The sequence below is a fragment of the Ranitomeya variabilis genome, chromosome 3 (assembly GCF_051348905.1).
Source record: "Ranitomeya variabilis isolate aRanVar5 chromosome 3, aRanVar5.hap1, whole genome shotgun sequence".
Taxonomy (NCBI): domain Eukaryota; kingdom Metazoa; phylum Chordata; class Amphibia; order Anura; family Dendrobatidae; genus Ranitomeya; species Ranitomeya variabilis.
In genome coordinates this window covers 200881791-200950204 of record NC_135234.1, presented here as the reverse complement: position 1 = coordinate 200950204, position 68414 = coordinate 200881791, and the positions used below count along the sequence as shown (strand labels likewise).

Sequence of the window (68414 nt, the reverse complement as noted above, 5' to 3'; positions counted from 1 at the left end):
ATTCCATCATTTGACGGATCCGGCGCCCATAGGCTTCCATTCGAGTAAACGACGGGCGGTGATGGATCCGTCGCTGTCCAATTTTTCAACGTACACAAAAAACTTTACTTTGTCGTCTCCAGACGCCGGACAAATAATTTTAGACGGATCCGGCAAACGATGGATGAAATGTGAGGCTATCCGTTGCAATTGGTCGCTAATACAAGTCGATGAGAAAAAAACGGATCCAGCGGCATCAGTCTCTGGATTCGTTTTTTCAAAAATCTACGGATTGCGACTGATAGCAAAAAACTGATGTGTGAAAGGGAACGAAGAGAAGGTCTGGCCAGATTTTATAGAGAGAGGAAATGAGCAGGTCAGGAGCAGCTGTGAGATGGAGCAGCCTGATCCTAACCAGCATATAAAGAGTCGTTAAACTCTTCAGCACCAAAGGAAACTAAATCCATTTAATATGGGGCACAAACCACACAGCCGAAATGGAAGACTTGTGATTCACAATACGCAATTATTTCCTAACCCCAGATCTCCCAGGAGGAAGTGACGCACACTTTGCAATTGAATGCAGTATGTACTGTAGTTTTAGCACTTTGTAACAAGGTGTACTTTTTGTACTGTGGCAATAGTGCAGCTCTCTGTAAAACTGACAGTCCCGTTGGGTGAGTGACTGATTAAAAGCTAGCATGGTCTTATTAATGCTAAATCTATTCATTAACAACTAAACAAAGTTATATTCATACATGGCAGATTTGTTGAGGACATTTCTGTGACCACTTCATGCTTCCAGATTTTCAGATTTCACAGATTATTTCAGATAATTACATATTTTGTAGGAATTATTTTTTATTCGGGAGAAAACTATGTTATTTGTTTTCCAAGGAGAGTGAGATCGATAGCAAACTTACAACTAACTATAGGGAGGAAGTGAACTGTGCCAAGAAACTCGTTTGTCCACTCATATAATGTACATATTGGAAAGTACCTTGATTATTAGTTGATTTCTGTTATTCTCCTTTGTTTCTCAAAGCTCAATAATAAAGTAAAGATCTGGATTATGGCAGTGTGCAGTCAGTGTATGTGAACATACAGAAAAGACAAATGTGTGTAAATATCAAAGGCAATCACTTTCCTACACACTCAATTTAGGGCAATTGTACGTGAAATGTCTGCCAAGTACAAGGGAGTGTACCAATAAAGGAACTGCTGTGCATATTAAAAACTTTATATGGTCAGGGTAAAGTTTGAAGACTCCATAAAAAAAGACTCCATAAAAGTTAGAGGCTTTCAATTGTCAAAATGTAGTTTTGAAATATTTTTGGATGAGAAGAGTACAAGTGTTTGGTTTAAAATGGGAATGTGAATAATTCTCAATGGCTCACCTTTTAATATTCAGTTTACTTCTGATTAACTTTAAAAGGTTAAAGGGGTTCTCCAGGTTACATTTTTATTTCATCATAGGTTCACAGACCACTGCCCTGGTCTTTATTTAAGGCTCAGTAGTGCAGCTGACATGGGAGAAGAGGGGGCAGTCGCCCCAGGCCCACTCATATGGTGCGGTCAATCCAGAGTGACCATCACTCTTAGGCTAGGTTCACATTTGCGGTTGAGTCTGCAGCGTATTGTCCGCAACCGCGAACGCATGCAAAAACGCATGCAAACGCATCAGCATCAGCTTATGCATGACGGGGAAAAAACGCAACGTTTGCACGCGTTTGCATGTTTTTGCGTTTTTTATGCGCATGAGTTTGATATGAAAAAATTTTCAAGGAGAATTTCCTTGAAACAAGCCACGCCAAATAGGCGTGGCTCATGGGATTTCTGTATATAAACCCTTGTATAGATGAAATCCTCAGATTTTGCTCTGGTATCCTGCATCAAAATGGATCTTCACATCGGAATCTGGATTTGGATGTCAACTTGTTTCTTTCCTTTGCATTTGCTTGTGAGCAAGAACGGAAAAGAGAAAAACAGAGAAGACCGCGTCGGCGCTTTTGGCAGCACCCGATTCTTGAACTCCGACAGAGCCGTGGAGCCTACCACTCCTTATTCAGTGAGCTCCGTGAAAACCCTGAGAAATATTTAGAGTACACGAGGATATCTCAAGACAGCTTCATGGAATTGCTGGTCTGTGTACAAGGAGCCATTAGCAGGCAGGATACCCAACTCTGTAGAGCGATTCCTGCTGAGGAATGTCTGCTGGTGACACTAAGGTACGTAATATTTAAACATTAATGCTGTCATAATTCTTATTGTTCTGCAATGTACTTAATATTTTTCCCTTTTTTTTGTTTTGCAAAAAACTGTCCTAAATATTATATAAAATCCACTTCCTTTTCTTTTCTTTTTTTTTCTTTCTCTATTTGGCAGATTCCTAGCTACCGGAGAGAGCCTATCATCGCTCCATTTCCAGTTCCAGATAGGAATTTCCACACTATCTGGGATTGTCGCAGACACCTGCCGGGCTTTGTGGGATGTTCTCTGTGAGGAATTTATCCCCCTACCCACCATTGAAATCTGGCAGGAAAATGCCGATAAATACTGGCAAATTTGTAATTTCACCAACTGTTTGGGAGCAGTGAATGGAAAACATATTTGTAAAGCTGTAGTAGCATCGTATGCAGTGAAGAAGCAGTGACCCACAAATTCAAACACAAAAGTCTCTTTTAATGTGTTTCTTCACAGCATTAAAGTCCAGTACACATAAATGCATATAACTTCAGTGATCAGTTTACACCAGTTCAATGCAATACATTTCACATGGCTTTAGATTTGCGGTCCCTAAACAGGCCAGACTTCCCTTGTCCAGTTTCCCTGGGCGACCGCACGCCATCTCAGACTCTATACGTCTCCATACACACAGCCTCATATGTTGCAGACACTACACACGCCAGCCCTCCTCTGACTAGTTCTCTTGGGTGTCCTGCATCGCTGTATCACAGTCTCTTACAGACTCTTTACTCACACAGTCATACACAGTTCAGGATATCCTCCGGATAGCAGCCGGGCACCATATCCACCTGTTTGCAATCGTTGCACATGCTAGTCCTCTTTCGGGCACAGGACATCCACCTCCGGGCACAGAACATCCACCTCCGGGCACAGGACTGTCCACATCTGACTCCTACGGGCACAGGACATCCACCTCCGGGCACAGGACTGTCCACCTCCGGGCACAGGACTGTCCACCTCCGGGCACAGGACTGTCCACATCTGAGACCAGTACCATGGACGACTTGCATCTCTGTGTACGCTGCGGGTGCCAGGCTATTCAGCTGCCCTGGGTGCTGGCTCTGCTGGCCTCCATGCACTCTGCAAACCAGCACACACCAGACTGACACTGACGTACACCTGGCCTCACCTGGCCAGACACCTGACACGGCCTGCATGGCCTGACACGGCCTGATACACCCATACCCCTTACTGCAGGGCTTTTAAACACACACAAACCTGTGGCCTTCAGCCACCTGGAAAACCCGGACCGGAAATCCGTGACTCTCATGCACACCTATGGACTTCACTCGTCTGCATGCACATTCTGGGGAGAACAAACAGCGCCCCCTAGCTGTATCAGAGGCCACAGCCTCACATATCCTCCCCCCCTGTTCATACCTGTGGGGTTGAACACTTGTTACCCCGTATGGGCGCGAGATAATAAGGCATCCGTATGACCCTGTGACATCCCCGCCCAAAACAACGTTTTCAGTTTCTCCTACCTAAACCTCTAGGGGGAGTATATCGGGATTACACTCTGACCCTAATTTAGTGACCCCTATGGCAGGTATCTCAATATTTTCAGGTTCTACGCCCAAAACAGTACATAAACAGATTCTCTGCTGCAACTGCAGCGCCTCTAGCTGTTGCTGCCAGAATTGCAGCTCCTGCTGCGCCGACTTCGTGGACCCGCCGATCCACAGCAAATCTTCGTAACCCCACCGAGTTACCACCAGAAGCTTTCAATCTTCATGGCCCCGCCGAGCCACAGCAAGACAGTCTTGAGAAAAAAAAAATTTCCAGCTGACTTTGCACAATGCTATGCAGCACGCTTTGGGGTATGCCTCAGTTCACACTGCCCGCATTCTCTCCACCATATGTAAAGCTGTAGTAGCATCGTATGCAGTGAAGAAGCAGTGACCCACAAATTCAAACACAAAAGTCTCTTTTAATGTGTTTCTTCACAGCATTAAAGTCCAGTACACATAAATGCATATAACTTCAGTGATCAGTTTACACCAGTTCAATGCAATACATTTCACATGGCTTTAGATTTGCGGTCCCTAAACAGGCCAGACTTCCCTTGTCCAGTTTCCCTGGGCGACCGCACGCCATCTCAGACTCTATACGTCTCCATACACACAGCCTCATATGTTGCAGACACTACACACGCCAGCCCTCCTCTGACTAGTTCTCGTGGGTGTCCTGCATCCCTGTATCACAGTCTCTTACAGACTCTTTACTCACACAGTCGTACACAGTTCAGGATATCCTCCGGATAGCAGCCGGGCACCATATCCACCTGTTTGCAATCGTTGCACATGCTAGTCCTCTTTCGGGCACAGGACTTCCACCTCTGGGCACAGAACATCCACCTCCGGGCACAGGACTGTCCACATCCGACTCCTACGGGCACAGGACATCCACCTCCGGGCACAGGACTATCCACCTCCAGGCACAGGACTGTCCACATCCAAGACCAGTACCATGGACGACTTGCATCTCTGTGTACGCTGCGGGTGCCAGGCTATTCAGCTGCCCTGGGTTCTGGCTCTGCTGGCCTCCATGCACTCTGCAGACCAGCACACACCAGACTGACACTGACATACACCTGGCCTCACCTGGCCAGACACCTGACACGGCCTGCATGGCCTGACACGGCCTGACACACCCATACCCCTCACTGCAGGGCTTTTAAACACACACAAACCTGTGGCCTTCAGCCACCTGGAAAACCCGGACCGGAAATCCGTGACTCTCATGCACACCTATGGACTTCATCCGTCTGCATGCACATTCTGGGGAGAACAAACAGCGCCCCCTAGCTGTATCAGAGGCCACAGCCTCACATATTAGAATTACCAAACCGACTGGAACTGGATCCGAGCACTCTAATTATAAAAAATATTTTTCCATAGTGCTCATGGCGATAGCAGCTGCGGACTGTAGGTTTGTCGCCGTGGACATTGGATCTCTTGGCCGTGGTAAGGACTCCCAGACATTTAAAAACTCGGACATGGGCCAACGGTTGTATGGAAATTATTTCAATTTTCCCCTGCCACAACCTCTTCCCAACACTCAAGGCCCGCCAATGCCATTTGTTGTGGTTGGGGATGAGGCCTTTCAGATGTGTGGAAACCTCCTGAAACCATACTCCAGTCGGGACTTGACACACACAAAAGGATTTTTAATTACAGACTGACCAGGGCATGAAGAACAGTTGAGTGTGCCTTTGGTATCCTTGTCTCAAAATGGCGCATTTTAGGGACAGCCATTAATCTCAAAATTCAGACAGTCGATGAGGTTGTCAAGGCGTGTGTAGTTCAGCACAACTACATAATGGCTAAAGAACGACCCAACGTTGAACTTGATGAACCTGTTTCTAACCCATTGCCAGATTACCATCATCACCCTCTCAGGACAACAGTTGAAGTTGCTCAAATGAGGATAAATTTGCATCCTACTTTGTTTCTGAGAATGGACGTCTGTCCTGGCAAGATGAAATGGTTTAGTGTTCTTGTAATGTTGTGTAATGTTATGTACCTGTAATTATTAAAATGGACTTTAATGTTTGCTGACAATAAAACACCTCTAGTTAAACACCTGTTCCAAGTGCCCTTTATATTAGAATAATTTTTTTTAAAGTTTAATAAGGTGATCACTGGTTCACAACTACAGTTTTTATAAAATCCACTAACTGTATCATGCAGATTGCATGAGACAGGGATTGGATTATAACCAAATTGGGTTATGTTACCCATGCTTTACACGACACCGCTTCTCCCTGAGGTCAGTTCTATGGTAGGTGACGTTGGATTAGCTCCATTGTCTCTTCTGCATTTCTTTAGTTCTATATATTAATGCAGACTGAAGAGATGATGGAGCTAATCCACCTCATATCTTTGCTCACCTGCCCGTGTGTCAGAACTAGTGCACTCAGGATGCAGAAAACACAGCATAATGAGTGCACTAGTGCTGACAACTGGGCAGGTGAGCATTGTTGACCCCTGACCTTTTTTGCTGTGCTAATATATATTTTTGGAGAATTTTCAGTCCTCTTTGTGTTTTTGCCACCTCATAGCTCCATGACAGACACAAGGAGCAAAGCTGCAGTGTAAAGCAAATAAAGAAGAGGGGCAGTAGATTGTGTATCATGGAGCTATGAGGTGGCAAAAACACAGTGTGTGTACACGGCGACATGTATGTTGCCGGCGACGAAAGAAACAAAGAACAAGCAGTGATTGGGGAAAAGCAACACAAATTTATTTAAAAAAAAAAAATAACTTTTACGAACCAATGAGGGGGACATGTTATGGACCTGGGGGGTGTGGAGCTGGGAGGATTGGCTACAGGTGGACGATGAAGGGGTTCCAGGGGAAGAGATAACTAAACTTGTGGGGTCTGGGAGGTCAAGGATAGAAGTATACACATTAGGAGTGGAAGCATGGGACAGAAGAGACACATTGGAAGGGAGATAAAAACTGGACAACACAGACACATTGGGAGGTGAGGGTGGAGGTAGTATGACACTTTTGCTGGCACGAGTCTTTTTGGCTTTCTGTCCCGTTTTATGCGGCAGCTTCCATTTTTGGGTCTCCTAGGGAGGGTGGGAGTGGTGGGGTCAGCAGGTCGTTCAGAATGTGGATCCGGCCTGGTGGTGGCAGTGGACAGCCGTTCAGGATCTTGAGGTGGCCTAGTGGTGGTGGCGGTGGACAATCATGCAGGATCTTGAGGCACTTTAAACCAAAAAACAATAGGAGTAGAAATAGCCTACTGTTCAAGTAGAGAATCAAATCCTAAACCAAAAAAGCTGCTTGAAACACTAAAACCCATGATAACCACATAACACACAAAATAAACTTCATAATAAATACAATTTCATTAGCGACACCAATCCAAATTACACAAAACAGGATAATGTAATCCATAGTCTATTAATATAATGAATCCAGATGGTGCTGGCAAGAAAAGGGTAAAGTGCTCAATGCATATATAGCAAAATATATATATATATATACCTATAAGTATCGTAAAGTGACAAAGTGCGAATAATGATCCATAATTTCTTCCAAAGAGTGAACTTAAGGTATATATACTAACCGGAATTCATCCCGTACATGGTGCCACTGCTGCCCCCCCCACTCCAACTCGCGTTTCACACGTTGCTTCGTCAGGGAGTGATAGGAGATGAGGGCTACAGCACGGTTGATATAGGACCGTATAGACATATCCGGCCAATAGAAGCAGTCTTACCCATGTGCGTATGATCCGGCACTTGAATCACCGCCACAGCGATCGCATCCACGTCACCGGCCTCGCGGCAACATCACTAGAGGGTGCGGTCGCACCATCCGTGACATCACAAGCGGAGCACGTGACCAGGCATGCGTGCAGGGAAGGCAGACCAAGCGCACAACACAGGGGCAGCCATTAAATATAAGGGCAAAAGTAAGGGCAAAAACAGACAACAATAGATTTCAATGACATGAGGGTAAATATCATAATATATCATTACATGGTAGCAGTACATAGATACCATTCACAAAAGGTACAATAATGTCCACAATAAAGACCATATAATGATAAGGACCAATCATAACATATCATTAACCACAGAATGTAAGTCGACATCTAACATGATAAATCAAATATAAAATAAGAACTCATTTGTCCCGATATACCACACAATATGTGAAATGTATAAAAAATATATATATATATTAAAAATATATGTAATTTACGTGCACATGTGATAATACATAATACTGAAAAAATATTATAAATACAAAAAAGAAAAAAATGTGAACCAGTATAGAAGCAAATATATGTGTAGATTATTAATCAGGTTACAAAATACAGATGTATTTAAAAATATACATGTGAATATATGTAAAAAGAGATATATCAGGACAATCTTCTCAGTCCGTAATGTTCAAGACAAATTCCTCAGTGTGCTTCCATGTAATCTTCATATAGAATCCAGTACAATTCTAAATAGAACAACAAACATAATTTTAGATAAACCACTACCCAAAATGTAAATCCCTCTAGAAATAAAAAATAAAAAAAATATAAAAAATAAAGAAAACAGAAAAAAATCAATTAAATAAGGTAACAAAGATATACATCATTAAAGTAATACAATATATACAAAGAAACAGATAGACAGCGACAAAGGGATCATCATCTCCAAAACATCACTTAAAGGAAGCTAGAGAAGCCCCACTCATCATTCAAGCAAAATGGCTTAATTGTTCTAAGAGTCGTAATTAGTGTTGAGCGATACCGTCCGATACTTGAAAGTATCGGTATCGGAAAGTATCGGCCGATACCGGCAAAGTATCGGATCCAATCCGATACCCGATACCAATACAAGTCAATGGGACTCAAGTATCGGACGGTATTCCTGATGGTTCCCAGGGTCTGAAGGAGAGGAAACTCTCCTTCAGGCCCTGGGATCCATATTAATGTGTAAAAGAAAGAATTAAAATAAAAAAATATTGCTATACTCACCTCTCCGACGCAGCCTGGACCTCACCGAGGGAACCGGCAGCGTTGTTTGCTTAAAATTCGCGCGTTTACTTCCTTACGTGAAGTCCCGGCTTGTGATTGGTCGCGTGCCGCCCATGTGGCCGCGACGCGACCAATCACAGCAAGCCGTGACGTAATTTCGGGTCCTTCAGGATTTTAAAATTACGTTCTGGCTTGTGATTGGTCGCGTCGCGGTCACATGGGCGACGCGACCAATCACAAGCCGTGACGTCACGGGAGGCTGGACACGCGAGCATTTTAAAATGCGCGCATGTCCAGCCTCCCGTGACGTCACGGCTTGTGATTGGTCGCGGCGCCCATGTGGCCGCGACGCGACCAATCACAGCAAGCCGTGACGTAATTTTAGGTCCTTCAGGATTTTAAAATTACGTTCTGGCTTATGATTGGTCGCGTCGCGGCCACATGGGCGGCACGCGACCAATCACAAGCCGGGACTTCACGTAAGGAAGTAAACGCGCAAATTTTAAGCAAACAACGCTGCCGGTTCCCTCGGTGAGGTCCAGGCTGCGTCGGAGAGGTGAGTATAGCAATATTTTTTATTTTAATTCTCTCTTTTACACATTTTTACATTAATGTTGTTTCGATACCGATACCCGAAACCACAAAAGTATCGGATCTCGGTATCGGAATTCCGATACCCGCAAGTATCGGCCGATACCCGATACTTTCGGTATCGGAATGCTCAACACTAGTCGTAATCCAACGACATTCTTTTTGCGCTAGCCTATTCATTAGATGGCCACCACGGGCACCAAGATGAACAACATCAATACCTCTGACTTGTAGGTCAATGGTCCCTGATGGATGGAATTCTCGATAATGGGAAGGTAGCGTCTTCAACTTAGCAATCTCCTCTTTATGCAGATCCTCAGGACCAATCAGTCTAGCCGCTCGTATATCCCTGGCATGTTCCAAAATACGGACAAGTAGTTATCTGGATGTTAGTGCAGCGCCCCCACTGCCGCAGGGCCGAGGGGTACCCGGTACCGGGCCTCTGGGTCTCTGCTCTGGGGTTGTCACGGTGGCTAGACCCGGTCCGTGACCCTGCTGAGGGGCGCCCAATGAAAGGTGTGGATGGTGGTGGTAGTGCGGTGCAGTGCTGGTCACAGTAAATAACGAGGACACCAGGTTGCAGTCTCTTTACCTCTTTACTGAAGGCTTCAGGATCCTCAGTTCGGATTACGGTTAACCAGGCTGCGCAAGTCCGGCCGGTCCGATGGCACCCCCAGAGTTCCCTTTGCAGGTGGAAATCTGCCTACCTTCTAGCGCTTGTGTGTTGCGGTCCTCCCCTGCTGTGCTCACGGGATAGTCCCCACAACTGTTGTGTCTGTTTCTCGTGTTCCCTCACAACTGGATTCTGATGTTCTTCTTCGTCCCCCAGATGATATGGCTAGGACGCACCCGTATGACGAGTAGGCTCGGAGCTCTTCCTGGACCCTAGTGTCGCCCTTTTCCTAGTGTGCCCCCCATGTCTTCATAGGTGATTGGTGTGAGACAGCCCGCCTATAGCTGACTGTCCTGCCTTAGGTTTGAAGTATTGCTTGGAGCCTGATACTTCCTCGGTGTTCCGGCCACCGGCTACGCGCCTCAGTAGGATGTTGCCTCGATCTTACAGCACGACTCCCACTGGTATTTCTCCTTGTTGCGTTGATCTCGTTTCTCACTCAGCACAATATACCTCGCTTCTTGTCCTTTCTTAGGGTACCGCCGCTATATCGTGCAGGCGCGGTCCCGTAACGTTCTCTGTTCGCTAGGCCTCTGTCAGGATCCCACCCCTGACAGGGACCCCTCTGAATCTTCCCCTACAACACCCTCTGCCACAAGGTGTTGCCTGGTTCCAACCCAGTCAGCTTTCTGATCTAACTTCCTATCCAACCCCCAGTTTTACCAGACTGTAAGGAGTGGCCTAATGCATAGTGCCCTTAGCTCCCCCTGGAGGCCAGACTGTGAAATGTATTGGTGTCTGTGATACCTGGTCAGATGAACTCCTTCAGTGCCATCAGACGTACCATAGCCCTCCATAGCGGCAGAGCAACAGTACTGCAACGACCAGGACTCTGGGGCGCTGCATTAGGCCTATATAAATAAGTCCACATGGACAGGTAATGTAATAAACCACAGATGTCGTTTTGCAGTTTATAGCATGCACAATCTTAGTACGAGAATTCGAAGAATTCACAAAGGTATCAGTCTTGATCATATATCTGCAGGCACTACAGTCACCACAAGAGCGTGAGCCCCAAGTAGGACCTCTAGAATTAAAAATAAAATTAGATCTAGGGGGGACGTAGTGGATATGTGTTATCATCTCACCAATCGTCTTGCTCCTCCTTGCAACAATGAGTGGTGTATCTTCAGTAAATTTAGCAAGTTCATGATCTTGTTTCAATATAGGCCAAAATCGATTCATGATATAGTCATATCCTTCCAACTGCTGTGATAATTGGTAATAATCCGCAAATGTGACTCCTCCTTTCTTGATATTTGGTCATGAAGAAGATTATTACGATCCATACGTTTGGCCTGCCAGTAACCTTTTTCAATATCCACAGCCCCATAACCACGACGTAAGAAATGTGAAGTCAAACCTCAGGCTTGATTTTCAAATTCTTCATTTGAATCACAGATCCTCCTGGCTCTAATGAACTGTCCTTTAGGGATTGCTTTAATATATGTCTGGGATGTGCAGATCTAGCGTGTAATAAAGAATTTGTACTCGTTTCCTTACAATAGATGGTACTATGAATGTTGCCACATTGATCAACTGAAAGCTGGAGATCAAGGAAGTCGATTTCATTCTCTGTCACCTTAAAGGTGAATTTGACATTCCAATCATTAGTATTAAGATGTATCAAAAATTCATCCAACTCAGTTCTGCTCCCCTGCCAAATAAAAAGGACATCGTCTATGAAACACATCCAACTTAAAACGGACGGGCCTTGTATATTTGATAGATATGTTCATGTTCCCAATGGCCCATAAATAAATTTGCGTATGAGGACGCGAAACACGCCCCCATCGCCACTCCCCGTTTTTGTTGAAAAAAAACGATCCTTAAAGGTGAAATAATTGTGGGTTAGCGCATACTCCAATAATTCCAACAAAAGTTGTAATAAGTCCAAATCCATACTCTTATTGGTTAGGAAAAATTCAACCGTCGCAATACCCCTATGATGCTCAATACAGGTATATAATGACTCAACATCTCCAGATATGAGTAACATGTCGGGTTCAAATGTTATACCCTGCAATCTCCGTAATACATCACCAGAGTCTTTGATGTACAATGGTAATTCCACCACACATGGTTTGAGGTAATAATCCAAAAAACGAGAGACCATCTCATTCAATCCACCACACCCGAAAACAATAGGTCTTCCGGGTGGGTTCGAAAGATTTTTATGAACTTTCAGTAAAAAATATATAGTTTGAACCACTGGAAAAACAACCCGCAATCCTTCCCATACCGTTTTAGTGATACGGCCAATTGGCTGCAATGAAACAAAGAGTGAAAAATTTAAGGGGGTCTGAATACTTTCCGTACCCACTGTATGCACTACCCAAAGCCACTAAAACTTAAAGGGATTGTCCAAGCTGAATACAATGTTGCTTGGAGGCTTAGATTTCCTGAAAATAACAAATTGTCCCATACTCACTTGCTATTACCCCTGTGTTTCCAGCACAGGCTGCTCCGTTGTCCTCACCAGCAGTGGAATGACACTACCGTTCATCTTTCACAGGACCGTTGCAGCCTATGATTGACTGTACCTGTCATGTAACTTGAACAGCAAATCATGTTTCTTACCACAGGCCATAGTAGTTCTATTACTGGTGAACAATTTTTTTAATCACTTCTAGTGCAGACCTTGGGGTGGCCTGTGCTGGATCAAGGAGGTTACAGCAGGTGATTAAGGGAGAGTTTGTTATTTTTAGAGAATCTCCATTTTTTATTTAGACATCTTAGGACTTTTTTTTAAGGAAGCGCCTTTGTTGCTGTTGTTTTTTTTTTATTTATTTTTAAATTTACTTTAAACATTGTGCCCTATAAGGAGCAAACCTTTCAAGGTTTGATTCGGTTTGATTCCCAGAACGTTTCGACGAATGTACCCGAACCCCATTAGATTCAATGGGAGGCCAAACCAAATGTATACACACCTTAAGGGGTGGCAAAAAAACTTCCCAAACAGCTAAAGTTAGGGGCAGACACTATGAAAAGTGTCATCAATTGAACCACAGAATACATTTGGAAATGGCACAGCAACAGTCAGCCATGGGCAATGCATCAGGGTCTGGGCCAGCAATTTACAGCTTGGAATTGAAGTTTCAATGAGGACCTGGTGGGTAAGGGAGCGGTGTAAGCCTTTTTAGATGGGAGACCTGATACTTCATGCAACACCTCAAAATTTTTTTTTTTTTTTTTCCCAGCCACACTCAGATGGCACAAACATCAGTTTCATACAGTACTATTTGTAGAAATATGTACGGAAAGTAACACAGGTAGTTGACTGATCAATTGATCCACAGTAGAACATTTTATAATGGCGCAGGAGCAGTTAGCCATGTATAAGGTATAAAAGTCTGGGACAGCATTTTCAGCTTTGAATTGAAGTTTCAATTAAGATTTGGTGACTAATGGAGCCGTGTAAGCCTTCTTTGCTGGGAGCCCAGAAACCTCAGCTCAATTTTTTTTAGTTTCCCAGCCAAACTTAGGTGTCACAAACATCAGAGTCCTAGACTACTAGTGGTAGAAAAATGTAAGAATAGTAACACAGGTACAGTAGTTGACTGATCAACTGACCCACAGTAGAACATTTTATAATGGCACTGAAGCAGTCACCATGTGCCATGCATGAGGCATGAGAATCTGAGACAGCATTCACAGTTTTGAATTGAAATTTCAATTAAGATGTGGTGGCTAAGGGAGCAGTGTAAGCCTTCTTATCTGTGAGCCCTCATACCTCTTGCAACACTTTTTTTTATTTTTCAGCCACACTCAAATGGCACAAACATCAGTTTCATACAGTACTATTGCTAGAAAAATGTAAGGAAAGTACCAACTAGTTGACTGAAAGTGAGTGCAGGCCTGCCTGTCTGGAAGCCCTACTTACACAAGCAACCCACCAGATGGAGACCCAACTTGGAGTCTCCACATTTCAAAAAATTGTTTGTAACATCACCAGCAGTAGCAACAGCAGACACAGAAGACAGCACAAAGATGGTACAGATTGCAATAACGCGAGATCAATGCATGACACTAAAAACTACACCATTGCCTAGTCTGCCCAATCTGTGACTAGGGAACAAAATTAATTGGAGATCCATGACTTGTTCATTTTGATGAAAGTTAGGAGGTGTACACTTTCAAGGGACAGCTGGATGCGCTTATCCATTAGGATTACCATCCACAACGCTGAAGACACGTTCTGAGAGAACGCTAGGTGTCAGGCATGACAAAACCTCCAAGGCTGACAGGCGAGCTCAGACCAATGCTTCTATTTTTGAAGACAAAAATGTAAAACAGTCCAAACCCCCCCAATGGCATCCTATGTAAAAGAGTCCAAACCCCCCCAATGGCATCCTCTCCAGGCGTTTGCAACATGTCAGACTTGTACTCTGTTCTGCTGGTGCACGGGCTGGTCTAAAAAATGTATTAAATGGCTCACAGAAATTGCTTATGCCGCTTACAATGCTGCTGCTAATGTTTTTGCGATGATGCATTGACATTCCCAAGGTTGGACGTCTAGAACTGGGCTGCACACTGTGTGCCTCACTGCTGTCTTGGGGAAAAACAATCTTAAGATTGTCTACAAGCATGTTTCAATACTCCAGAATGCGAATGTCCCTTTTCAGGGGGAAAGAATCTGGCAAAATTTACTCTTGTAACAAGGATCTAACAGAATCGCAACCCAATAGTCCGCACTATTCCTAACCCTAAGAATATGTGCATCATGTTGAAGATAGTGCAGCAAGAAGGCGCTCATGTGTCGGGCACTTCCATGAGGTCCAAATTCATAGTGTGTTGGTGGCGGGTAACACTCAAGCTTGCTTCTTCTGTACCCTCCCGCCAACCACAGACTGGTGCACATCCATGACCTCATCCTCCTCTATTTGTTGCTAGGCTCCTGCACCTTCACTAACAGTTTGTCTGGCACCATGAGCCCCCCTCAATTGTTGTAAGCCACCCTCCCATGACACCCACATGTGTGATGACAGTCCGGAAATTTGAGATATTGTTATCCCTTCCGCATCCTCCTCTGCTTCCTCCTTTTCCTATGGGACCAACACCACCTCACACAGACTAGTCAAAGTGTGCTTCAGCATGTAGATGACTGGAATAGTGATGCGAATAGAAGTAATGGTGACTGGGCAACTGGTACTGAGGGACTGTGACGGCCATCAACTTTCTGAAATCGTCTGTATCCACCAGGCAGAAAGGCAGCATTTCCATGGCCAACAGATTGGAGGTGATGGAGTTTAAGCTCTTAGCTTTGGCATGCGTAGGAGAAAACATTCCTTTATGTGACCACAACTGTGGAACCGAGGGCTGGCTGCTGTGCTGAGAGAGGGTGGAGTACAGAGAACAGGACAAACTGCTGGACTGTGAGTCAGGTGCAGGAGGAGATGTTATGGTGGATTGAGAAATAAGTGTTGTGCTAGCCGGCACAGAAACAGCAGTCGTGTCCACTGCCGAAACAGCTGATGGCCTCTCACTCACTCCGACTTTAGAGGGTAAACAAGTGGATTTTCTGCTGCTGGAGAACTTCGCACAGTGACAGAGGAGGAAGAAGCAGCAGATGTGGTTGATGGGACAGCCGGTGGTTGGCGAAGGCCTACTGGTCGGCATTTTAGCGCAATGAAATTCCCAGACTAATTTATGTTGATTGTGCATGTGGCGGTTTATGCAATTTTTGCCCCTGCTGAGTTTTTTTTTTGCAAATTTCCCAGATAAACTGAGTTGGGTCATCCTTTCAGTTCTCAAAAAAGGCCCTGGCTAGGCAACCCTTGCTAGAGTTGTTGCTGAGGTTGCAGTGCTTGTTGTGGTTGCATTACTTTGTGTATGTGCAGGAATCCGCAATGTAACCACTTCATCTTCCACCTCCTCCTCTACCTCCTCTGCTGAGCTACTCAGCTGCATACCCCTGGGTTCACACCAAGTGGGATCTAAAACTTAATTGTCATTCTCTCACTCCTCACCCTGAGAATCACCCGCTTTCTCTTCCTGCCCTGACACCACAGTAAACTCTCCGTGCGCCTCTGTTATCTCAGTCTCACCAGGATCACCTCCACCCTTGGTGGTTAACATCTAGTGATGAGGGTCTGGATTCTGTCCAGATGCTACTTTATCCGGCCGTGGATCCAACAAAAATAAATTTTGGGCATCGGTGCAGATGCTTTCCTCTTCTGGATTCTGGTATTATTCGATGCAGAGCTCTGATGCCCATGGAATACAATGTGTGAACAGCTCTGCAGAATGTCCCATCTGTAGTTCCCCACAATCAGTTGGGCGGGTGGAAATTTGTGACGCAGGGGGAAACAAGGGTGATTGGGGTGCCACCTCTGAGGATTGTACTGTGTGTGATGTTAAGGTGGAGGAAGAGGAGGAGAGAACACTTTATGCAGCGCTTGCCATCCACTAGAGCACATGCTCTTTCTGAGCCTCATCTACAGGTCGGACTGCTGTGCGGCTGCCAAAGGGAGTCAAATAACCTGTCCAATAACAGATGTTGTCAGTGGTCTTTGTTTGTTCACTTGAGCTTTCATTATCATTAACACCTAACCCACATACACGTTGAACACCAAGCCTATTCACCCTTCCACCACAACCTCGCTTTTTCCCACTCATGTTTTAAGTACCCTTCCCCTGTCTTAACCAGCTGTTTCACAACCCAATTAATAATCAGTATTTATTAGTTGATACCACAGAATTAGCACAAAAATTTAGATTATGAAATGAAGTCTGGCGCCTGCATTAGACTATTATCCCAAGTGATTTGGATTATGAAATGTAGGCTGGTGCCTGCACCAGACTATTATGCCAAACAATTTGGATTATGATATGATGCCTGATGCCTGCATCAGACCTTTATCCCAAATGATCTGGATTATGAAATGAGGCCTGGCGCCTGCATCAAACTATTATGCCAAACAATTTGGATTATAAAAGGAGGCCTGGTACCTGCGATTGCCTGTGCTATACATAGCAGGGCTGCAGCTCTGCTATGTATAGCTAAAATCATGATTTCCTCTGAATGCTGGCCATGATCTGACGTTCACAAGAGTATAATGTCTGGCACAGAAGTCTTTTGCAGACTTCAGGCTGTCATGACAACCCATCTGTACCCCATGATTAAATCAACTGTCATGTGCAGGGATAGATGCGGGCTCAGCGTCAGAGCGCACATCAAAGTCAAGGACACGTCATATATCTTGAAGTGGTTAAAGGGGTTGTCCGACATTAGAGTAAAAGTCTTTGCCCTGTGAGGATTCTGTAGTACCTGCGCCAGAAGCAGCCAGTCATGTGACAGCAAATATGCGATTTGCATACTTCTGGCTACATTCCAACTAGACGTGTCTGACCTCACTCAATTTATTTGCATTGAGCGAGGCCACATATGTCTGATCTGCACGTGACCTCAAGTATGCAAAATACATACTTGCGGTCAAGCATCCACTGCTCCTGCTCCAGCACCAAAAAGTCCTGACAGCTCCTACGGAGCGTGCTGTGAGGATTCACAAGTCTGCAGTCACATAGAGTAACTACAGACTTGTATCCTAAAGCTGGACAACCCCTTGAATTCTCTTAAGTAAGATAACTTTCTCTGGACAAGATGGAGAAGAAAGGTGATGAGAACTCCAATCATAGAAGATGTCACCTGTAAGGAACCTGGATATAAAAGTTTATCTGGGATACTGTAATCAATATTGAATCAATACTGTAGCGAGGAAAATGGTACTGGGGGGTCATCATGCTGTGTGTGTGGAGGGTACTGTGAAGGGAATCACTGTAGGAGTATGGAAATATCACTGTCACGGTGGGGCAATATTGTTGGTATCAGGTGTAAGGAGTACTGGGCTGTGGGTACCTGTGTGACACCGGGTCCAGAACTGCCAAGGCCACGTCCAGTATTGAAGGGGGTAAGAAAAGGATTGACAAAAAGAACTCATAACTTGGAGAGAAGGGGCATGGGAAGCGAGGGGAGGAGAGAGGGTCTTGCGCAGGAAGAGCCAGTGGGTTCCCGCCGGAGGAAATAGAGAGCAGTGACCGGCTGCGCACTGCGGAGGGAGTTGAAGTGTGGAGCAGAGACCCGGGACTAGTTCAGGGAGAACTCCCGGGTATCAGTGGGTGCACAGAGAGACGGGTCCTGAGTGAAGCAGCACGGTGCGGGTATGCAGGTACCAGCGGAGATACCGAGGGACGAGCGCCAAGTGAAACCTCATGGTCCGTGCATCCACTTATCGGCAGGTGCGCAGGGAAGCACACACCGAGTAGAGACTTGTGCAGAGCTTCACATTTTGGCTCTGCAGTTTAATGGACAAGGGGCTCAGCAGGCAAAACCGGTGACTGCCCGCTGCCGTCAGAAGCGAGACCGGCTGTTGGGCGGGAAAGCCTGAAGGTGTAGTGTCTGCCTTTGCAGGCATTCCATCATCCATTGGACTGCAAGTGACTGAAGGACAGCGGAATCACTATAAGTTAAATTTGATAAAAAGACTGTTGCATTGAACTACTATTACACTGTTTCCCCTTCCTGTTATCTCCCTGCAAGGAGTTCATTATTGTTAATTGAACCGCACTCTTGTTAACCCTTGCTCTGCGCCTCTGCGTTACTGCATCAGTTTATCTGCTTTACATTTGGTGTAGTCGGCAGGATGCAGTCCTTGAACACAGAGGCAGCAGACCAATCCATCATGAGTGCCCCAAGGTCCAGCTTGCCGCTGGGGGGCCATGCTCAGCAATCTTCCAAAATTCATGGGGAGTAATATAATGCTGTGGGACTGGACCAAGCGAGTTAAAAGCATGTTGAGGATGCACTCCATGACCCCAGCTATGTAAGCAGAGATTGCTGTGATGGCCATGGATGGTGAGACTCTGTGTTCTGAGATGTTTCGTTCCCCCCATGAATTGGACATTCTGGACAAGGTGATGCAGATCCTGGAAGAGATGCATGGGGAACCCACCAACGTTGGGGAATTACGGATGTGACTGTTCCACCACATCCAGAGGGAGGGGGAGTCTGTGACTCCGTACATTAATGCACTGCAGGAGGTGAATGCGAATATCACTAAACGGGATGATGTGGGGACTATAGGAGCTGGACCCCCTGATGTGATACTGAGAAACCAGTTTGTGGTGGGCCTCAAGGACACGCTGCGTAAACAAGCTTTGCGAGAGCGCCTGCGTACTAAACCGCGTATGACCTTACTAGAAATAAGGGCGGAGGCGCGCGTGAGAGAGCAGGACCAGGGGACGGCGGCCTTGGCAGGGATAGTCTAGAGCAATAAGGTACCCACCCTGCCTGCAGCTGAACCAGAGTGGGCCTTGGAAATCCGGCAGAAAATACGGGAAATGCGAGAAGAGTGGTCCAGCCTTAGAAGAGTGCCTGCTTTAGCCAAAAATACGTCAAAAGATAGGAGTGAGTCAGAGTTTTGCTTGTTCGTCTAGCCTCGTCAGGGAACGAGACAGCCCCGTACAGAGTGGGATCCGACTTGTTTCAAGTGTGGGAACACCGGACACTACGCCCAAGGTTGTGCGAGACGGGGACGGTCCCTACCGTAGCTGTTAAACTAGTGTGCTCCTTGGCTGGAAGACGCCGCCTGGAGCCTGAAAGACCAAGGAGGAGAGACGGGAGTCCCAAAGGTTTAATCTCTATGAGCCCTACCATCTGGGCTGAAGTGAATGAGCGAGCTGTTCATTGCTTAATTGATACCAGATTGCAAGTGACCACCATGCCAGAAGCTTACTTTAGCCGTCATTTTCCAGAAGTGTCATGGCCAGAGTGGGCCCCAAAAAGTCACCATTTTTGTAAACAAATTGAGTAACTGGGACATGTTGTATCTGGTGAAGGAATGAGGTCTGCCCGTGAGGAGATAGCGGCCGTGCAAAAATGGCCCACCCAAACAACGGATGTTCGAGCCTTCCTGGGGTTCACCGGGTACTACTGAAGACTCGTGAAGAATTTCAATCGCCGCACTAATCCGCTGTTGGAAGTGCTAAAAGGAGTGCCGTCGGGTTTGAAGAATCGAGCTATTAAATTGGGAATCAGTCAGGAAGAAGCCATCATAACCTTGAAATTGGCCTCGACAGAGGCTCCAATACTCGCCTATGCAGATTTCTCACAGCCCTTCATCCTCCACTCTGATGGAAGTCTACATGGTCTGGGCGCTGTTCTATCATAAATGCAGGGAGTAAAGGAGCAAGTGATAGTCTATGCGAGCCAGTCTCTTCATGACTTGGAACAGAACCCGGACAATTACATCTCTTTCAAGTTAGAACTGCTAGCGTTGGTGTGGGCAATGGCCAAAAAGTTCGCAGAGTATTTGTCGGGGTCCGAAATCCTGGTGCGCACAGATAATAATCTCCTGGGGCACCTGGAACATGTGAAGTTAGGTGCCTTGGAACAACGATGGGTGCCCCGCATGGCAAAATATTGGTACAAGATCGCTTACCGGGCCAGGGCCGAGAACACACATGCTGATGGTCTGTCGAAGTTGATCCATGTTGTGGCCACAGAGGCCCCCGAGAAAGGTGTTCACTTCAGTCGGAAGATGTTCAAGTGGTTGAAGAAGTTGGTGTATTACCCCAGATTGAAGACTGCTGTAGAGGAGGCCTGTCAAAGATGTCGGAAATGTGAGCTAGTTAAGCCTCCAGAACAGAGAGCTTCAATACAGATCATCATGACATCTGCTCCCTTAGAAATATTGATGATTGACGACTTAGCTGTAGGCCCGGCATATCTTGGGTATGAACACTGTCTGGTGATGACTGACCATTTCACTAAGTTCGCTGTAGTAACTCCGACCCGGGACCAAACTGCTGAATCAGCTGCACAGGCCATTTGCCAAGACTTCATCCAGGTCTACAGTTGCCTGAAAAAGATCCATTCTGACCAGGGTGCCTGCTTCCAAGGTCGAGTGATGGAAGAGTTACATCATTTGTACTGGATTGAGAAGTCAAGAACTACGCCTTATCATCCTCAGTGGAATGGAGCTTGTGAACGCTTCAATCGGATGTTGATCCAGATGCTCCGAACATTGGAGGAAGATCAGAAGATATGGTGGCCTGAGTTCGTAGCTGAATTGGTGTGGGTGCATAACAATCAAGTGCACAGTACAATGGGCTACACCCCATATACCTTGCTGTTTGGATGAAAAGGACGAGAGATCACCGAGCTGGAGTAAGACCCAGAAGAGGACTACCCGCTGAAGGGGGTGTCTTCCTGGGTTCGGGAACACAGACATCGACTACAGACTCTTCACTGGCTGGTGCAGATGAAGTTTCGAGAACTCCAGCACCCTAAAATGACACCTACTTGAGGGACAGCTCTGAGAACAGGAGATTGGTTGTTGATCCAGAGCAAATGGCCCAGGGAAAACTGGACCACAGATGGGAGATGACCCTGCATCGAGTGACACGCCGAGTCGGTTCTGATCGGCCAGTATATGAGGTTCAGCCTGAATGAGTAGAAGGAGCACCTACCCGAGTGGTTCACTGAAGCATGTTGCCACCCTGCCTGTCCCAGGCACCTGAGGAAGGAAAAGAAGTGGCAAATATCACCAATGCGCCCACTTCAACTGTTCTCAACCTAGACGAAGAAGAGATGCCAGCCTCACACCCAGACCTTAACAATTCATTGTCTACTGTCCTCAAGGAAGTGAGCACTGAGGCGCCCAATGCTTGAAGCGACAGAAACGGCAAACCCATTGGACCAAAAAAAAACCTCACCTCCTATCCCTCAACCTGGATTACGCCGATCGGAGCAGATAACAGCTTGAGTGCCTCCCATCCGTTATGAACAAGATCAATTCATCTGGCAACGAATCATTCAAGGAGTGGAAGAATGCGAATGCCTGGTGAAGGAACTCTCGCCCATGGAATGGCGAGTTATAGGAGAACAGGGGTGTAAGGAGGCAAACCGAGCTGTGGGTACCTGTGAGACACTGGGTCCGGAACTGCCGAAGCTGCATCCAGTGTTGCAGGGGGGAAGAAAAGGAGGGACAAAAAGAACTCATCACCTAGAGAGAAGGGGAGTGGTAAGCGAGGGGAGGAGAGAGGGTCTAGCATGGGAAGAGCCAGAGGGTTCCCACCGGGGGAAAGAGAGAGCAGGGACTGGCTGCACACTACGGAGGGACTTGAAGTGTGGAGCAGAGACCCGGGACAAGTTCAGTGAGGACTCCCAGGTACCAGCAGGGATACCGAGGGATGAGCGCCAATTGAATCCTCGTGGTCTGTGCATCCAGTTATCGTCGGGAGTGCGGGGGAGCACACGTCGAGTAGAGACTTGTGCAGAGCTTCACACTTTGGATCTGCAGTTTAATGGACTACGGGCTCAGTGGGCAAAACCGGCAACTGCCCGCTGCCGCCAGAAGTGAGACCGTGTGTTGGGCGGGGAACCTGAAGGCGCAGTGTCTGTCTCTGCCGGCATTCTATCATCCATCGGACTGCAAGCGACTAAAGGACAGCGGAGTCACGATACGTTAAATTTGATAAAAAGACTGTTGCATTGAACTACTATTACACTGTTTTACCTGTTTCTCTTTCCTGTTATCTCCCTGCGAGGAGTTTATTATTGTTAATTGAACAGCTCTTGTTAACCCTTGCTCTACACCTCTGCATTACTGCATCTGTTTACCTGCTTGAGGCTATGTCCACACGTTCAGGAATGTCAGCAGAATTTTCCTGAACAAAACCGGACTTTTTCTGCAGGAAATCCGCTCATTTATTTTGCGGATTTTTCACTTTTTTTCCGGAGCTCCCCAATGCTATAACATAGCGGCAAAAACGCGAAAAATCCACGAAATTAATGAACATGCAGCATTATTTACCACGATGCGTTTTTTTTGTGGAAAAAAACGCAGCATGTGCACCAAAATTGCGGAATGCATTAAAATTATTGGATGCTTAATGTAAGCTTTTTTTAGCGTTTTTTTTTTCCCTCACGGAAAATGGCCGCAAAAACGTGAAAAAAAAATTGCTAAAAATCCTGAACGCACATAGCCTTACTCATACTTTATGGGGGCCATGAAAGGGGTATCTTCGTTCATGGGAAAGTTATGAGATATGCTTTTCTGTGACCCTGCTAATTTTTTTGGGGTGGAGTGGCCCAATTATGGGTGGGACAGAACCAATTAGGACTTATGTTATTGGGTCCCATGATTTCTATGTACGCCCCTGCCTTATCCCCTGTATTTCTAACTTTCATTTTTCTATTTTGTTAGTATGCATTGTAAAAAAAATAGTAATCTCATAAATATTCTATTGCAACAGTATAGTCATTTCAAAAAATTAAAGACTGCAGACTAAAGAAAAAGCAGCAGAGGTCCAAGTTCTTTGACACTTTTATTATTATTATTATTATTATTATTAATTTCCTTTTTCATTCTTGGCAGATAAGGTAGTATTCAATACTCTATGGCATTGGCACACAACATACCGTAAGTATTCTTAATTAATATTATTATATGTGTACCTCTGTGTCTGCTCTAATTTCAATGGGAATAAAAGAATTCACATTTAGCCTCATACAATTGCATGCACATGAGCAAATTTGAGATCAGTATTACATCTCTCAGATAAGAAATGACTACTTATAAGCTCTAAATTCAGTGTATGTTACACATAATTGACTATAAATCAATGTGTAATATTGTGAAATTTAGTGCACCTCCTTTTGAGCAACGGTGCACACAAATATGTAAGTAAGCCTCCAGTGCTCAGAACCTATGCAGAGGTAATTATAGCTTTAGGACCAGGTACAACATGGTGGGAATGTGTCATCTGAAATTAACAAATTGATCTATTGCTTAGCTTTTTGGGATGTGTATATATTAAAATAAATATATTTTGTTTTTAATCCAGATCACGATATGGAAAAAAAAAACAATGCCGCATTGATTTTTTTTTTTGTACATACAGTGATCTGGATTAAAAATAAAAAATAGAAATCTTTCAGTCTTCACACTGGCCACTGGTGCACTATTTCAGAGAATTCACATTTACTAATGCCAATCCAATTTTTTTTAATCGAAGCATCTAATGAGGGTGTGCTAAGGTGATTGTGAAGGGAGGAAGAGCAAGGTTAGTTGTGACATTTCCGATTGTGAATGGTGGCCCCTGTGTTACCAGCTGTGTATAGCGGTTTAATCTGTCATTGTAATCCTTGGTGATATGATAAGGAAAATGCTGTAAATACTTAATAAAAGAACAGGAAGTATGTGTCTAAAATATTCACAGTGGCCGGTGTGAAAATTGCAGGATATTTTTTTTTTTTTAAATTAAGATGATGATATGAAAAAAACTGTTGATTTAATAAAAAAAATATTTTAACCCAAAAAGCTGATTTCAGCAATAGTTATTTTCTGATAATAGATTCCCTTTAAGGAGCCTGCTGTCACAACATGATGGTGTCCATAGATTGTGTCAGAGATCAATACCAAGTAGTGTAATATATTAGTGTAGTCTAGGCCTGGGCAAGATTCAGTCCATGGACCACGTCCGGCCCTCTGGGTGTCCCAGTTTGGCCCACGGACAGAGACAGCCAAAGGGCTGAAAATACTGGCCCACCATGCGGTTGCCCTTGCCCACTCGGCTTCCCGATTTCACTTCTATCTGCATTCTCAGGAGGTGTACAGGAGTGAAGGAGGGAGCTGCTGGCTCCTTCTTCCACCATTCAGCATGTGCGACTGAGACAGCAGATGATATGGTGTCACTACTTCTCGTCTGCTGTGAGGAGCCTCAGTGCACACAGAAAAGACCGAAGCAGAGAGCCGGGGGAATGGGAAGAAAGGAAGTATGTATTTTTTGTTTTTCTTAATATATGTGAAAGTGTGTGTGCTCATACTGTATATAGGGAGGGGGTAATCTGTATGTGGGCTCATACTGTATATAAAGGTGGGGGGAATCTGTATGTGGGCTCATACTGTATATAAAGGTGGGGGGAATCTGTATGTGGGCTCATACTGTATATAGGGAGGGGGTAATCTGTATGTGGGCTCATACTGTATATAAAGGTGGGGGTAATCTGTATGTGGGCTCATACTGTATTTAAAGGTGGGGGGAATCTGTATGTGGGCTCATACTGTATATAGGGAGGGGGTAATCTGTGGGCTCATGCTGTATATAGGGAGGCTATGTGTTGCTCATGCTGTATATAGGGAGGCTATGTGTTGCTCATGCTGTATATAGAGAGGCTGTGTGTTGCTCATGCTGTATATAGGGAGGCTATGTGTTGCTCATGCTGTATATAGGGAGGCTGTGTGTTGCTCATGCTGTATATAGGGAGGCTGTGTGTTGCTCATGCTGTATATAGGGAGGCTGTGTGTTGCTCATGCTGTATATAGGGAGGCTGTGTGTTGCTCATGCTGTATATAGAGAGGCTGTGTGTTGCTCATGCTGTATATAGGGAGGCTGTGTGTTGCTCATGCTGTATATAGGGAGGCTATGTGTTGCTCATGCTGTATATAGGGAGGCTATGTGTTGCTCATGCTGTATATAGAGAGGCTGTGTGTTGCTCATGCAGTATATAGGGAGGCTGTGTGTTGCTCATGCTGTATATAGGGAGGCTGTGTGTTGCTCATGCTGTATATAGGGAGGCTATGTGTTGTTCATGCTGTATATAGGGAGGCTATGTGTTGCTCATGCTGTATATAGGGAGGCTGTGTGTTGCTTATGCTGTATATAGGGAGGCTGTGTGTTGCTCATGCTGTATATAGGGAGGCTATGTGTTGCTCATACTGTATATAGGGAGGGGGTAATCTGTATGTGGGCTCATACTGTATATAAAGGTGGGGGGAATCTGTATGTGGGCTCATACTGTATTTAAAGGTGGGGGGAATCTGTATGTGGGCTCATACTGTATATAGGGAGGGGGTAATCTGTGGGCTCATGCTGTATATAGGGAGGCTATGTGTTGCTCATGCTGTATATAGGGAGGCTGTGTGTTGCTCATGCTGTATATAGGGAGGCTGTGTGTTGCTCATGCTGTATATAGAGAGGCTGTGTGTTGCTCATGCTGTATATAGGGAGGCTGTGTGTTGCTCATGCTGTATATAGGGAGGCTATGTGTTGCTCATGCTGTATATAGGGAGGCTGTGTGTTGTTCATGCTGTATATAGGGAGGCTATGTGTTGCTCATGCTGTATATAGGGAGGCTGTGTGTTGTTCATGCTGTATATAGGGAGGCTATGTGTTGCTCATGCTGTATATAGGGAGGCTGCGTGTTGCTCAGCTCATGCTGTATATAGGGAGGCTATGTGTTGCTCATGCTGTATATAGGGAGGCTGTGTGTTGCTCATGCTGTATATAGGGAGGCTATGTGTTGCTCATGCTGTATATAGGGAGGCTATGTGTTGCTTATGCTGTATATAGGGAGGCTATGTGTTGCTCATGCTGTATATAGGGAGGCTATGTGTTGCTCATGCTGTATATAGGGAGGCTATGTGTTGCTCATGCTGTATATAGGGAGGCTATGTGTTGCTTATGCTGTATATAGAGAGGCTGTGTGTTGCTCATGCTGTATATAGGGAGGCTGTGTGTTGCTCATGCTGTATATAGGGAGGCTGTGTGTTGCTCATGCTGTATATAGGGAGGCTATGTGTTGCTCATGCTGTATATAGGGAGGCTGTGTGTTGCTCATGCTGTATATAGGGAGGCTATGTGTTGCTCATGCTGTATATAGGGAGGCTGTGTGTTGCTCAGCTCATGCTGTATATAGGGAGGCTATGTGTTGCTCATGCTGTATATAGGGAGGCTGTGTGTTGCTCATGCTGTATATAGGGAGGCTATGTGTTGCTCATGCTGTATATAGGGAGGCTGTGTGTTGCTCATGCTGTATATAGGGAGGCTATGTGTTGCTCATGCTGTATATAGGGAGGCTGTGTGTTGCTCATGCTGTATATAGGGAGGCTGTGTGTTGCTCATGCTGTATATAGAGAGGCTGTGTGTTGCTCATGCTGTATATAGAGAGGCTGTGTGTTGCTCATGCTGTATATAGGGAGGCTATGTGTTGCTCATGCTGTATATAGGGAGGCTGTGTGTTGCTCATGCTGTATATAGAGAGGCTGTGTGTTGCTCATGCTGTATATAGGGAGGCTGTGTGTTGCTCATGCTGTATATAGGGAGGCTGTGTGTTGCTCATGCTGTATATAGGGAGGCTATGTGTTGCTCATACTGTATATAGGGAGGGGGTAATCTGTATGTGGGCTCATACTGTATATAAAGGTGGGGGGAATCTGTATGTGGGCTCATACTGTATATAAAGGTGGGGGGAATCTGTATGTGGGCTCATACTGTATATAGGGAGGGGGTAATCTGTATGTGGGCTCATACTGTATATAAAGGTGGGGGGAATCTGTATGTGGGCTCATACTGTATATAGGGAGGGGGTAATCTGTATGTGGGCTCATACTGTATATAAAGGTGGGGGGAATCTGTATGTGGGCTCATACTGTATTTAAAGGTGGGGGTAATCTGTATGTGGGCTCATACTGTATTTAAAGGTGGGGGGAATCTGTATGTGGGCTCATACTGTATATAGGGAGGGGGTAATCTGTGGGCTCATGCTGTATATAGGGAGGCTATGTGTTGCTCATGCTGTATATAGGGAGGCTGTGTGTTGCTCATGCTGTATATAGGGAGGCTGTGTGTTGCTCATGCTGTATATAGAGAGGCTGTGTGTTGCTCATGCTGTATATAGGGAGGCTGTGTGTTGCTCATGCTGTATATAGGGAGGCTGTGTGTTGCTCATGCTGTATATAGGGAGGCTATGTGTTGCTCATGCTGTATATAGGGAGGCTGTGTGTTGTTCATGCTGTATATAGGGAGGCTATGTGTTGCTCATGCTGTATATAGGGAGGCTGTGTGTTGTTCATGCTGTATATAGGGAGGCTATGTGTTGCTCATGCTGTATATAGGGAGGCTGTGTGTTGCTCAGCTCATGCTGTATATAGGGAGGCTATGTGTTGCTCATGCTGTATATAGGGAGGCTGTGTGTTGCTCATGCTGTATATAGGGAGGCTATGTGTTGCTCATGCTGTATATAGGGAGGCTATGTGTTGCTTATGCTGTATATAGGGAGGCTATGTGTTGCTCATGCTGTATATAGGGAGGCTGTGTGTTGCTCATGCTGTATATAGGGAGGCTGTGTGTTGCTCATGCTGTATATAGAGAGGCTGTGTGTTGCTCATGCTGTATATAGGGAGGCTATGTGTTGCTCATGCTGTATATAGGGAGGCTGTGTGTTGCTCATGCTGTATATAGGGAGGCTATGTGTTGCTCATGCTGTATATAGGGAGGCTATGTGTTGCTCATGCTGTATATAGGGAGGCTGTGTGTTGTTCATGCTGTATATAGGGAGGCTATGTGTTGCTCATGCTGTATATAGGGAGGCTATGTGTTGCTCATGCTGTATATAGGGAGGCTGTGTGTTGCTCAGCTCATGCTGTATATAGGGAGGCTATGTGTTGCTCATGCTGTATATAGGGAGGCTATGTGTTGCTTATGCTGTATATAGGGAGGCTATGTGTTGCTCATGCTGTATATAGGGAGGCTATGTGTTGCTCATGCTGTATATAGGGAGGCTATGTGTTGCTCATGCTGTATATAGGGAGGCTATGTGTTGCTCATGCTGTATATAGGGAGGCTATGTGTTGCTCATGCTGTATATAGGGAGGCTGTGTGTTGCTCATGCTGTATATAGGGAGGCTGTGTGTTGCTCATGCTGTATATAGAGAGGCTGTGTGTTGCTCATGCTGTATATAGAGAGGCTGTGTGTTGCTCATGCTGTATATAGGGAGGCTGTGTGTTGCTCATGCTGTATATAGAGAGGCTGTGTGTTGCTCATGCTGTATATAGGGAGGCTGTGTGTTGCTCATGCTGTATATAGGGAGGCTGTGTGTTGCTCATGCTGTATATAGGGAGGCTATGTGTTGCTCATGCTGTATATAGGGAGGCTGTGTGTTGTTCATGCTGTATATAGGGAGGCTGTGTGTTGCTCAGCTCATGCTGTATATAGGGAGGCTATGTGTTGCTCAGCTCATGCTGTATATAGGGAGGCTATGTGTTGCTCATGCTGTATATAGGGAGGCTGTGTGTTGCTCATGCTGTATATAGGGAGGCTATGTGTTGCTCATGCTGTATATAGGGAGGCTATGTGTTGCTTATGCTGTATATAGGGAGGCTATGTGTTGCTCATGCTGTATATAGGGAGGCTGTGTGTTGCTCATGCTGTATATAGGGAGGCTATGTGTTGCTCAGCTCATGCTGTATATAGGGAGGCTATGTGTTGCTCATGCTGTATATAGGGAGGCTGTGTGTTGCTCATGCTGTATATAGGGAGGCTATGTGTTGCTCATGCTGTATATAGGGAGGCTATGTGTTGCTTATGCTGTATATAGGGAGGCTGTGTGTTGCTCATGCTGTATATAGGGAGGCTGTGTGTTGCTCATGCTGTATATAGGGAGGCTGTGTGTTGCTCATGCTGTATATAGAGAGGCTGTGTGTTGCTCATGCTGTATATAGAGAGGCTGTGTGTTGCTCATGCTGTATATAGGGAGGCTGTGTGTTGCTCATGCTGTATATAGAGAGGCTGTGTGTTGCTCATGCTGTATATAGGGAGGCTGTGTGTTGCTCATGCTGTATATAGGGAGGCTGTGTGTTGCTCATGCTGTATATAGGGAGGCTATGTGTTGCTCATGCTGTATATAGGGAGGCTGTGTGTTGTTCATGCTGTATATAGGGAGGCTATGTGTTGCTCATGCTGTATATAGGGAGGCTGTGTGTTGCTCAGCTCATGCTGTATATAGGGAGGCTATGTGTTGCTCAGCTCATGCTGTATATAGGGAGGCTATGTGTTGCTCATGCTGTATATAGGGAGGCTGTGTGTTGCTCATGCTGTATATAGGGAGACTATGTGTTGCTCATGCTGTATATAGGGAGGCTATGTGTTGCTTATGCTGTATATAGGGAGGCTATGTGTTGCTCATGCTGTATATAGGGAGGCTGTGTGTTGCTCATGCTGTATATAGGGAGGCTGTGTGTTGCTCATGCTGTATATAGAGAGGCTGTGTGTTGCTCATGCTGTATATAGGGAGGCTGTGTGTTGTTCATGCTGTATATAGGGAGGCTGTGTGTTGCTCATGCTGTATATAGGGAGGCTATGTGTTGCTCATGCTGTATATAGGGAGGCTATGTGTTGCTCATGCTGTATATAGGGAGGCTGTGTGTTGTTCATGCTGTATATAGGGAGGCTGTGTGTTGCTCATGCTGTATATAGAGAGGCTGTGTGTTGCTCATGCTGTATATAGGGAGGCTGTGTGTTGCTCATGCTGTATATAGAGAGGCTGTGTGTTGCTCATGCTGTATATAGGGAGGCTGTGTGTTGCTCATGCTGTATATAGGGAGGCTGTGTGTTGCTCATGCTGTATATAGGGAGGCTGTGTGTTGCTCATGCTGTATATAGGGAGGCTGTGTGTTGCTCATGCTGTATATAGGGAGGCTGTGTGTTGCTCAGCTCATGCTGTATATAGGGAGGCTATGTGTTGCTCATGCTGTATATAGGGAGGCTGTGTGTTGTTCATGCTGTATATAGGGAGGCTATGTGTTGCTCATGCTGTATATAGGGAGGCTGTGTGTTGCTCAGCTCATGCTGTATATAGGGAGGCTATGTGTTGCTCAGCTCATGCTGTATATAGGGAGGCTATGTGTTGCTCATGCTGTATATAGGGAGGCTATGTGTTGCTCATGCTGTATATAGGGAGGCTGTGTGTTGCTCATGCTGTATATAGGGAGGCTGTGTGTTGCTCATGCTGTATATAGGGAGGCTGTGTGTTGCTCATGCTGTATATAGAGAGGCTGTGTGTTGCTCATGCTGTATATAGGGAGGCTATGTGTTGCTCATGCTGTATATAGGGAGGCTGTGTGTTGCTCATGCTGTATATAGAGAGGCTGTGTGTTGCTCATGCTGTATATAGGGAGGCTGTGTGTTGCTCATGCTGTATATAGGGAGGCTGTGTGTTGCTCATGCTGTATATAGGGAGGCTATGTGTTGCTCATGCTGTATATAGAGAGGCTGTGTGTTGCTCATGCTGTATATAGGGAGGCTGTGTGTTGCTCATGCTGTATATAGGGAGGCTATGTGTTGCTCATGCTGTATATAGGGAGGCTGTGTGTTGCTCATGCTGTATATAGAGAGGCTGTGTGTTGCTCATGCTGTATATAGGGAGGCTATGTGTTGCTCATGCTGTATATAGGGAGGCTGTGTGTTGCTCATGCTGTATATAGAGAGGCTGTGTGTTGCTCATGCTGTATATAGGGAGGATGTGTGTTGCTCATGCTGTATATAGGGAGGCTGTGTGTTGCTCATGCTGTATATAGGGAGGCTATGTGTTGCTCATGCTGTATATAGGGAGGCTGTGTGTTGCTCATGCTGTATATAGGGAGGCTGTGTGTTGCTCATGCTGTATATAGGGAGGCTGTGTGTTGCTCATGCTGTATATAGGGAGGCTGTGTGTTGCTCATGCTGTATATAGGGAGGCTGTGTGTTGCTCATGCTGTATATAGAGAGGCTGTGTGTTGCTCATGCTGTATATAGGGAGGATGTGTGTTGCTCATGCTGTATATAGGGAGGCTGTGTGTTGCTCATGCTGTATATAGGGAGGCTATGTGTTGCTCATGCTGTATATAGGGAGGCTGTGTGTTGCTCATGCTGTATATAGAGAGGCTGTGTGTTGCTCATGCTGTATATAGGGAGGCTGTGTGTTGCTCATGCTGTATATAGGGAGGCTGTGTGTTGCTCATGCTGTATATAGGGAGGCTGTGTGTTGCTCATGCTGTATATAGGGAGGCTGTGTGTTGCTCATGCTGTATATAGGGAGGCTGTGTGTTGCTCATGCTGTATATAGAGAGGCTGTGTGTTGCTCATGCTGTATATAGGGAGGCTGTGTGTTGCTCATGCTGTATATAGGGAGGCTGTGTGTTGCTCATGCTGTATATAGGGAGGCTGTGTGTTGCTCATGCTGTATATAGGGAGGCTATGTGTTGCTCATGCTGTATATAGGGAGGCTGTGTGTTGCTCATGCTGTATATAGGGAGGCTGTGTGTTGCTCATGCTGTATATAGAGAGGCTGTGTGTTGCTCATGCTGTATATAGGGAGGCTATGTGTTGCTCATGCTGTATATAGGGAGGCTGTGTGTTGCTTATGCTGTATATAGAGAGGCTGTGTGTTGCTCATGCTGTATATAGGGAGGCTGTGTGTTGCTCATGCTGTATATAGGGAGGCTATGTGTTGCTCATGCTGTATATAGGGAGGCTGTGTGTTGCTCATGCTGTATTATAGGGAGGCTGTGTGTTGCTCATGCTGTATATAGGGAGGCTATGTGTTGCTCATGCTGTATATAGGGAGGCTGTGTGTTGCTCATGCTGTATATAGGGAGGCTGTGTGCTGTTCATGCTGTATATAGGGAGGCTATGTGTTGCTCATGCTGTATATAGGGAGGCTATGTGTTGCTCATGCTGTATATAGGGAGGCTATGTGTTGTTCATGCTGTATATAGGGAGGCTATGTGTTGCTCATGCTGTATATAGGGAGGCTATGTGTTGCTCATGCTGTATATAGGGAGGCTATGTGTTGCTCATGCTGTATATAGGGAGGCTATGTGTTGTTCATGCAGTATATAGGGAGGCTATGTGTTGTTCATGCTGTATATAGGGAGGCTATGTGTTGTTCATGCTGTATATAGGGAGGCTATGTGTTGTTCATGCTGTATATAGGGAGGCTATGTGTTGTTCATGCTGTATATAGGGAGGCTATGTGTTGCTCAGCTCATGCTGTATATAGGGAGGCTATGTGTTGCTTATGCTGTATATAGGGAGGCTATGTGTTGCTTATGCTGTATATAGGGAGGCTATGTGTTGCTCATGCTGTATATAGGGAGGCTATGTGTTGCTCATGCTGTATATAGGGAGGCTATGTGTTGCTCATGCTGCATATAGGGAGGCTATGTGTTGCTCATTCTGTATATAGGGCCTGTGTGTAAGCTCATACTGTACATAGGGGGCTCAGACTGTATATAGGATCCTATGCGTGGACTTATACTGTATATGGGTGCTCATACTGTATATAAAGCCTGTGTGTGGGCTTATGCTGTATATGTGGGGGCAGTGTGTGGACTCATACTATATATATAGGAGGCTGTGGGGGCTCATAATGTATATAGTGGGTGCTGTGTGTGGGATCATACTGTATATAGGGGGTCTATGTGTAGGGACTCATGCTATATGGAGGCTCATACTGTATATATGAGGGATGTGTGGGGGATCATACTGTATATATGGGGTGCTATGTGAGTGGGATCATAATGTATATATGTATATACAGTGTGTCAGCATACTTAATTCTATTAAATATTAATTGATTCAATTAATATTAGTATAAAATAGTGATTATAATATGGTAATATTAATACTGAGCAGAATTAATTTCAGCCTATTGGTTCGGCCCTCCTCAACAGTCTCTCATGTGGCCCCTTGGGAAAATGTATTGCCCACCTCTGGTATAGTCTGATAGATTGATAATATATTTATTTACATACAATAAACTTCAGACTTAAAGGCTCCTTTAGGACAATATATCTCAAGGTGAAATAGCAAGGACATCCTCACAAGAATCATCTGTGTCTTGCAATTCCAGTATTTGCTGTGATTCAGGTCTCCCTCTGGGTGACCTCAGAAACCTACAAAAAAAAAAGTTTTATATTTTAGAATTATTCGAGTTCTACATTTTGTTTTACATTTTTTTTTATACTTAAACATGTTCAAATTAAAAATGAGGTGAAACAGCTGACCAATCCAAAGTGTAAAGTAATTAAAGGGAACCTGCCAGCTGATACATGCCACCCACGGAGCGGGCAGTATGTATCAGACGCTGGCTGTGTGATTTCAGCCATATATATTTAACTCTGATACGCCATTTCAGAGAAAACATAGTTTAATAGCCTCCTGGGAGACTAGATGGACAGGCGAGTCCCCAGCGCCTTCTCCCCTTGAGTGATAGGTCTCTCCCAATACAAGATCTTAGGGATGGATACCTATTACTGGATCGGCTGTTAGGTTTCCTTTAAGCTACAGGTAACTGGATCGTCATCAGGGACTGCCCTATAAGGGGCTGGGCTATTCTCTACTATACTGATCATTCGCCGGTTTTCTATAGCGCTCTCCTGCTGGCTTTTCACTTCTTTTTAGAGCTGGCAAGATATCACACGGTCAGTGACGAGCCAGCAAGAGCGTGCTCACCTGTCAACTTGTCAGTCACGTATCTTTAGAGCTAACGTAGGAGCACCATGTCATTGCGCAATGAAAGTAACGCAGTGGCTGAGAAACACATGCAGTTTTTGAGCCAAACGTAGATGTGGGGCCAAAAAGGGGAAATAATCTAGAAAAAAAAATCGGATATTTTGGCTTTCTTTTCTACGCAATCCTGTGTTGCTCAAAACCTGCATGTGTAATATCAGTCTTATCAGCAGTTTTCATGCTCTTATAAATAAAATTGTAAATAGCGTTACAAGGATCATTAAACAAGCACTCCTTTTAAAGCTTTTATCCTCCTAATATATTGCAGTCATATCATATAGCACTGTGTACTTACAATTGCTCATTTTGCCTTTCTACCCAGATAATTCTTCTCTTTTCTCTTCTTTATGTAGAAACCAGAAGTCTCTCTTCCCTACACAAATCATTCCCCTCTTCTATTCCTGACCCAGCTTCTCCCTCTGCCAGGGACTTTTGCATTGACTTATGTGCAAAGAAAATTGCCCTCCTGTTTCTACATAGAGCTTAGAAGGATTCAGCTCATCTTTTTTTTTAATCACGTGATGTCATAAACCTAATGGAAAAGAGAAGAATTGTCTGGGTAGAAAGGCAAAATGAGCAATTTTAAGTACACAGTGCCATATCATATGATGACTGCAATGTATTAAGAGGAAAAAAAAAAACTTTAAAGGGAGGAATGCTTCTTTAAGGAATCTTTTCTTGTGGTTTAACTAGAAGAACATATGACTTATTAGCAAATACACTATGCAAATGTTACAATGTACTACAGACCACGTTTTATAGCGCCTTTGAAAACAATTTGTTGTTTGGTGACAGGTTCTCAAAAGATATATTTTTCAACATTATAATATACCCTATATATCATGTATTGCCCAGTATTTTTGCATATTGAGACTTAAAGGGGCTGTCCACAGGATAGGGGATAACTTGTTCATCAGTGGGGGTCAGACTACTTGGGGCCACATTAACCAGAGGATTGAGGAACTGCTTGACCTCAGCTCTATCTATTCGTTCTCCGTCAACCAGTGCAAGTCAACCTGCGGAAAGGTGATAACTTATTTTCACTGGACTGCCCCTTTAAACCAAAGAGAAACAAACTTATTTGTCTGATGAGTATTTACCTGAAGGTTAGCTTCTTTCCAGACTCTTTCTTTAAAAGGTTTATTTTGTAGTACTGTCTGAGGGCTCTTGACATTTTCTCATAGGTCATGTTTGGGCGATTCTGCACAAAACAGTGGAACCATTTATACTTTCTATGGTTATGGTCTATTTTTGCATCCTATGATAATATTCTCATGCTTACATTTGCATTTGCCATTTATTTAAATCACATTAATAAAATAGGAATAAGACTCAGATGGCCGCATAAATTGGAGCGAGATAGGAACACAACGCACGGACTGGCCACCGGCTCTCAGACCTGATTGTAAGAGCTGCATGTAATTCTATGCAGCTGTCACGCTCGGGGAAGAAGAGCTGCCGGTCACTCCCTGCACTGCGCTCCTATCTCGCTCCAATATATCCGGCCTTACCTAACAATTAAAGACTAAAATAAAAAAATATATATATTTTCTCATATATAATTAGTCAAAATGCAAAATTTAAAAAATGCCCTCTCTTATTTAGTGATACAGTTATTGGCCTTTTAATGAGTGTGTTTAGTAATGGTACACTTGAGAGTACAGATGCCCGGCTATTGTGTGCAGGATGTGACAGAGGTTTCCAGAAATGTCTGTCCAAGGCTACTTACACAAGTGAATAAAAACAAAATCGTCTGATTTTCATTAAGAAAAAAAAAAAAGATCATTTTTCATTTGTATTGTCACCCGCATGCAATCCATATGGCATCCATTTATATATTTCAGCTGTTTTTCACATTTACAAAACTAAAAACAGTTCACTATGTTAAAAATGGCAATGTGTCTATAGAAATCAGACGCTACACGGATGAACCATAGGGGATCCAAATTTTTTTGTCACCCATAGTTTTGAATAGGCGAGTGTGAGAAAATGCTCCACTTAACAATCCTATTGAGTAGCACTGGTCCAAGTGCTATCCGTTTTTTCCACGGACAGCACTAGGATCGAAAATATGATTGCGTGAACATAACCTAACAGTGTGAGCTTTAAACAGGGTTTACGGGATTTTGCCTCTGCAGTAGTTGCACTGAATCAGACACAGCCTGCCTTATGCTGCCATGGTTTTCTAAAGGGAAAACCTCTGCCACAGGCTGGCCCAATCAAGTGCCACTTGTGTGGATGTACCACAGTGAACCTCTCTGCATCTGTCAGTCATTGGGACTGCTACAATACAGCCTCGAATGTGAATCGTTCTTATGGGATTAGTGCACGCTGCTGCAACAGACATTTCTATTGGTCCCCACTAGAGATGAACGAACATCATGTGTGACAGTCACAACACATGCATGGAGAGCCTGTATATTGTGACTGTCACACAGCCGTGACACATGCAGCTGTGGCACCGAACAGCTGATTATCAGGAGCGCTCCAGGTATCCGGGTTCCCAAGGCAGATTCTTCAGTAAGTGCTATAGCTTTCCGAATAAGGAGGGAGCCGACGATGTTCTCTCATCTCTAGTCCCCACGACTGTAGTCCTCTCAGTCCAAAGTAGCAACGTCCAGAAGACTTTTCCAAAACTTTGCTGTTCTGATGTCCTCTCTGCCACATACTGTATCTTAGAGCAGTCTTCTAACTGTTGTCTCTCGCCCATGTTGTGGAGGCTGGATGTGCCTGCCTTTCTCACAGAAGTGGTCTGCAGGTACTCCTGGCCGCAGTCTAGGTCAGTGACACGCTTCCGAGAAGTGACGGGAAGTCCGGCTCTTTTTGGTGATCTGGATAACTTTGCTCCGCTCACCAAATAGTATGGCTCTTTTGGATCTCAAATGGATCCCTGTTAAATAAATAAATATTCACAGCAAGTGTACACATATTTAAGATAACTTCATCATAGCAAATATCCCGCCCACCTATAACCAGCCAATAAAAGTATTGTGTGGGTGGGGTCTTGGCTTCCAAACATCATCATTTAACCCCAGTGAGAGCCATAGAGGACACAGTAAGGGGATGACAAGATAGAAAGCTGTTGGCCAAACGATCGATCATCACACACTTATCTAATGTTTATGGGGTCCTTTGGGTAAACCCTTTTAGAGCAACTGTGTCTGTCTTCATATCTGCAATCCTACACATTGGATAAAATATCAACATTATTTGAAATGTTCTAGCACCCACCTAAATGCAGGGAAAATTTCTCTGCAGCGCCCCAGAGTTCTGGTCGTTGCAGTACTGTGGCTCTGCCACTAAGGGGAGCCATGGTGCGTCCGATGGCACTGAAGGAGTTCCTCCAATCAGGTATCACAGACACCAATATGTTTCACAGCTGGGCCTCCGGGGGGAGCTAAGGGTGCTATTCATTAGGCCACTCCCCACCATAGTGGGTAAACTGGGGGTCAGGCAGGAAGTTAGAAAGAGAACGCTGACGGGATTGAACGGAGCAACACCCTGTGGCAGGGGGTGTTGTGAAGGGAGAGACTGTAGGGTCTCTGCCAGGGGTGGGATCCTGGCAGAGGCTTGGCATTGAAAGAACGTAACGGGTCCGCGCAGGCTCCTGGAAGCGGCGGGACTCAAGAAAGGACTAGAAGCGAGATAGATTGTGCTGAGTGAGAAACGAGATCAAGCAGAAGGAGAATACCAGCAGGGGTTGTGCTGAAAGAGGCAGCACCCTGCTGAGGCGCAATACCGGTGGCCGGAACGCCGAGGGAGTGGATTAGAATACAGCTTCAAGCCATACTCCAAACAGCGGCAGGACAGTCGGTCTCAGGCGGGCTGTCTACCACATATCACCTATGAAGTCTTGGGGGGCAATTGCGGGAGAGGGGCGACTCTAGGGTCCCGGAAGAACTCCAGGCCTACCTGACAAACGGGTGCCATTCCAACCTGAATACAGGGAAGGGGTGGATTACAGAGGAACATCAAATCGAGTTGTGAGGGAACTTAAGAAACAGACACAACCGTTGTGGGGTTACTTTCCGTGAGCACAGCAGGGAAGGACTACAACACATAGCGCTAGAAGGAAGGCACAGATTTCCACCTGAGAGGAGAACTCTGGAGGTGCCATTGGACCGGCCGGACTTGCGTAGCCTGGTGAACCGTGTTCCGGACTGAGGACTCAGAGATCTCCAGTAAAGAGGTAAAGAGACTGCAACCTGGTGTCCTCGTTATTTACCGCGACTTACACCCCACAACCGCACCGCTCCATCGCTACCATTACTACCACCTATTACACCGGACGTCCCCCACTGACGGACAGGGCCACGGACCGGGTCTAGCCACCGTGACAACCCCAGGACTGAAACTCAGAGGCCCGGCTCCGGGTATCCCCTCGGCCCTGCGGTGGTGTGGGGGCGCTCCAACTTGGCGTCACGAACAGGATCTACTTAAGCCTGAAGAATCAGGTCATGTGTGCCTAGAGACTGTGATTTGTTGTGCTTGGACTGTACTTTATTGTAAGACTGTGCTGCGCCATTAGCCGCCAAAAGTTCCCGCCAAAAGGCGCCGCCATTGCTACACCCAAGGGGAAGGAGGGCGTGTTATGGGCGGAGACTCCCAGTGTGGCGCGAGAAATGGCTACCGCCCCCTGCACTTCTGGCTGCAGAGGAATGACCTGCCCCAAAGCAGAAGAGAAACACCCCTTGATATGCAACGGCGGGAAGCGGGTGACGGAGAAGCCCGACCTCGGAGAAATGGCGGAGCTAGGTGCATGCACTGCCACCGACTATCAGGCAGCGATGATGAACGGCGAGTGCCTGAGCGAGGAAGAAGCGGTTCAGGCCTGCCTTTCTTCACCGGAGATGGACCGGAAGCCTGCGGATCCGACAGCGGAGTTACGTCCACCAATCCCGACCTCGGGGTTAGAGGAGGAGGAACCACAGCCAGCGGAGCCGAATCCGAGCATCCCATTGGAGGAGCCCCGGTCCGGGCTGCAGCCGACTCCAGCGTCCTTGTTAACGGACCAGAGCGACGCCGGTGGAACCACATCAGGCGCAGGTATGGGCGGCGCCCCTACTCCCCTGGACGGTTCTGCTCTCCCGACCGATCCTCCCCACAACAGTAACCCCGCGTTTACAATCGACCGGGCGGTTCTCACCCCCGGCGCGTTGGGGAAGTTGTTACCACCATTGCCAACCCGGTGGGGAGAGCCCATAGAAATGGACCCAGGAGGGGTGATGTTCCGATGGGATGTTCCTTGGGTCGAGCAGGATGGGATTCCAATGGAAGGTCTCACTATTGCGATACTTACCTGGGACCAATACAAACAATGCGTGCTCCAGCATTGGGGGCAGCGCACTGAAGTTGAAAAATGGGAACTGCAGAGCAAAAAAATGATCTATGATGGGACGGATGCTGTCAGGCGAGGGACGGTGGCGGCATTCCACCCAAAGAAGGGGTGGGGTTCCATTTGGGAGTCGGGTCTACCTACTGGCATCTTCGTTGCCGGCTACGATGTGGAGACTCCCTGCTGTGATCGAGAAGGTGAACCACTCCGGGAGGGGGATCAGGTGACGTATACCCGTCACTGGAACACACAAGGATGGCGTGCCCGGAAAGTTCAGCGATACGAGTCTGAGAGAATGGCACCTGTGGCCCCAACTGTGGTCAATCCAGGGCTGCCAGACCTTGTTACTGTTTCTACTGTACGCTTTGTAGCAGCTCCTGAACTTGCCGACAGAGTTAGGCTTCAAATTCAGACAGCAGGCGACCAGGTGGTCCCTGCGGAGCTTGCCGCTGGTGTCCGTGCTACAGTGGTCGGGGTTCAGGAACCCAAGCCACCAGAAGAAGAATAAACCTCGATACCATGAAAATGTAAATAGTTACTGTTTGTTCTTTTGAGTTGCTGCTAAACCTGTCCAGGGTTAATGGATCCCTTTGTTGACCCGGGATCCCCTTTGTTTGTTTTTCTTTTTCTTGAAGTTTTTGCACCAAGTTACACAAACTGTGAGATCATGGACTGTGCATGATTCGAACTTCTTTTGTAAATAGTTTGCACCTTCTTAAAGGTGCTCCCTACTGGTTTTAGCCAAAGACACTTTGCGAAGATATTTGCCCTATTGGTTTGAGCCAAAGACACTTTGTGAAGATACCTTTCCTACCGGTTCTAGTTAAAGACACTTTGCGAAGATACCATACCGGAACCTTTGCATGGACTGGTAGGCTGAGAAGACGAGCTACCTCGGAAAGACTTGGTCCCCTCTTAAAGGGGATGGGAGAAACTGAACTTGAAAGATACTGTTGCAGAACAGTAATGCCATAATGATGCCTTGAAAAGAAATGTAACTGTTTTACATGCTAAGTTATATGTGTTGAATTTGTTGAAATGTGAAATCTAAATAATGTTTTGCAGAAAGAAAAGATGCAGAGAGCCCGTAGGGGTAGATGTAGAGGTCTGCATAGTTGAAAGTAAAAGAAGTAATGATGAAGGTGAGGATAGAAGGTCAACCCTGCGTCCCCATTGAAAGTTACTTTGTTACTAAGGACAGAGAGTGAACCCGTAGGGGTTAGAGAGTGAGTCCTTAAAGGAGCCGAGTAGAGCGGGCTCAGAGTTCTTTAAACGAGAGGAATGTTATGTCTATACTATGTATAGTAGCGAAAGGCAGTAGGCCCTGGCTGAACGGGGCGGTCCTGTAAAAGAAAGGAGAGGCAGTAGGTCTGGTGCCATAGGGACAGGCGGTCCTGCAGGTTCAAAGTAGGAGAATGTGAAGTTACCTTACCCTGTAATGTGATTATAGGAAGGCCTTTGGTAAACTAAGAGTGTATGTTTCTTAAAGGCAATGTTAATTTATTGTTCCAGAATTTGCACTAAGTAGAATACCCGGTTGGGTAACAGGAGTTATGTATAGCCTGTAATTTATAATGTTGACTATGTTTGTAACGTTAAAAGTGTCCTCACCTCCCATAAAGGGAAGCCTGTTCAAGTATACTTATCGTTTTGCACTCAACAAAATTGTATGTCTTTTTGCTAATCTGTATTGTTGTTTTTCTTCCCAGTCCCGGAGTACTGTGTTTAACCAGGGGGGAGTGCAGCGCCCCAGAGTTCTGGTCGTTGCAGTACTGTGGCTCTGCCACTAAGGGGAGCCATGGTGCGTCCGATGGCACTGAAGGAGTTCCTCCAATCAGGTATCACAGACACCAATATGTTTCACAGCTGGGCCTCCGGGGGGAGCTAAGGGTGCTATTCATTAGGCCACTCCCCACCATAGTGGGTAAACTGGGGGTCAGGCAGGAAGTTAGAAAGAGAACGCTGACGGGATTGAACGGAGCAACACCCTGTGGCAGGGGGTGTTGTGAAGGGAGAGACTGTAGGGTCTCTGCCAGGGGTGGGATCCTGGCAGAGGCTTGGCATTGAAAGAATGTAACGGGTCCGCGCAGGCTCCTGGAAGCGGCGGGACTCAAGAAAGGACTAGAAGCGAGATAGATTGTGCTGAGTGAGAAACGAGATCAAGCAGAAGGAGAATACCAGCAGGGGTTGTGCTGAAAGAGGCAGCACCCTGCTGAGGCGCAATACCGGTGGCCGGAACGCCGAGGGAGTGGATTAGAATACAGCTTCAAGCCATACTCCAAACAGCGGCAGGACAGTCGGTCTCAGGCGGGCTGTCTACCACATATCACCTATGAAGTCTTGGGGGGCAATTGCGGGAGAGGGGCGACTCTAGGGTCCCGGAAGAACTCCAGGCCTACCTGACAAACGGGTGCCATTCCAACCTGAATACAGGGAAGGGGTGGATTACAGAGGAATATCAAATCGAGTTGTGAGGGAACTTAAGAAACAGACACAACCGTTGTGGGGTTACTTTCCGTGAGCACAGCAGGGAAGGACTACAACACATAGCGCTAGAAGGAAGGCACAGATTTCCACCTGAGAGGAGAACTCTGGAGGTGCCATTGGACCGGCCGGACTTGCGTAGCCTGGTGAACCATGTTCCGGACTGAGGACTCAGAGATCTCCAGTAAAGAGGTAAAGAGACTGCAACCTGGTGTCCTCGTTATTTACCGCGACTTACACCCCACAACCGCACCGCTCCATCGCTACCATTACTACCACCTATTACACCGGACGTCCCCCACTGACGGACAGGGCCACGGACCGGGTCTAGCCACCGTGACAACCCCAGGACTGAAACTCAGAGGCCCGGCTCCGGGTATCCCCTCGGCCCTGCGGTGGTGTGGGGGCGCTCCATCTCATTAATCAAAACCATTTCACAATCTATTAATTTTCCTTTTAAGTAAATTTATGAGAAAAAAAATAGTGAATCAATTCTATTGTATTATATCACCAAAAAGTAAAGGAATAAACAGGCCAAACTATCTGCCCCTCTTGCCCCCAAAAATTCTGATGTGAAGTAGAACATTTTTTATAGTAATAATTTAGAAAATACTCAGTTTTTCTAATAACAATTTGTTTGAGAAAAACTGCTACAATTGAGAGAACGTGGAACAAAGAGTGCAGAGGGCAGTCCTATTGTGTAACTGACAGCTTTATCAGTTCACACACTCTTCTGTGGAAGACTGTAAAAAAAATCACTCAATTTCAACTGAATTCTTAAGTTTAGGATAAGTCTAGGATTAAATAAATAATAAATAATCAATTAATATTGAATATTTTTCAATGAACCATGTGAATGACACCCTCTCTCTCTCTCTCACACTCATACATTATAGGATTCTTCCGTGGTGAAAAAAAAACAAAAAACAGACAAACCCCCAAAAACTATGCTATATCTCAAAGTCCAGAGGTTGTGCAGGTACCTGAGTAAATAACCAGTTTTACCGGAATGTGGGTTTTATGGATAAACAGATGATCCATTGGGCTAATTTTCTAATCACTTAGGACCCTTTTCAAAGTGCATTTCATGCCCGACCTAGGCGTGTTCCACAAAAGTGAGGAGAGATGTGGTGGGGTGGAGCGAGGCGAAGCCTAATGGGCAAATTCATCATAATTTACTATGGTGGAGGGTATAAACTACGCCAGAATTGTAAATCAGTCCTTGGCCGGAGAAACATTTATGGCGAAGGCACACGGCAGTTATAAGATGTACATAATTGATTAAGACCGGTGTGCCAAATGCATGTCTTTATGAATTGGGGCCATAGTGTAATCCTGAGACCCTTAAGTATGTGAACTTTTGTAGCAAGCTCTTGTAATCATAGTTCTGTACAATTAAAATAGAAAATACCTTGTGATTTCCCCAGAATGCAGCAAGCTTGTTTGGATCCACCACTCTGAAGACTTTCAGTTCTTTATCTTCCCACCTAATGTATGATTCATAGCGCTTGTCATCAAGAAGTTTGTGCAAATAGTCCCACAGGAACCTGCAACCTGGATTCACAATGACAGACTACTGACTTACTCTGTGTAATAGACATAATATATATATATATATATATATATATATATATATATATATATATATATATATATATATATATATATATATATACATATACACTCACTGGCCACTTTATTAGGTACACCTGTCCAACTTCTTGTTAACACTTAATTTCTAATCAGCCAATCACATGGCGGCAACTCAGTGCATTTAGGCATGTAGACATGGTCAAGACAATCTCCTGCAGTTCAAACCGAGCATCAGTATGGGGAAGAAAGGTGATTCGAGTGCCTTTGAACGTGGCATGGTTGTTGGTGCCAGAAGGGCTGGTCTGAGTATTTCAGAAACTGCTGATCTACTGGAATTTTCACGCACAACCATCTCTAGGGTTTACAGAGAATGGTCCGAAAAAGAAAAAAAATCCAGTGAGCGGCAGTTCTGTGGGCGGAAATGCCTTGTTGATGCCAGAGGTCAGAGGAGAATGGGCAGACTGGTTCGAGCTGATAGAAAGGCAACAGTGACTCAAATCGCCACCCGTTACAACCAAGGTAGGCCTAAGAGCATCTCTGAACGCACAGTGCGTCGAACTTTGAGGCAGATGGGCTACAGCAGCAGAAGACCACATCGGGTACCACTCCTTTCAGCTAAGAACAGGAAACTGAGGCTACAATTTGTACAAGCTCATCGAAATTGGACAGTAGAAGATTGGAAAAACGTTGCTTGGTCTGATGAGTCTCGATTTCTGCTGCGACATTCGGATGGTAGGGTCAGAATTTGGCGTAAACAACATGAAAGCATGGATCCATCCTGGCTTGTATGGAGCATCTTTGGGATGTGCAGCCGACAAATCTGCGGCAACTGTGTGATGCCATCATGTCAATATGGACCAAAATCTCTGAGGAATGCTTCCAGCACCTTGTTGAATCTATGCCACGAAGAATTGAGGCAGTTCTGAAGGCAAAAGGGGGTCCAACCCGTTACTAGCATGGTGTACCTAATAAAGTGGCCGGTGAGTGTATATATACATACATACATACATACACACACACCAAATATTGGTTTAAGCTTCGCTATTAATACATTTTTGCAATTAAAAAAAAATTACATTGAGTCAAAATCTTTGATTGCAAGTAGGCCTCAATGCCTAGTTATGACAGATCATTATTTTCTGTCCAGGGAGAAGCTCTTTAAAGGGGCTTTTAAAAGTCCAGAGATTATAAAAATAAAGTGTAGAGTGAGCGCTTGTGAAATCTTTAAAAAAAAAAACACATCTGCTGGAGTAGATTCAATACAGTTTGGAAGGTCATCTCAAAGATGTCTTCCTATATTATCATTAATAAATAAATATATATACATACACACACACATATGTCTTGGTATTATCATCGCTAGACATAAGTGATATCAACCCGGACCTCCAACCAGGGAAATAAAAATGTCACTATGCATTTCTTATGTACAATCACCTTATCTGGTGCTCTCTCTTATTATTATTTATTATTATAGCGCCATTTATTCCATGTCGCTTTACATGTGAGGAGGGGTATACATAATAAAAACAGGTACAATAATCTTGAACAATACAAGTCACAACTGGTACAGGAGGGGAGAGGACCCTGCCCTCGAGGGCTCACAATCTACAAGGGATGGGTGAGGATACAGTAGGTGAGGATAGAGCTGGTCTTGCAGTGGTTTGGTCGATCGGTGATTACTGCAGGTTGTAGGCTTGTCGGAAGAGGTGGGTCTTCAGGTTTTTTTTGAAGGTTTCGATGGTAGGTGAGAGTCTGATATGTTGTGGTAGAGAGTTCCAGAGTAGGGGAGATACGCGAGAGAAATCTTGTATGCGATTGTGGGAAGAGGAGATAAAAGGGGAGTAGAAAAGGAGATCTTGTGAGGATCGGAGGTTGCTTGCAGGAAAGTACCGGGAGACGAGGTCACAGATGTATGGAGGAGACAGGTTGTGGATGGCTTTGTATGTCATGGTTAGGCTTTTGTACTGGAGTCTCTGGGTAATGGGGAGCCAGTGAAGGGATTAACAGAGGGGAGAGGCCAGGGAATAGCGGGGGGACAGGTGGATTAGTCAGGCAGCTGAGGTTAGAATTGATTGGAGGGGTGCGAGAGTGTTCGAGGGGAGGCCACAGAGCAGGAGGTTACAGTAGTCGAGGCGGGAGATGATGAGGGCATGGACTAGGGTTTTTGAAGATTCTTGGTTTAGGAATCTACGGATCCATTAAATATTTTTGAGTTGAAGGAGGCAGGAAGTGGAAAGGGCTTGGATATGCGGTTTGTAGGAGAGATCAGTGTCAAGGATTACCCCGAGACAGTGAGCTTGTGGGACTGGGGAGAGTGGGCAGCCTTTACTGTAATGGATAGGTTCGTTGGGGGGGGGTTGCGTGAGATGGGGGAAAGAAAATGAATTCTGTTTTGTCCATGTTAAGTTTTAGAAATCTAGCGGAGAAGAAGGATGAAATAGTGGACAGACATTGAGGGATTCTGGTTAGTAGGGTGGTGATATCTGGTCCAGAGATGTAGATCTGTGTGTCATCAGCATAGAGATGATACTGAAAACTGTGAGATTCTATGAGCTGTCCCAGGCCATTTACCTCCCCCTGCCTTCTCTGCTTAGATTTTTTTTTGTTCCTCCAGCTTTGTTCAACATGATAACTACTTAAAACGACCCTCCGCGTGGGGCACCCCCAATGACAAGGGCAGAGCAATGGTTGGTGTAAGCCATGTTCTCCTCTTACATCGCAGGAAAGCTGTGGTTTGATACATAGCTGCTCTGAACAAAACATGTTCTGCAGTCTCAATTTTCAAAATTTACCTTTTATTTTTCCATCCAGATAATCCATGTCCTCTGCAGAGCTTTCCCTAGTTTGTGTTCCTTGCGTCCGTTGGCATAGATTGAGTGGAACATCTTGCCCATTATTCTGTGTAGGAGCTGGAGGTAAAGTATCTGTAATTAAGAATTGTCTATATCAGCACACAAGTCAATATTTCACTTGTGCTCGTGCTACTGGGAGCAGCCTACATGGCCTAAGTGTCTTTACTCTTCAGGCTTGTCTCTTATCAAACACAGTTGGGATGTCATTAGTTAACAATTGCAAAGTAAGCTGCCAGCAGTGGATCTGGATGATTTGCACAAATTCATTAATCAAACAACCATTAATAACTGCCGAAGTGTGTAATTTCGTAGATTTTTACATATCACTCTCATACTCAATGCTAAATAAATTGAGAATTTTTATTAACCCTTTCACAACCTTGCAATTTTTTCATTTTGATTTTTTTCTCTCTCCCCTTCTTCCAATAGCGATAACGTTTTAATTTTCCTGCTTGTTTTTTGAGGGACGAGTTGTACTTTTGAATGACATCATTCATTTTATCATGTAATGCACCGGAAAGTCGGAAAGTGGGAAAAAATTCCAATTGCATTGAAATTGAAACGAATAGTGCAATTCCACATTTTTTTTTTATTACCATGTTCACTAGATGGTAAAACTGACCTGGTAATATGATTCTTAAGGTCAGTAAAACTATGAAAATACTAAGAGATTGATAGCAGGATTTAACAGGTAAACTACCATGGGTGAAGCTCCAATCCACCCATGACTGGCAGAGGCACATGACATCAGCAGTCATGTGTGGAGAAAGATGTGGGCTTGGCATGCAGGGATACGACTTTTGACATACAAGTACTTCAAAGGTCATGAAGGAGTTAAAGGGATTAGAATGTTGTTTCCATTTTTTCATAATTCGCATATCATTGACATGTTTCACACCTCCTCTTTTTCCCTCCTACATGAAAAACAGTCCATTTCTACCTCAGTATTTTGGCCTCATTTTTGGTCCATCTGACACTTTTTATGATTCTTGTTGCATCTGTGTTTCATGTATGAAAAAATACATTAACTTCTCGTACTCATTAAACAGTAAATTACGGAAAGCAGACAGGGATGAACTCCACGTGCTTTCTGGGGGTTTTTTTTCACAAGGCCATTGACTTTTATTGGTGAGTTTGGTCTCCAACTCAAAATAAAGTAAAACATATCTCTGATTTTTTTCCGTCCACAAAAAAAAGGACACGTGACAAGGCACATTCATCATGTGTCCATATTTTATCCCCAAAAATATCAGACAGCTCACGTACCACAAAAAATGATGTGTGAATGGGGCCTAACGCAGCACGTATCCAGAAGAAGATTTTGTAACCATGGTTGGAAAGCTCCTTTTTATTTTGGACAATTTCTGCCCACATACAAGCCTGACCCATATACAATTTAATTATTGCTCGTTTATGATGCCGTTCAAATGGGTCCACAAAACTCTATGGGAATTAGTATGTTCATTAATATGATTATTCTGTTCCTACACAGCAAACATGTGGTCGGCCGCACATATCCTGTTACATGGGGTGATGGCTGCCGACTACCATGATTTTTGTGGTTGACAGATGTCAGTTTCAGAGGTCAAACAGTGGCAAAAGTCACCTAGAGGCTATGGTGGCATCCATTTAATAGGTCCATTAAACAGATAACCTAGGTGTGACAGTTTCATGTATACATCGAGAATTTTTTCCAAAATATATCTTTAATAAAGATTTTTTTAAAAGTGATTTGAACCAAAACCAAGTTTATTGCTCTAAATCCTCTAAATCAGTATTTCCCAAAATCCAGTCCTCACGGCTCCCAACAGGTCATGTTTTCAGGATTTCCATAGTGCTGCACAAGTGGGAGAAATCCTGATACTTCCATCACCTGTACAATACTAAGGAAATCCTGAAAACATGACCTGTTGGGGTCTGGGAGGACTGGAGTTTGGGAAACACTGCTCTAAATGCTCGAAATATTGGTCTGCCTGCGCAAGAGCAGGAGGCTTCACTGTACAAGTGAAAGAAAATCCAAGTACTGGGAACATGATCGCCAACACTGAGCACAATAGGTGGACTTTCTTAGCGGGAATCAAAAGAACAATACAGGGTAAATAACATACACATTTTAAAATGATTCAAATTGCTTAGAATTGAAATGATTTAATATGAAACATTGCTATTCGACAGCCGCAACACATACAGACGTTGCCTAACAAACAGACAATCCCTGCATGTGTTGCGGCTGTCGAACAGCAATGAGACATGGAGGCGCGGGGACTCGAACATAGTTTTCGAGCACGCTGAAGACAAACTGTTAAAACACAAGCGTGCTCGCTCATCACTAGATGTCATGTATATCTGGTTTTCCATGCTTGGGAAATATGCAAATAGTCTCTTCAGAGAGGAAGAGAACTAGAACTGTAGTGCCACCTATAGGAAGTAGCAATATCAACTCTCTAACTAGCCTTGTCATATGACACAAGGCTCGTTATTAAAGGGTTGACATTGACTTTTAGGATTGCGACTTCCAATAGGTGGCACTAAAGTTTTAGTCCTCTTCCTCTCTGAAGAGACTATTTGCATATTTCCCAGAGGAGCATTGCAGGATTAAGTCTCCTCATCTCGGCATGCTTAGCATGTCACTCTCCACAAGGAGAAACATTACTACTTGGCTCATGCTTGGGAAGTCATATTTATGGTCAGGTTAACACATTAATATTTATGGTATAAAAAAGTACATAAGAGCATACAGAGTAATGAAGTTCTCACTTGTACTTATGCAGATCTGTCGTTGAAGATGGGGATTTTTTCTTTCACACTGGCTGAAGAATGATTGCTTTACCAAGCCGTGCCTGTGATTCTTGATGCACTGTAGTAATTCATACAACACATCACCTATAAGGTAGAGAGGTACATTATTAGTTTTCATATCGGTAGGATGAACTACGGCTCTGCAAGCAATACTGTCCAAAGTACATGTTTGGATCTGTGACACAGACACAGCCAGAAAAAGGATTTCTAAAATGCAGATTTGGGGTAAGTTGGATTAACAATTTTGACATTTTATGTGACATGTTGTTCAGAATGAAGTCACCATGAAAAAAGCTAATCTGCTGTAATAGACATTAGGTGTTTTTTTTATTACCTGAAGGTCTTTGCAGCTTTTTTAGCTTTCCCAACCATAATGTGATCATGCTGTTGTCTTTTGTGGTGGTGGCTCTGGTTCCACTATGGCACCAGCCTTTTGGTGCAGCGGCATATTCTGTAGCCTTTGTATATATGGTACTGGGGCTACATGATCAGCGCACGATCAGTTCTCATGTGGGGATACATTCAGATTTACATTATTGTTACTTACCTCTCCTAAATCCAGTGCTAGCTCAATCTGCTCCTCAGCACGTGGGGTTATCATCACACCATGCAAACACCTCTGAAGTCAGGCTATGTTCACATGTTGCGTTTTTGCAGCATTTTTTAAATGTCCTTTTTTTCAGCTGTGTTTCACAGTACCAGCAAAGTCTATGAGATTTCAGAAATGTCTTTGTCAAAGAGATGTGTTTTTTGTAAAGTGCAGTATGTCACTTCTTTCAGTGTTTTTCACCAATTGAAAGCTATGGTTAATGCCAAAAATGCTGCAAAAACTGCACGTATCAGGTTTTGCTGCATTTTTGGGTGTAAAAACCTGATGATGTTAAATCAGATTTTTTTTATGCACTAAACTTTATCAGCATTCACAGGAGGCAAATATACCCTGACAAAAGCGAAAAAAAAAACACTCCAAAAATGCCTCAACAAAGGATTAAACACTCAGATAAACCTGCTTTTTTGACATTGCTTCCTCAATGCCAAGAGAGCAGGTTTTGCCTACGGAAAAAACTCTGCAAAAACGTAACATATGAGCATAGCCTTTACAGTCTAGCTTAGGCTGCAGCTCACCGCATGAGTATTTAGTTAGTTGGCATTACTCAGGACTGGTAAGGCTTTGAACCTAGGGGCTCTGCTGTACCTCTGGTCAGCTCTGCCTTGGGCTTGTGACAAACCCAGTTCTGCTACATCACTATGTACACTGTTATGTTGCTGGACAGGTTCCAAACTCAACTGTGCTAAATCAGCAAGTTAACACTGCTGCACAGCTGTCAGCTTTGCTCTTGAGAAAAACTCAGTGCAGCTATATTGCTGAGTCAACCCCTCCATATTGTGGCCAGCATAGAACTCTGTGACAAACCTAACTCGGCCAAACGGCTGAGCCACTGCCATACTGATACAGCCGAAACAAATAAAATATGGTGTTAATAAGGAATTCAGACTAGTAAGGCAGATTTCCATGGATAGGAACCAATTGTTTTTAGCACCATATGTATTATTGCTAACATTGCTATAGTTTCTTGGCTCATTATTAATACTCATCTTAAAACACTATTGTTCTATAAGGTGTGAATGTTTCACACCACGATAGTCGCTTTTAGTCCTGGTATCATATTTTTGTGCAATGTGTAAAATTTACTTCTTTGATGTTAAAGACACGCCAACTCATTTTATAATACTTTTTCAATATTTGAGCCAACTTTATTAGTGCACCAAATGTTAGTGCTAGTGGAATTGAAATCAATTTCTCCTACTTGGGTAGAATATACTTTAATATTAAAATACCTCATAACAGCAATTCACCAGCTACTGAAAAATGTGCATTTTATATAAAACCATAAAAAATGAATGATGTATTAGAAAAAAATAATATATTTATAAGGCAAGGGTAAAGCACACACCAGTGGACAATGTAGTACCTGAACTAGGAGAACGGGCTTTAAAATCGAGTTTTGTAAGAATACACAGAGCTCTTCCATTCATTATAAACTTGCTGTCATCTGCTTTCTTTAGTGAGTATTCTTCCTCTGCCCATCGTAGCCACTGAACAACATCATCCTTGCTCCAAAGGGAAGGATGTATTCCTGAAATCCATAATGTGAAAATGATGAGAATTCCAAAAACAAGAAAAGGGATTGCCAAAGTAAAAGTCAAATATGCCTTCTCTCCAAGTGGTGGCTCCTAATACTATAGAAAAATTAACCAGCCATGCTGAACGCCCTGTATGTTGTCAGCTAAAGATCATTTCTAAGATACATGGACTTCACAGTGCTGCACCTCTAGAACCTAGAGGAGCAAAATCTGGCAACAAAACATCTCTCAAGACCTAGTTATAGAGTTGGGAATCTTCTCTGCTTAAAGTAGTTTACTGCCTCCCGTAACTTAGAAGTTCTAAGGCTTTCAAAAAGTTGACCTTGAATACATTTGCGACATGTCATAAGAGTGATGACATTGGCGCAATTATGTTACCAGCACTTGATTGCTACAAAGGTATTAGTTCAACTGTCTTAACACATAGAGTTAAAGGGCTTGTCCGATTTGTCCTACAACAAAAAGAATGGATGAATAAGATAACCAAAATGGGGAACATTGCATTGAGAAGCCTAACAGGACATGGAGAAACAATATTTCCTGAATCCAATTAGTCAGAACTATATTTACCCAAAAATGGTAAGATAAATTACATATGGTAATGGTTTTACATAAAAAAAACTCATGAAATCTAGTGACACATTACATCCTGTGGGAAGCTGAGATCATATTAAACTTACAAGGTAGGCACAGCAGACAGTATTGGTGGGGTGCTACAACAACTCTACAGAAACTGTGTAGCAAAATTATATAAGAAGAAAGCAGTAGGGAAGAAAATCTACATTTTAAAATGTTTTTATTTTTCTGTCTATGTTGATTTCTGTTGTTAATGCTCTGTAATAAAAATGATCAATGCTTACAATGGAGGTGCACATATTTTCTTCCCTGTTTTCTTCTTATATATTTTACAAACATGAGATCATATATAACACTTAGTTGGTTGGTCATCTGGCGCTCACCATTCCCACCCTCCCTGGACTTGTCTGTACATTGTCTCTTTGTCTTCTCCTTGATGTGTCTGTACTTGTCAATTCTTTGTCCTAACAAAATTAAGTTTCTTTCTGTCTGCTTAGGTTGAATGTTTGGGATTCCTGATTTGATCTCTGTATTATCTTATGCACAGGCGGACACTGACAGAAAAAGACCCTGTGCAAGAACAATCTATGGGCCCTTTGCAGTCCAATAGCTCCTCAAATACACAATTCCACCTGGTCTGAAGGTAGAAGTGGGCCCCTTACACCTCTTGGGCCCCTGTGTCTGCACTAATGATATGTCCACTTCTAATCTTATGCTCAGTTTTGAGGATTGCTTATTAATTATTGATGTTTAGATTCTAAAATTATAAATGGAAAGCAATCTCTTTCGGTAAGCGGATTCAAGCAAATTTTGAAGATATGTTCAACATGTTTCTCGAGCCCATTAGAGGTTGTACGTCCTGATTGTACTTCTCTGCTGCTTCTCATGCTTAGATAATACTATGTTTTTAGATATGTCATGATGGAGAGATGTGACAAGTTATATGATATCTGATTGTTATTACTCTTTAAAATATTCAATAAACTTATTGTGAACTAAAAAAAAACCATGTTACTACTATATACACCGCCATTATAATATATCCTATGATTCAGGCCCCTTTTTATGTGCCACCACACTTTGGCCCTGATTGATCACTTGCATTTTTTTTAAAGTTACTTTTCTTCTTTTGCCTTGAGGTGTTCATCTAAATGGCACATGAGGTTCACTAATTTCGTGCAAAGTCGAAAAATGGCTTCTTTCCTGTCATTAACCATTTTTGCAATGTTGCATCTTTTTCAAAATATGATAAAAGATGCGACACTTTGAAAAACATGCATAAAACTACACCAGAGGGTGCTTAGAGTGGAGTTGTGCCAAATTTTTCAACTTTTTAAAAATTTGCAAATGATGAATCGGGCTAAAACAATTAAACTCTGCCCTCAAAGCTGGAAAAAAAAAACCAGGAAAACACAAAATATAGACTTTAAAAAAGGTGCAAATAGAATAATAAATTGGGTGCAAACAAGAGGTGCAAAACTAGACAAAAAGCAGTTGCAGAGGCAATAATTAAACCAAACATTTCTGCATTATTCATTGTTCTACTTACTGAGACTTCCTGGAACTTTGCATATCACTTCTTCAGAAAAGGAACAGTGTGGGTGACAATGGTCTAGGTCATCCTGGCTAAGGTGAGGAGACAATGTAATGGTTTGAGGAGTGATTGTCTTTATTCTTTCCTGCAATGTTACATAAAAGTCTTAGTAATAGCCCCCAGAGCAAATTTTGGACCAGGTCCCCCAAATCCCGAATTCATCACTCCTTCCCCCACCCCGTATCCTGCAGACATCAGCTGGATCAGGCAGCCACCATACTTTAGCCCTGAAATATTAAACACTTTTCTGTGAACATATGTTGCCACAAAGACAAAAAGTTTAAAATAAATCTGTTTTACAAAATTTAAAATAAAATTACAAATTATTAACATGATGTAGCTGAATAACCAAGGGTTAATACTGCATAACCACGTTAAACCATACCAGCAAATAATAGTAGCGAATCTTCAAAAATATAGCATCCAAAACCATAAAATAATGGAAGAATTATCATACACAAATGCATACTACATTATAAAAACAGAAGAAATAAGGAGGGATAGGTAGGAGATGATGCAACACGGGGAATTAATCAAAATGAAAAATAAAAAGACAAAACAAACATGGAAACATAGGAAAAATACAATATCATAATTTTGGCATCTAATGATATAAACGAGATGAAACACAAGTTACACAACACAGGTAATACATATAGAAACCTTTAATCCTTTCAGAAGCGTTTCTTTCATAGGCTGCAGCAAATATAAAAAATAAACTGTATTGCCTACTCTCTCCGGATCCACCGCTGTACCAGTCTGTTGTTTTTCAGCAGCGCTAACGTCATGTTGACAGCGCTGCAGCCAATCACTGAACTCGACAGCTTGTGCTGTCTACATGGGCAGAACCGCTGCACTCACTGATTGACTGTAGCATGGTCGACGTGATTCCTGCACAGCGGACAAAAAACAAAGACCAAGGAAGTTACAGACAGCCAGCACTTGACCTAGGAAGGGCAAGCAATACAATCAAGGGCAAGCAGTTTTCTTAAAGGGGACAACCCCCTTTCAAATCTATAATGTATGGAAGGTTGGAATCACATATGGCCGTAGCTAAGTAGTTTACATATGGCATTTAAAAATGAACGCCAGGTGGAAGATGATGGAGGAATCATGGCCTAATCATGGCATTTCATTTAATATTGGAATCCAGCCAAAAGAATTTCACTGCCAGCACAAAGCTTTAAAAAGTCCCAAAACTTCATATTCTGTGTGTATTGTGGCAGGTTTCTGTTGTAGAGGGAGTGCTAAATCCATCCATATGTTTACTCTGTCTGAGAACTGGACAGTATAGATTGCCCAGTGTATTTCTTTCTGCTGCAGGTTTGGCAGCACAATGGTTAAGTGCTTAGCAGTGGTTGGGGTCCTGTGCTCAAATCCCATCAAGGACAATATTTGCAAGAAGTTTGTGTGTTCTCCCCACGTTTGCGGGAGTTTCCTCAAGGTTCTGTGGTTTCCTCCCACAGTCCAAAGACATACTGATAGGAAATTTAGATTGTGAGTCCCAATGGGGCCAGTGATGATAATGTCTGTAAAGCGCGGTGGAATATAATGGGGCTATATAAGCAAAGCATAATAAAACCTACATAGAAAGTGTTAGGATCTGCAGGGGTGCTTTATAACTTTAAGGAGATTAAAGGCGGCGCACATCTCGGCAGGGGGAGCCTTCTTGGATCTCCACAGCCATAGAAACTGAATGGCCAAGCAGCTCTAAGGGAGTCCTTCTGCCTCTTGTGCGACCCACTGGTGATTGCGCGTATGCGATGACGTAATCATGTACGTGCCTGCATGTACATGCGCCACTCACCAGGACACCAGTCCAGAAGTAAAGCTGCAGGGGATCTGCAGGTTAGTATAAAAACTTTTTAAAAAAATAAAATGAATTAAATGGGCTTGAGGAGGAGCAAATGATGATGAATTAATGGTGTGGGACGGAGGACAGTGATTGATGTATTGAGGTGGTGGGGTGCAAATAATGATGAATTGGGGGTGGGGGAAAGCAAATGATGAATTGAGGGTTGTGGATGGGGGGGACAGCAAATGATGAATAGAGAGTGGGGGATGGGGTACAGCAAATAATGAATTGGGGTGGGGACAGCAAATGACTTGAGGGTAGGGATGGGAGAGAAAGAGTGGTGGAGGGGGCATGAATTGAGTAAGGGGGAAAGCAAATGATGACTTGAGTGTTGGGGTGGGAGAGTGGTGGAGGTTGGCTTGTAAATATAATTAATTGGGGGAGAGGGCGGTACACAGTGGGGGGGCATTGAATTTGCAGGACTGTGACTGGTAATGAATTGGGGGAAAGAGTACAGGTGCTAATTAATTTATATATTTATTGGGTAGAGAAAGGGGCTATTTATAGTTAGTGGGAAGCACAGTGGTGGATTACAATTTATATTTACAATGGAGGGTTACATATTTACTAATTATATATTAATGGTGGGTGCATGTCTGTATTCAGCTGCGTAGTGTAGAAGTTGGGGAAAAGTGTGGAATGTGCTCTGGAAGTGGTGCTCTAAATAACTGTGTGCTATATCCTGCAGAGACGAGTCATGGCTGGAGGAAGGGATGGCGGTCTGTGCTGGATGAAGAAGAAAAGTGAAGATGAAGGACTTCAACTAGATCACCGGTGTTATAGAAGGGTAAATAGTTTGCCTTTAAGTGCCTTTTGCCTTTAATTGCTAGAATTACTAGAATCTGTTGACTCAGTAGTCTGATGGTCTCCCTTCAAGGAAACTATACTTCTTATCATGTATGCTTTCAATAGTCAGCCACAACATGTTCTGAGTTATGGTAAATAAAGTATGACCCTGGGTGATGGTGGGGGCTACATGAGTTACATTGAAATGCATTTGTTGTAAATGGTATAAAACATTGCTTTGGCTTTTAATATATCAGATAAAAGTGACTTGCTCACAGGATATGTGTGAGGTGTCTTTTTGTCTCCAAGCGCGCTTGTAAAATGATGGGCGTAATTACACAATTTGGTCTCACTGGTGATCTGTCAGCTGACATTGGGTCAGAACGAAAACAGCTACGACACCGGTGAATCAGTGTGTTACCTATACATTATACATGATATATAAAGCTCCTGTGTATGTCAATGATGATCACTGTATTATCTATACACTATACACATATACAGAGCTCCTGTTCATAATTTAACAGCCTGATCACTGTATTACCTGTACATGATACACTATACACAGAGCTCCTGTGCATCATGTCAGCGGTGGTCACTGTATTATCTGTACACTGACAGTATACACAAAGCTCCTGTGTATAATGTCACTGGTGATAACTGTTTTACCTGTACACTATATACAGAGCTCCTGTGTATAACATCACCGGTGATCCCTGTATTACCTGTACACTGACACTATATACAAAGCTCCCGTGCATAATGTCACTGGCGACCACACTATTACCTGTACTTTAGCCAGGACTTTTTTTCCTGTCCATTTTCTTACCCTCTTTTGAACCACATCCATGCTGGTGTCCTACAGCCGTTGAGCACTGATCAGTGACGCACATCACTGATCGGCATCTGGTTTTTGTGGCTTTCTTGTGTGAAAAAAGAATCAAATAAAAATAATTTAGTTGATAGGGCTAGACTAGAGACAGTAAAAATATACTGTAGTAATCAATGTCTACTACAGTATTTTTTACTGAATAAAGCCAGTGTTAGTGTCAGATAGTAAAGCGTAAAAAAAAAAATATATATATATTTGATTAGTTGATAAGACTAGATGAGGGACACTAAAAATATACTGTATTAATCAATATTTTACTGAATATAGTCAGGGTTAGTGTTAGATACTTGAAAGTGCTCAGTAATTCGTCTTAACTGACGTCCATTTAGTAAGTTTGTTTTTTATTTTACCTTTTTTTTTTTCGTGGCGCAATCAGGAATCAAATTAGAAACTACAGGCCTCACAAAAATCGACTTTTTCAAAGTCTTTTTTTCTGAGAATTTTGAAAATCTCATTGTGGCCAAGACAAATTTATATGCCCAACAGTTTTTGGCTCAAAACCCCACTTTATCATTTTTTATCTGGACCCCTGTAGATGCAGTAGAAATGATGATGTTTTGGGAGCCTTTCCTTCATATGGGGTTAATGCAGAAGCCAGAACTTCAACAATATTGGAGTATTGATGTTTTATGCAACACTCCACTCTTTCGCATGGCTATAACCCGTAAATGCTATGAGAACATCCAAAAATGTTTGCATTACAACAAAAATGCACAATGTCCTCCTTGAGAAACCCCAGCTTTGATTGACTTTTCAAGGATCGGCTGGTCTTTGATCATTTCAGCTGAGGTGTCAAGTGTGCTGACTTGTACATTCCCCAAAGAGACATCTGCGTTCATGAGTTCCTAATACATTTAAACGTGAGGCTCAAACTCTGACAATCTGACAATACCTGCCCAGTAAGAGGAACAGGTATGGAATTAAACTCAACAACCTGTATGAGAGAACCTCAGGGTACACACACAGATGTAGGGTTTATGAAGGGAAGGACACCCGGATTCAACTCCCTGAATGACCCCCCTGTCCTGGGAGTGAGTGGGAGATATGCACATGGTTGGGGAACTACAGTATCACAGTCTGGGGAAAGTTCCCCGGGGCGTAACTAATCGACCACCTGGTTCATCACTAGCGCCTTGTATGGTTAGACTTTAAACCAGGTGGGCGCCAGGTTCTACTCCAGGATGGACCCCAGAGCCACAACAGCTCACCCCCAGAGGGGTAAGGAAGCAGGACTGGCCAGGAACTGGTAAACAGGACTGCACAGCTAGCAGATATAACAGGTTCAGGATCAGGAACAGACAGAATAGGTTCAGGAACACATGGCAGACTTGGGTTCAGGGTCACAGGTGCAGGTTCAAACTGAACTAGATAATCTATGGGTTATTATAAAGAGGAAGATGAGAGACACCAGACCCAACAATGCAGACGAGTTGAAGGCTGCTATCAAAGCAACCTGAGCTTCCATAACACCTCAGCAGTGCCACAGACTGATCGCCTCCATGCCACGCCGCATTGATGCAGTAATTGATGCAAAAGGAGCCCCAACCAAGTACTGAGTGCATTTACTGAATATACATTTCAGTAGGCCAACATTTCGGATGCTAAAATAATTTTTCAAGCTGGTGTTATAAAATATTCTAATTTACTGAGATAATGACTTTTGGGTTTTCATTGGCTGTAAGCCATAATCATCAACATTAACAGAAATAAACACTTGAAATAGATCACTCTGTTTGTAATTGCTCTATATAATGAGTTTCACTTTTTGTATTGAAGAACTGAAATAAATTCACTTTTTGATGATATTCTAATTTTGTGAGATGCACCTGTAATTCCAGTGATGTGTAAATTACTGGGCTATTTAGTGTAGTTTTGATAAAACACTCTCAGCAGGAGATTATTATTAGAGGACTAGTAACCCTGCTGAGAGGGTGTCAAGTATATTAATGAGCTCTGCAACCCCACCCCCACCCCACCACTGATTGGCAGCTTTCTGTATATATGGGCAGAAAATTGCCAATCAGTGATCTGGGCGGAGTTACACAGAGCTCAGTATTAGAGAACCTTTACATCTGCAGCAGAAAAACATTGTTTTATCAAAATGACAGCAAAAAGCTCATTAAGTGATACATCGCTGTAATCGGTGTCCCTGCCCCTACATTGTACTGCTCTCAGATGGCCTGGAAAAAAACCTGGTGAAAGATACCCTTTAAAATATTTAAGGTTTTTATGAAAGAGGCCAAAGACTTTAAAAGAACAGTCACACTGGAAATATGATAAACTAAATATAAAACTAATATACTACTAAACAATAGCATAGTCTATTACCAGAGTCATCAATCAGATTCCAGCTTGTACCAGAAACAGAATCCAGTACAGTCAAGCAGCTGTGTATATGTATATAATGAAGGGGATTCAGAGATTTCAAGAGCACCGCAGCCCCTGCCATCATTAGGGTATGTGCCCACGTTGCGGATTCCATTGCGGATTTTTCCGTGCGGATTCTGAAAAATCCGCAGGTAAAACGCCCTGCGTTTTACCTGTGGATTACCTGCGGATTTTACCTGCGTTCTTACACCCGCGGATTCCAATTATGGAGCAGAAGTAAAACGCTGCGGAATCCGCACATAGAATAGACATGCTGCATTTGACATGTGCACTGCGGATTTGGTTTTCCATAGGTTTACATGGTACTGTACAACGCATGGAAAACTGCTGCGAATCCACAGTGTCAAATCCGCAACGTGTGCGCTTCCAAAGATCAGATCCCCAATGAGGGTCAGCCCTACTCTCAAGTTTTCATGTATGAGGCAGAGTATTACAATCCACATGATATGGAATTTCCGCTTAAACCTTAAAAAAAGATGTCCTTTTAATTTAACTTTCAGACTTACAAGTCTAGTCTAATTTCAGAAATCTGGCTGTGATTCTTACAAAAACATGATTAAATGTTCAGAATAATTGTCTGCTTCCTCTATAACCCGCAAATCAAGAGTATATAATCTGGAAGGGTGTCGTCCCATACAGACCAGGTGAACACAGTGACAACCAGCTTGGGAACCGCTATATATGGTGGACAGCTAGACAAGCAATTATATCAGTTGTGACAGTACATGAATAAATATGAGCTGCAAAATGCCCAATGTCAAGATTGTCACTTACTGGAAAGAGTGCATCTGGCTAGAAGAGTCCCGTGTATCTCTACCCCCACGTACGTTTCGTCCTCACTTCCTCAGGGTGCATGTCAGAGGAGAAAAAAGTCATACGATACACTCTTGATTTACATAATAGCGCTGTGGCACCCTATCGGCCTATCTAATTAGTCAACAATCAAAACGTTTGTGAACATGGAATGATTTTTAAGCAATTTTAAAAATCATTCTTTGGCAACACATCATCCTATGTAAACCGGACATGTGCTGTCAATTACATGATGCTCTGGGCAAATGCAAGTGCAGACAGCATGTCTACAGTGGGTATGGAAAGTATTCAGACCCCTTTAAATTTGTCACTCTTTGTTTCATTGCAACCATTTGGTAAATTCAAAAAAGTTCATTTTTTTTTCTCATCAATGTACACTCTGAACCCTATCTTGACTGAAAAAAAACAGAAATGTAGAAATTTTTGCAAATTTAATAAAAAAGAAAAACTGAAATATCACATGGTCATAAGTATTCATACCCTTTGCTCAGTATTGGGTAGAAGCACCCTTTTGAGCTAGTTCAGCCATGAGTCTTCTTGGGAATTGTGTTTTTCACACCTGGATTGGGGATCCTCTGCCATTCTTCCTTGCAGATCCTCTCCAGTTCGGTCAGGTTGGATGGTGAACAGCCATTTTCAGGTCTCTCCAGAGGTGCTGAATTGAGTTTAGGTCAGGGCTCTGGCTGGGCCATTCAAGAATGGTCACAGAGTTGTTCTGAAGCCACTCCTTTGTTATTTTAGCTGTGTGCTTAGGGTTATTATCTTGTTGGAAGGTGAACCTTTGGCCAAGTCTGAGATCCAGAGCACTCTGGAAGAGGTTTTCATCCAGGATATCTCTGTACGTTGACGCATTCATGTTTCCTTCAATGACAACCAGTCGTCCTGTCCCTGCAGCTGAAAAACACCCCCATAGCATGATGCTGCCACCACATTTCACTCTTGGGATTGTATTGGGCAGGTGATGAGCAGTGCATGGTTTTCTCCACACATACCGCTTAGAATTATCACCAAAAAAGGTCTATTTTCGTCTCATCAGAGCAGAGAATCTTATTTCTCATAGTCTGGGAGTCCTTCATGTGTTTTTTTTTAGCAAACTCTATGCGGGCTTTCATATGTCTTGCACTGAGGAGAGGCTGGTGGAGGGCTGCAGTGATAGTTGACTTTGTGGAACTTTCTCCCATCTCCCTACTGCATCTCTGGAGCTCAGCCACAGTGATCTTGGGGTTCTTCTTTACCTCTCTCACCAAGGCTCTTTTCCCACGATTGCTCAGTTTGGCTGGACGGCCAGGTCTAGGAAGACTACTGATGGTCCCAAACTTCTTCCATTTAAGGATTATGGAGGCCACTGTGCTCTTAGGAACATCGAGTACTGCAGAAATTATTTTGTAACCTTTACCAGATCTGTGCCTTGCCACAATTCTGTCTCTGAGCTCCTTGCCCTGTTCCTTTGACCTCATGTTTCTCATTTGGTCTGACATGCACTGTGAGCTGTCAGGTCTTATATAGACAGGTGTTTGCCTTTCCAAATCAAGTCCTGTCAGTTTAATTAAACACAGCTGGACTCCAATGAAGAAGCAGAACCATCTCAAGGACAATCACAAGGAAATGGACAGCATGTGACTTAAATATGAGTGTCTGAGCAAAGGGTCTGAATACTTATGACCACGTGATATTTCATATTTTTTTTTAATTAAAAATTTTTACATTTCTGTTTTTTTCAGTCAGGATGGGGTGCAGAGTGTACATTAATGTGAAAAAAATGAACTTTTGTGAATTTATCAAATGGCTGCAGTGAAAGAGTGAAAAATTTAAAGGGGTCTGAATACTTTCCATACCCACTGTAAATAAGCCATAACAAGACAGCTATGCAATCTGAATGTAGCCGATCAGTGGTAGTGTAACAGCCGAGGTTGGCCTGTGTAAATGGGACCTAAGGGGATTAGAAATAAATGATTAGTGAAAAGTCTGGTATGAAAGTTTCAGAAACTGGAGTGAATGGGTAAATTCTGTGCTACTGGTAAATGATGATGAAAAAGGAAGAAGAAATCCAGGAATGTGGTATATTTGTCTACTCGTTTCAAAGTTCACACTTCTTCATCAGGACAAACCACTGTTATTATAGCAACTAAATCAGTTCCTTGGACGCTCCTAAAACACAACATTGGAATAAATTGGATTACAGATGTATTATAAAGTATCAAAACCCAGACCAAGTTGTAAAAAGCTGTTCCTCTGATCAATAGGTGTGCCTATATCTTTCATAGTTGTTAGCTCATCTTAGCAGCTACTATTACTTGGTTAAAGGTTTCTTTGGTTTGCACATATCACCGTCTTACGCCTAAAGTCTAATAAGTCATAGAGAGTTATAGAAATAAGAGATGAAGACTTTAGAAAACATTAATCACCACTGGTGTGTAAATAAAATGGCAACTTTATTCAGCCATCACATGAGGAGTAAAGACAAAGAGGAATGAACGAACAACAGCTGTTTCGTGTGAGAACATGCTTCATCCGCCTCTTGTTTTATTTACACATCAGTGGTGAGTGCTGCTTTCTACAGTCTTCATCTCCTATTTCAGCTATTCAAATACAACTATTTTTTATAAACTTAGCACCAGAAGATCTGGTTCTCCCAAGCTACTTGCTGTATTGTTTCCTAGTACCAATATTATTTTTCCCATTTCATAGAAATAAGTAATGATGTACCCAAGGCCAATACATCTAGTAATAGTGGGCCACTCAACCAAATTTGCAAACTGCTTCACTTTTGCACTTTTTTTTCTGGTCAAAAACTGGCATAAAAAAAAAAACTTTCCATTTACCACATTTTTTTTTCAGATGTCTCTCTTCAAGCCATTCATTTATAATGCCTACTAAAACTAAACAACCCGTACGGGTTGATACATGTTAAGATGGGAAATATGTAGTTGACAAATTCTTAATGCAAAGAGATTGAAAGGTAAACTGGCTTTGTAATTTGTGAGATTGGAAAAAATCTTGTGGTCCTGAAAATGAAAGATCTATGCCTGTGTTTTCAATCATAGATTCCTTTGCTTCCTATAAAAAGATAGGGGTCATAATTTTGAGGTTCTATGACAAGAAGCCAATTGCTTACCAGCTTCTAGGGTTCTCCACATGAGATTTTAGACTCACTGGTCTGGCCTCTGTGAAATTGTCATGTGACTGGTAAAAACTTCTGTATCTGGTAAACCTGCCCAGAGTTGGGAGCTTGCTGGACCCCCGCTTGGTTTTAAGTATACATAGTTGGATACTACTCATTGGGAAGGCAACATCGCTCTTTGGAGACACCTGAGCATCTTAAGAGGAACAAGCTTTGCTTTAGACACTGATTTGAAGCTTAAAGGGACTCAGTCACCTCAAATTGGCGGGATATTTAAATGACTTTTTACCTGTCTGATGGGCGGCGTTTCATCTTCATTTTTCCACCCCGTCCATCCCTGTTGTCCGCAATATGTTAGTGAATTAGAGTACTTGTGCTCCATAGTTGGCGCGTGCGCAATGCAATCTTCAGTTGCGCATGTGCAGTATGCCTTGCCCAACTGCGGGCCAAGCCGAAAAGCATTAGTGCGCATTCGCCTGCGCACTATGTCCCGGAAGTATTTCGCTGTGCTGCGGGACATAGTGCAGTAATGCTTTTCGGCTTTGCCCGCAGTTGGGCAAAGCATACTGCGTGAGCGTGACCGAAGATTGCACTGCAGACGGGGTGGAGAAATGAAGATGAAATGCCACCCATTGGACAGGTAAAAAGTCATTTAAATATCCCACCAATTTGAGGTGACAGGTTCCCTTTAACTTCACACAGTATTATAAAATGGAATTGAATGGAATATTTTTAATGCTGGCTGTAGGATTAAAAAAAGGATCAGTGTTCCTATTGGTCAGCTAGTTTTAAATGTCATTCAATTGTCTCTCGCCAGGTATTTAGCCACTAGCTAACTTAACCAACTTAATTTTTCCCTGTTCATGACCAGGCACATTTTCCTTTACTTTTTTTTTCTACACTTGTCTTTAAAGTGGCTACAAAGTGTTTTCTCATTCACTTCTTAAAATAATTTTGCGTCTATTTTTTTTTCATAATAATAAATGGAGCTTCATTTTTTATGTCATTTTATATTGACACTTATCATTTTTTGTAATTTTAGGTGAAAATATAAACAAAAGAAAATACTATTGTATATTTTTTTTCTCATTTTTCAATATCACAAAGTGCCACTTACATTTCTTTTTAATTTCATTCCTCAGTCCATTACAATTATTTTTATATATTGAATATAAAGGGTTTTTTTCAATAGAGGGCAGGGCTAGAAACTGTGATCTAGGCTAGTATTGGCTTTTTTATTTTGTTATTTTTTTTTCTTGCTTGCATATATATATATTTTTTTCTTCATTTCACACATTTTGCCTCCTTTGGGGGGCATTTATAAAGTAAGATATCCAAAATAAGACTGGAAGTCACCATATTAATTAAAGGGAACCTGTCCACCCCCCCCCCCCCCAGTCGTTTCAAATTAAAAGAGCCACCTTGTGCAGCAGTAATGCTGCATTCTGACAAGGTGGCTCTTTTAGTTCTGGGTGCTGTAACTAGAGAAATAATCCGTTTTTTAATTTGTCAGAAATACCTTGTCTTCAGACAAGGAGGCCGGCGTTTCCCCCCTGCAGCAGACGCCACACAGCCGTCACTCAAATCTTCTTGGTGCCGGGCGCCGCCTCCTCCTCACCGCTGTTTTGAAAATAGCCGGCGCCTGCACTCTTTTCCCCTGCCTGGTGCAGGTGCAGTGAGTGCTGCCCATCTTTCCTCATATGCAGTCTCGGTGATTGCGCCTGCACGGCCGCCCTGCCTGTGAATCCCAGCCCCGCAATGTGAATAAATCAGAAGACACTGCGGAGCTGGGAATCACAAGCAGGGTGGCCGAACAGGCGCAGTCACCGAGACTGCATATGAGGAAAGACGGGCAGCGCTCACTGCGCCTACACCAGGCAGGAGAAAAAAAGAGCGCAGGCGCCGGCTATTTTCAAAACAGCGCTGAGGAGGCAGCGCCCGGCGCCAAGAGGATTTGAGTGACAGCTGTGTGGCGTCTGCTGCAGGGGGGAAACGCTGGCCTCCTTGACTGAAGACAAGGTATTTCTGACAAATTAAAAAAATGGATTATTTCTCTAGTTACAGCACCCAGAACTAAAAGAGCCACCTTGTCAGAATGCAGCATTACTGCTGCACAAGGTGGCTCTTTTAGTTTGAAACGACTGGGGTGGGGTGGGGTGACAGGTTCCCTTTAAACAGCTGATTAAGATAACATTGAGAAAGATCCTTGTGCATTAAACGGCCATAGGCTACTGACCTGTTGTATACTCCTTTTTGTATACCTATCGACCATACAAACAAAACACCTGTTTTTTTACACTATGTGGTGAATCCCAATCTATTTTTTTATCTGTTAGATTTAAAGTTTCTCAAATATTGTCCACCCCACATATGAATACAGCCCAATGTGTTTATCCTGCCTTTGGGAGCAGCTCTGACCTTTTTTCCACTGTATGCATTTGTATAACTCTGATCACCTGCAGCTCTTAATAGGGCTTTCATTTACAGGTTTTTACACTAGCCATCAGGTCCCAAAGAAACTCTGGCTTTCACCCTTTAACACCTTTACAGAGATTTTGACTATATTACTTAGTGTCACATTGGTTGGGTACATGGAGCGGCTGCTGGACAGTGGAGCGGGCTGGCAGAAAATGGTCATATAAGCCAAGTCAAACCCAGAGAAGTCAGAAACCAAGTCAAAATCATCAAACAAAAGTCAAAAATCTGAGGTCAGCAACTGAATACCACACAGGATCATGACAGCAGAGGTAAACGGATAGAACCAAGGTCAGGAATAACAAACAATTGGCAGCAATGAGAGGCAGGGAGCCCTGCTCCAGACTCACAGTCAGTGAGAAGTCCTTGTTAGGAATAAACTCCAAGCCTGGATGGCACCACAAGTCCTAAAATATGAAACAAAGCAGCTGCATTGTTATCATGTATTGCCCGCAATGAAGGCACGCCACGGCACTCCTTTGCCTGCTTTGTTTTTATGGTGCTTGAACCCTCAGGTGGCGTTTCGAAGCCCTCGGTGGGGACAGGTGTGCTATGTATTTTTGGAGTCGATCCGATTTGTAGTTTTTTTTAAAAAATCGCATTTTAAACAAAATTTTTCCCATAGGAATTAATGGCGACCTTTCCATCAAGTTTCCCCAACTTGACCTTCCAAAGATGACTATGACACCCTCCGGTCCCGTGTGTGAAAAGTAAGTGCCCCCCGGTCCCGTGTGTGAAAAGTAAGTGCCCCCCAGTCCCGTGTGTGAAAAGTAAGTGCCCCCGGTCCCGTGTGTGAAAAGTAAGTGCCCCCCGGTCCCGTGTGTGAAAAGTAAGTGCTGCTGTAAAGCTGGCAGCGCTGTTCAAGCACCATGTATTTCCTTCAGGAAATGCCCATCTAGTTTGAATTTGTAGTTGTACCGCAGCGTACCTTCATTGCAATGTGTATACAGTAATAAACAATCTCTGCCTTCACTATGGAAAGTCCATCCGTCTCTAACAGCGCGATTCCCAATTTTTGAAGCCCCATGATTTTTATGCAGCTGTTGACTCCTTGCAGAGCCATATGTATATTGTCCGGAAGATGGGGAGTCGACAAGTAGTTAAACTTTGTATATCTATGTAATAAGCTAGGTTCCAAGTCTAACTCAGCGGTATGGAGCAACATGATTTTTTTTAACAACAGCCATGAAAAATAATGAGAAATAATGTATTTTTATACTGCCAGCTGGTAGTTTTCTAGTCTGGGGTCAATTGAACATGCACAGCAAATATTGATAAGGAACAGAAGAACTTTGAAGCATGGACAATACACGTCCAACCAAGTTAAACCACATTACTAAACTTTTTGCAGTACATTTCTAAAAAATAAAAATACTAAGAAAATGACAAACCCATGTAGTTATAGAGAAAATGTTTGAATCACTAATAATTAGGCATCTTCATTGGCTTTGTCAGCTATAATCAGCAAGAAGAGCTCTGTGACACATGCACAATTAGAAAATACACTGACAAGTGGTTTGATAAACTATGTTTCAGATTAGGTCTCCTGACATACCTACAGAGAGGAGCAGAATAATGCAAGCAATATTACTTATTATGTATTTTATGGGCTGTCAATTTGTTCTGTCCAGCTCATTTACTCTACCCAGTCAATCATACAAACCAGAGTATTGTACCCCCTTTCGGAGATGGAGCCTACAATCTAATGATTCCAACCAAAATGTATACCAATAGATTTAAGTACCAAAGAGAAACATACCTGCTGGTCAGATGTGGTGTGGTAGGTGGCCAACATGGACATATCCACGCTAGAGGAAATGAAACTTCTAAAATGTGATGGAATTGATTCTTGAGGTTTTACAATATTATCAATTGGTAGTAAAGTTAAGATCACTAATGTCTCAGATGTCCGTTCTCAGTCTACAATGACTCTTCACTGGCTGAGGCCGATGTTAACATTCAGAATATAAAGGGCTGTGTCATTTCTGTACCGAGCTTACAAAATGAAAGTAAGTGATTCCCTATTCTGGTATCGAAGCCAGCTCTGCAGAAAGTGAAAGTAAGACTGAGATATACGAGCAAGGAAATAAGAGAGGAACCATGAAAATATATTGTGCGAAAAAGGAGAATTGTGGCCCTATGGGAAAATAGATTAGATTTTCCTTATAGAACCATCAGTTCATAAGTGCTACAGTGTTTCACAGCTATACAGTGTACACCATTAACCCCTTCCCGACCAGGCAATTTCTCGTTTTTGCACTTTCAGTTTTTCATATGCTTCTTCCAAGAGCCATATCTTTTTTTTATTTTTCCATCGACATATTTATTTGAGGACTCTTTTTTGGGGGACAAGTAGTAGTTATGAATTATGTCATTTATTTGAT

At 43.7% G+C, this 68414-nt stretch overlaps 1 protein-coding gene across 3 annotated transcripts; it reads right to left on the bottom strand.

The window, feature by feature from the left end:
• Window positions 1-32347: 32347 nt before the first annotated feature.
• Window positions 32348-68019, bottom strand: LOC143815611 (transcription factor ETV7-like). Of its 3 annotated transcripts, none has more exons than XM_077294993.1 (8): window positions 67790-68019; window positions 53656-53785; window positions 51359-51523; window positions 49344-49469; window positions 46527-46658; window positions 43550-43692; window positions 35420-35520; window positions 32348-33703 (listed from the first exon to the last, which is right to left on the bottom strand). In XM_077294993.1, the coding sequence occupies exons 1-8, from the start codon at window positions 67829-67831 to the stop codon at window positions 33604-33606; spliced, it is 939 nt and encodes a 312-aa protein (XP_077151108.1). In that variant the 5' UTR covers window positions 67832-68019; the 3' UTR covers window positions 32348-33603. The 3 variants fall into 3 exon arrangements, with proteins under 3 accessions (XP_077151108.1, XP_077151110.1, XP_077151109.1); XM_077294995.1 differs by having other exon boundaries at window positions 46527-46643; XM_077294994.1 differs by lacking the exon at window positions 67790-68019 and adding an exon at window positions 54364-54433.
• Between the last annotated feature and the right edge of the window lie 395 nt (window positions 68020-68414).

Excerpts from the sequence above, each read along its gene's own strand:
- LOC143815611 (XM_077294993.1), bottom strand. The coding sequence starts at position 67,831 with ATGTCCATGTTGGCCACCTACCACACCACATCTGACCAGCAG. Across the intron at positions 46,659-49,343 it reads ACAGATCTGCATAAGTACAA|ATACTTTACCTCCAGCTCCT; the intron begins GTGAGAACTTCA and ends TCTTAATTACAG. Across the intron at positions 33,704-35,419 it reads GGAAAGAAGCTAACCTTCAG|GTTTCTGAGGTCACCCAGAG; the intron begins GTAAATACTCAT and ends TTTTTTTTGTAG.